Source organism: Tenrec ecaudatus, chromosome 18 (assembly GCF_050624435.1).
Source record: "Tenrec ecaudatus isolate mTenEca1 chromosome 18, mTenEca1.hap1, whole genome shotgun sequence".
Classification (NCBI taxonomy): Eukaryota; Metazoa; Chordata; class Mammalia; order Afrosoricida; family Tenrecidae; genus Tenrec; species Tenrec ecaudatus.
The window spans coordinates 62839430-62890850 of record NC_134547.1 but is presented as its reverse complement, the minus strand read 5'-3'; the positions used below and the strand labels follow the sequence as shown (position 1 = coordinate 62890850).

Genomic DNA, 51421 nt, shown 5'->3' with positions numbered 1-51421 from the left:
ATCTAGTAGGTTCTAGACTAGAAAGCATATCCCATGTTAGAACTTCTAGCTGGTGGGAACCTCCTCTGCTGTATAAGAGTGTGATATATCATTTCATTTCTCTGAGCCTCTGTTTCCTCATCTCTGAAATAGGAATCATATTTTCCCTAATGGGATTAATAAATTAGTGAGCTCTTACTAGTCATCAGTGTTCGACATGATTCAAGGATATGAGTTCATTTAATTATCACGATGATGATGATGATAAAGATAATGATGCTATCATTTTATGGTTAAGGATACAAGTTTCGAGATGTTAAGTACCTTGCTGCAAATGTACAAGGATGCGTGGAAGAGCAAGGTTTTAAATGCAGACAGTCAAGGATTTCATTTTACTTGGAAACAGCAGTCAAAAAATCAAAGGCTGTATTGCACTGGGCAATTCTGCTGTGAATGACATCTATGGAGATGTCACTCTGAAAACTAAGGAGCCGTGGTTGTGTAGTGGGGTATGCGTTGGGCTGCTAATCCCAGCAATTTGAACCCACTAGTTGCTCAGCAGGAGAAAGAGGATGCTTTCTACTCCCACAAAGTCTCAGAAATCCACAGAACCAGTTCTACCCTGTCCTATAGGTTTGCTATGAGTTGCAATTGACTTGAAGGCAGTGAGTTTTGGAGTTGAGAACTAAGGTTTGCTCGACCTAAGCCACGGTATTTTCAGTTGCCTCTTATGGGTGTGAATAGGAAGATGGAAAAAGAATTGATAACTTTGAATTATGATATTGGAGTATAATATAGAATATACCATGAAATACCAAAAGAAGTGCGGCCACAGGTACTGCTCCTTGAAAATGAGGATGCTGCTCTTTGGTTTCAGTCGCAGAAGGGAGAAGACGAAAGGAACGTCATCCTTCGGAAAACGTCCCAGTGAGATGCACACGTTGGCTCTTATCCTCCCCACAACCCTTCTGTAAGGGGATGTCCACTTGCCTACAGATAGGCTTTGAGTCCCCACTCCATACTCCCCTCGTTCACAGTGATATGATTTTATGTTCTTTGACAACTGATACCTGATTCCATCGATACCTCATAATCACAGACTGGTGTGCTTCTTCCATGTGGGCTTTGTTTCTTCTCAGCTAGATGACTGCTTGTGTATTTTCAAGCCTTTAAGACCCCAGACACTATATCTTTTGGTAGCCGGGCACCATCAGCTTTCTTTACCACATTTGCTTATGCAACAGCTTTGACTTCAGTGATCGTGAGCATCATGGAATGCCAGTTTAATAGAACAAAGTGTACTTGTATTGAGGTAGTACATGAGTGGAGGCCCAATGTCCATCTGCTACCTTAATACTAAACCTATAAATATATGTACATAGATCTATTTCCCCATCATATATAAATATACTTACATATGTACATGCCTGTATTTAGACCTCTGTAAATGCCCTTTGCCGCCTAGTTCTTTCCTTTATTTTTTTACTTTCCTCTTGTCCCACTATCATGCTCAGCGTTCATTTGGGTTTCAGTAATTCCTCTCCCTTACATTGCCCATCTGTAGGCAACTGGACATCCCCTTACAGAAGGGTCTCAGGGAGGAGATGAGCCAGTCAGGGTGAAGTATAGCACCAATGAAACACACAACTCTCCTCCAGTTCTTTAATGCTTCGCCCCCCCCCTCCAACTATTATGATCCCAATTCTACCTTACAAACCCAGCTAGACCAGAGGATGTACACTGGTACATATAAGAACTGGAAACACACGGAATCCAGGACAGATAAACCCCTCAGGACCAATAATGTAGTGATACCAAGAGGGGAAGAGGAAGGTGGAGTAGAAAGGGGGAACTGATCACAAGGATCTACATATAACCCACTCTCTGGGGGATGGACAACAGAAAAGTAGGTGAAGGGAGACATTTGACAGTACAAAACATGACAAAATAATAATTTATAAATTATCAAAGGTTCAGGGGAGAGGCTGTGGGGAGGGAGGGGGAAAATGAGGTGCTGATACCAAAGGCTCAAGTAGAAAGCAAATGTTTTCAGAATGAGGATGGCAATAAATGTACAAATGTGCTTGACACATGGATGTATATATGGATTGTGGTGAGTTGTACGAGCTCCCAATAAAATGATTTAAAAAAGAAAGAAGATGCGCACCTTGTGCCGCCGCTGTGGCTCCAAGGTCTACCTTCCGCAGAAGTTGGCCTGTGGCAAAGGTGGCTGCCCTGCCAAGCGCAAGAGAGAATATAACTGGAGTGCCGAGGCTAAAAGATGAAATCCCACCAGTACTGGTCACATGAGACACCTAAAATTGTCTCCCGCAGATTCAGGCCCGGGTTCCGTGAAGATACAACTTTTAAACCTGCGGGCAGCTGTTGCAGCATCCAGTTCATCTTAAAGATTTCAACATTTACTGGTGCCGTACATGTTCTCTTTTTTTTTTTTAAGCAAGAAAGGGGTCGCCTACAGATGGGCTTTGGTTCTCTACTCTGCACTCCCCTTTGACTCACATAGTTTATACATGTTATCAGAAAGGACTAATCCCTGGAGAAGGACACCATGCTTGGTACAGTAGAGGCTCACTGGCCCAGATCAGTCAGCGTTGTACAGCGTTGGTGCCATGGTACTCAGGGTCACTGAGGTTGCACATCGGTGCGTTGGAACCTACTGCTTGGTACCTATTAACCACGATCTGCCAAAAGACTGATACAGTTGACAAGTGTACAGGTGGTCATTACATAGGTGTCTTTGTAACTCCCTGGGAGGAAAAAAAGAGAAAATTAAGGAAGAAAAAAGAATCGAGGAAAAACTGAAATTTATTGAATACAGCTTATAATATTCAGTAAATCACAAATACACATACACAAACTATAGAAGCTTAAGGGGCAAAAAAAGAGTGTATGTGCATGTACACATATGCTATTATGTCAGGCAAGCAACATAGCATTTAAAAGATGGAAGGGATTCTGAATGAGAAAACTTGAAGCCCACATAAACGTGACCACGTTCATTTTTGCTCAGGAGGCCTGATTCCCAGGCAAATGCTCAATCAAGGACTAAAGGATTATGTGGTTTTCTTTAGCATTTCAAGCCTCCTGTTAAGATCTTCAAAATCAACCTCTTCTGAATCATAAGGGTCAATGGATGAGCTTGCTTGAAGTTTTACCTCAGGCAAATCAGGCAGCATAAAGTTATCAAAACCAATCTTGGTTCTTGATTCTGACTTTGGAAAAGTTTGAGGGTTGATTCCTGGACCTATTCATTGTAATAAAGGTAATTGATAGTCACACAACAAAGCCTTCCTCCAGAAAACCCAGTCTTAACAACAGGAAAGCTAATTGAATTTGAGAGAATAACAAAGACGATGGGAAACCTGGACAATTCTTCTATTATGGAAACGATGGCCTCAGCAGTTACTTTTCGGTGACTACCTTTTTTCAAGCACAAACTGGATTTTTAAATAAGGCTCACTTTTTATTTCCCAGAAAGTACTAGGATGGTCCAGTGTGGTAGTGATTTAAAATAAACTAAAGCCCTCTTCGAATCTTATGCAAGCAATGGTTCATCTCCCCACATACACAACATTTTGCCTCCCCCTTCAGGGGGCACCGGGTGGAATCTAGGCCAATAACCCTTTGTCTAAGATAAGCTACTAAATATAAAAGAACATGGAATCTATGGTTAATCTACGAAACTGTGATCCATGAAGGAATAGTCTGAACACTCAAATATTTTCAATGAATTTCAAGCAGCTCCCACTTCTGCCAGCATTCCCTTTACTTACTAGGAGTCAGGGCAGGAAGCAAATCATTCTTCTTGCAGAAATTCTGAAAGAAAGGGAAAAATCACTGGCAAGTGATTGGTTTGTGCTCCAAATGCATTATTTTGTAAACTCGGATAAGTGATAGTAAGCTCTAAATAAATATTTCTTAAATTTTACATATAATTAACTAAATTTAGGTTGATCACAATCATTTCCTTTTTGTATAAGGGAATGTTTTTTTAAGGGGAGGTGAATTTTACTTATTTTTTAATTTAATTTTTATTTTTCCTGTGATCTTGAATTTTATTATTTAAAACCCTTGGATCACAGAGACTGGTGTGTTTTTTCCATATGGCTGAACCTCATTTAGATGACTTCTTGTCTTTTTTTAAAAATCATTTTATTAGGAGCTCATACAACTCTTATCACAATCCATCCATTCATCCATTGTGTCAAGCACATTTGTTCATTTGTTGCTATCATCATTTTCAAAACATTTGCTTTCTACTTGAGCCCTTGGTATCAGCTCATTTTCCCCCTCCATCCTTACCACCCCCTCCCTCACTAACCCTTGATAATGTATAAATTATTATTTTGTCATGTCTTACACTGTCCAATGTCTTCCTTCACCCACTTTTCTGTTGTCCGTCCCCAGGGAGGGAGTTATATGTAGATCCTTGTCATCCGCTCCTCCTTTCTACCCCACCTTCCCCTTCCCCTCCTGGTATCGCTACTCTCATTATTAGTACTGAAGGGTTTATCTGTCCTGGATTCCATGTGTTTCCAGTTTTTATCTGTACCAGTGTACAACCTTTGGTCTAGCTGGATTTGTAAGGTAGAATTGGGATCATGATAGTGAGGGGGTTGGGGAGGAAGCATTAAAGAACTAGAGGAAAGTTGCGTTTCAGCATTGCTATACTGCACCCTGACTGGCTCGTCTCTTCCCCAAAACCCTTCTGTAAAGGGGTTGCCTACAGATGGGCTTTGGGCCTCCACTCTGCACTCCCCTTCATTAACAATGATATGATTTTTTGTTCTTTGATGCCTGATACCTGTTCCCATTGACACCTCATGATCACACAGGGTGGTGTGCTTCTTCCATGTGGGCTTTGTTGCTTCTCAGCTAGATACTGCCTGTTTATCTTCAAGCCTTTAAGACCCCAGAAACTATATCTTTTGCTAGCCAGGCACTATCAGCTTTCTTCACCACATTTGCTTATGCAACAGCTTTGTCTTCAGTGATCGTGAGCATCATGGAATGCCAGTTTAATAGAACAAAGTGTTCTTGTATTGAGGGAGTACTTGAGTGGAGGCCCAATGTCCATCTGCTACCTTAATACTAAACCTATAAATATATGCACATAGATCTATTTCCCCATCATCATATATAAATATACTTACATATGTACATGCCTGTATTTAGACCTCTGTAAACGCCCTTTGCCTCCTAGTTCTTTCCTTTATTTCATTTTACTTTCCTCTTGTCCCACTATCATGCTCAGCGTTCATTTGGGTTTCAGTAATTCCTCTCGGTTACATTGCCCATCTGTAGGCAACTGGACTTCCATCTGCACTCTTAATACTAAACCTATAAATAAATGCACATAGATCTATTTCTTCATCATCATATATAAATATATTTGCATATGTGCATGCCTGGATTTAGACCTCTGTAAATGCCCTTTGCCTCCTAGTTATTTCCTCTATTTCCTTTTACTTTCCTCTTGCCCAACTATCATGCTCAGCCTTCATTGGGGTTTCAGTGACCCCTCTCTGTTACACTGCCCTTGATCAAGCCCTACCAGACCTCCTACACCCTCCTCGCCATCGATTTTGTATCACGTGTTGTTTGTAAGAGAGTTTCTTGTGTTGTTTTGTGTATACTTGCTAAGAATTAGCTTTAGGAAAGACTGTGTGTCATCTGTGACATTGTACAGGAACCCAGGGGATCTTCCTCTTTACATGTGGAGATGCTATTTATAAAAGTTGGTTTGGTTTAATAAAATCAGGGAATTTCATTTTGAACATGAAAATAAATTGTTTTCATTACATATAAATTAAACAAATCTGAAACATGTGGTGTTGTCAAGAGATTGATAAGCTATTGCAAATACGCCCCTTGCCCTAAAGACTTTATAAAGATCATTTTACCATTCAAAAGCCCCAATTAGAGATACAGTCTAACATTCTCTGTAATCCATCCAATTTAAGTTTCCTATACACGAACCTCTCTCTCAGGAGGGATGGATGAGATACAGGAAGCTTGGGATGGTACAGACAAGGACCCTAGTGTAGCTATTGGTGATGCTCCAAGTGGACCATCATTTCTTGCTGCAGTACCATCTCCTCTGCCAAGAGCATCCTTCTTCACATCCCCAGTAAATCCAATACTTTTCAGGTCTGATGGAGCTTCACCCTGATGCAAGAGGGTAAGAATCACATTGGGTTTTCAATTTATTATACATTTGTTTATTGCATTCATACTAGACACCAAACACTTTTAGAAGCACTGAAGAAGAAATGGTGAGCAGGGACATGAAGTTTACACAGAGAGTAAGGGGAAAAAGGTACTGCAGTGAGGTTACAATTCATATATACATGAGTTTATTTCAAACAAAGCATGTTTAAAAAAACATGTCTCTACAACCAGTGGATGGCTGCAGACAAGCTCTTTCTGGTAATATACATGTCTTAGTATCATTAGGATGGCTTTAAAGAACAGGTACAATCAAATAGTGGCTCCCAAGGAGATTTGCTAGGCCAGTTACATCTAAGGCAGAGAGGTCAGGCCATAAGGTTATGGTGATCTTGGGGGACAGCAAGGCCTATTGACATAACTTGGTTCACAAAGACAATGTTCTATATCCTACTTGGGTGAGTGGGAAATGAGGTTTTAAAAAGCTCATGAGCAATCATGTAGGGTGCAGTCATTGGTCTCTTTATATCTGGAGGGAAGAAGAATGCTAAAAATTGCAACAAAAAAATTTATAGAAACAATTAGAAAGACTAATGGGCCATTGCAAAGACCCTGAGACCAGAACAAGATGGTGCCTAACTACCACCACCATGACCAGTCTCCATAACCCTGAGCCAGAACCAGATGGTGCCTTGCTACCACCACCATGACCAGTCTCCATGATCCTGAGACCAGAACCAGATATTGCCTCGCTACCACAACCATGACCAGTCTCCATGACCGAGACCAGAACCTGATGGTGCCTCGCTACCACCACCATGACCAGTCTCCATGATCCTGATACCAGAACCAGATATTGCCTAGTTACCACCACCATGTCCAGTCTCCATGATCCCGAGACCAGAACCAGATCGTGCCTCGCTACCACCACCATGACCAGTCTCCATGATCCTGAGACCAGAACCAGATGGTGCGTAGTTACCACCAGCAACTGCTCAGTAAAGGATCACATTAGAAGGTCCTAGGTAGAGTGGGAGAAAAATACAGAAGGCTCAAAATCCTAAAATAGATCAAGCTTGCTGGTTGGGTAGAAACTGGTGGGACTTCCAAGACTAAAGCCCTTACCCTTCAGGCCTGGTATTGAACTCACCCCTGTGGTAGAAGAATTAACCAGTTAGGAGCAAAAGGGCAGCCTTTTGCAAAGGGCAAAACCCAGAGGGTCAGGAGAAAAGAAGGGAAGGAAACAAGGAAAATAAGGAGGAAGTAGGCAAAGTGACAGTACACTGAGGGATTGCAATCAACGAGCTGACACAAAATGTGTAAGAATACTTGAATTTAAAACATATGATCTGCTCTGTAAACCTTCACCTAATTCACAAAAATAAAATTGAAATTAAAATAAGAGAAGTTAATGGTAACTTTTTGGGATTCCCAAGGGGTAATCTGGATAGATTTTCTCAAAGGACATAGAACAGTCATAGGGGTTTATTAGGAAGAAGTTTTAAAAACATTGAAAAGTGTACCAAGGAGAAAAATAAGGCCAGGAAAATTGTGCAGAGGCATTTTTTCCCCATCATAACAAAGCACCTACTCATTCTTCAAGAGTTTTGAGAAACCTTATCCCATCCATCCTACAGCTCTGATGTTATTGCTTCACACTTCAGTTTGTTGCCCAAACTCAGAAACGTTTAGAAGGAACATGATGAGAGGACTCAAGGAGGCAAACTCTGGTTTTGATGTGGTGTAAAGGGGAGGACTTAGACTTCTTCAGGGAAGGGTTAGAGAGGTAGAAACTCAGGCCTAGATGACGGAGATGCGTAGTAAAGGTTTCTATGACATTGTGGCAATGCTTTCTGACTTCCTACTATCTAGTCTAGTGTAAGTCAATGCCACTTACAAGCAACCTTCAAGCTTTTTAGGCCCTCATATGTCATCTTTCTCTTTCTTCCGGTGTCTATGCATTTAGGATCTCTAGGGTCAATCACTGCAGGACACTGGTGACTAAGCTATACACGTATGTCAATAATCATTCTGGAAGACAGTTTGTCACATTTTGTTATCCTGGTTAGTTGCAGTCAACTCTGTGTGAGCTGCAGAGCAGTCCTGAGCACAACAGAACACGCTAACGTCCAGTCCTATGGACTTCACACTATCTTCACAACGGCCATCATCGCAGCTAATGGTGCTAATCCATCTTGCCAAGGGCTTCCCATATCCTCATTGGCCCTCTACTTCACCAACATGACGTCCTACTCTACTGATTTATCCTGCTGATGTGCCTACAGCAAGAGAGTTGAGCAGTATTCTGCTGTGATCCCAAAATAGAATTCTTCAGGCATCAAGAGTTGTATTAGTAAAGACTCACTCCTCTTGGCCGTGGCTTTTATTTATTGCCATGTGGATGAATGAAACATGAGTGGACCAGGGGACTGGTTGGGTGAGATGGCAGGTCAAACTCCACAGAGGTGAGGTGAGGCTAATTTTTTACCATAGGGAGATGGGGGGGCGGGGAGAATGGGGAGCTAACAGCAAGTAGGAGAAGGAAATGTGAATGAACGATTAAATTGTATGATATATGATGTATACGAAGAAAAATATTCTTGTTTAAGAAAAGTAGAGAGTTGGAAAGCTCCACTGTGAGTGACCCTGGAAGTATGTGACATAGCAGTGGCATAGCTTCCAGTGTCACACAAACTCCCAGCAGCCACAGTATAACAAACTGACAGGTAGGGATATCAAACTCTAGTGTGGCACACTCTGGATTTATTGACCACCTAACATACGTCAATAGATGCCAAGCACGGTGGTGATGACGCACGAGTGATCAAAGCACGTGAGAATCCTTGCCTTCTTGGAGTTGATGTTTGAGTGGGGGGGTAGATAAATGGATAACTAAGATATCATAGCACATATTAGATATAAATAAGGGCAATATTCCCTCCCACTGGCCTGTATCTTCCTCCATTTGGTGTCATTGGATGTGTTTTTTGAATATGAAGAGGAATTTATAGATTGGTATTAGACAGATGGGCTAATATTGGACTTATAGTCTTGATCTGGACTGGGCTGGGATGTTTTCTTAATGTAAAATTACTCTTTATATAAAGCTCTTTCTTATATTCTAAATAAATAAATAAGGGCAAAAGAGGAAAAAATAAAGGAAGCAAAGAGGACGGTGGCCAGGAAGAGCCTTAGAGGAAGGGAACATTGAAGCACAGACCTGAAATAAGTGAAGGTGGAACCAAGGAAATCTCTAGAGAAGCAGGGAAACCAGAAGTACAAAGGTTCTGAGGTGGGGCATACCTTGTATGTTTGAAGAATCACGAGGAAGTCAGTGGGGCAGAGGCAGAGTGAATGAAGGGACGAGTGGAGAGGCTGAGATCAGAGAAAGAGGGAGAGTGAGTTTGGGCAGCCTAGTAGACGATGACTATTATTCTATATGCCATATAAAGGCATCAGAGGGCTTTCCAAGCAGAAGAGTGGCATGATCTGCCTTCGGTATGAACAGGCTCTGGGACTGCTATACTGAGCATCAACCAACGGGGACAGAGGGGGAAGAAGACACCTCATGCAGAGGCTACTGCAATAATCCAGGCAATGGGTCGCTGTTGATTGGGCCAGGGTACTGGCTGTAAATATAGGGAGATGTGGTACAGTTCTATTTATATGTTGAAGATCACATCAATGGGATTTGCTGACAGGTTGGCTGAGGAGTAGAGGAGTTGAGAGAAAGGGAAGGGTCAAGGAAGATACCAGATTAAAAATAATTTTTCCCCATAGCATAGAATTGTCATCACCTGAGGGGGGATGGGAAAGACTCTGGAATGAATAAGTTTTAGGAAGGGGTGAATATCATGAGCACATTGATGTATCAAGTTTGAGATGTCTCTGAAACATTGACGTGTCAAAAGGGCAGGTGGATGTCAGAGCCTAGCGTTCAGAAGGGAGGCCTCAGGAGTGATGTGCCTCACCTTAAAGATGTATTCAAAATCATGGGGTTGGATGAAAGCATTTAGGGCAGTGGTTCTCAACCATCCTAATGCTGTGACCCTTGAATACAGTTCCTCATGTGGTGGTGACCCCCCAGCCATACAATTATTTTCATTGATACTTCATCACGTCATTTTGCGATTATGAATTGGGCAACCCCTATGAAAGGTCGTTCGACCCCCAGGAGGTCGCAACCCACAGGTTGAGAACCACTGATCTAGAGAGTAAGCAAGAAAGAGAAATAGTCCACAGGCGAGCCCTTGGAAATATCCCTATTGCCATTTAATGTGGCCTGTATTCTCCAAAATCATTTTCTGTCTTGTTAAAAATGTTACAATATGTAACTTTTCGATACAGCATCGAACTTCATGAAAGATGAGTGAGGAATGAAGGCTGAACTGGAACAGTAAAGAACAGAGGACTCCCTGACACTCTTGCCCCGAGACACTCTTTAAACCAAGAACTGAGCCCATGTGCTGACACCACCCTTCAGCGAAATCGCTGAGTGGTTCATAAAGGCTAAAATCCATTAGGTCAGTGCTTTGCTTAAAAACCATCATTGTGTAAAAAGAATAGGGTTCCTATCATGAACCCATCAGAAAAGAAAGCTGTGCACGTTAACCATAATCCAACTCGGTACAGCAGAAGACAGCAGGATAGGAACGAGGAAGTTGGGCAGACTCCGGCTCCATCCTAAGCATGCCCACACTAAGCCAAAGTTTCAACCTGAGTACCAGGGCCACCTGCTCTAAATGAGTCACCAGCACGGGAAATTACTTGAGAGGCATTAGAGAGACAAAGTCTTGCCCTAAAACAATCCATGGCCACATTTTGGAAGCTTAATCTACCTTGGGATAATGATAATGAAGATCATAAAAAGCAAAACAGAATGGTATTTGCTATGGGCCCAGCACTGCATTGAGCTACTTGTATAGATTATCTCACTTATCCATGCCACCAAACTTAGAATAAGAAGTATAATCATCCTCCTTTTTGCAGTCCAGAGAAGGGAGTCTACCAGAGCACGAGTCATTTGCCTGAGGTTCCCAGGTAAATAAATGACCAAACTAGGATCTGAGAATGGATCATCTCTACTACACTGGACCCTCAACAAGGACTAAATGAATACTGCTTTGGAACCATGAGTCTTGTAGCCCTATTGCAGGAGTTCTGTATGAAAATATAAAATGTCACCGGAACATAGTAGAAATTTTAAAACTAAAACAAAATGTTTTACACACTCCTGGATTAAACGTTTTAGGCGTCCTTTTATTTCTTTGCTAACAACTTGAAAGGGCCAACAGAGCGTTACCAGAAGTCAAGCTCTGTGAATGTGAAGGAATAAAATCTCACCAGAAAGAACTCCTCGGACAGCCACGTACCTAATAAACGACGTCTTGTGGGGTGCGGTAAAGACCTTAGCTCTAAGTCTGTTTTCCCTTCGTGAAAGTACTTACCCTAACTGTGGGATTATAGGGCACGCCGTAGCTCTCAGCAATCTCTGTCAGGTATTGTTCCACCAGGCCTCGGGGTAGCGTGTCCATGTTTAATTTGCACATTAGCTGCAAAATAGGGGACACAGATTTGGTCACATATGCCTACAAAATAAAAAGCAAAAAGGTGAGATGGTTTTTCGATTCTCAATCATTAGTCTTAATTTTTCTGATCTCTGGTGTTTAAAAAGCACAATTAACAAAACAAAACAAAATCATGATTTAGCCACAACAAGAAATGGTTCTGTTTTGTCACTATACTAGCAAAAAACCCTCAACACCACAGTACCATTGAGTTGATGGCGACTCATAGTGACTCTACAGGACAGAACAGAGTTGCTCCTATGAGTTTCCAAGACTGTATCTCTTTACAGGAATAGAAACCAGCTGGTGGTTTCAAACTGCTGATTGTGAGGATCGCGGCCCATGCATGACCCCCACGTCACCAGGGCTCCTTCACTGGGCTGCTCAATTGTACTTCTATCAGATGACAGTTCTACCGAGAAACCTCAAGCCAAAGAGAGTAAGAGGAAGTAAACACATTAAAAAGATTTTTTAAATCAAGAATTCTGATGGTGTGATAAGCATTCTAAATTAGGTCAGGGGAAATATTCCATGTATGCAGCAGCCAATACATCAGGACACTAATCAATCAGCATGGCCAATCTGAAGGCCAGGAAAGCCCGCCAACCTACCAGAGTGGCCAAATCTCTGCTCTAATCAGGTTTCTGCACCTCAGCTGAATCTCAGAATTATGTGTGTGTGGTCATGATGTAATATTTTCTAAAGCAGAAACTTTTAACTTTAGCTTCCTTCATGTTAGTAGGCCAGTTACATTTAGAGAAATGTTTTAATTAAAAAGAAATGAAGCCAGTTTACATGGCTCTACCTTTTTGATAAAGCTTTGGGCTCAAAATTCCTACCCCAAGACCTTGATTCAAGTTGCTCTACCTCCAATACAAAACTTACTTCTTTTTTTTTAATTAATAAATCTTTTTATTGGGGCTCATACAACTCTTATCACAATCCTTGCATACATCAATTGAGCAAAGCACCCTTACACATTTGTTGCCCTCGTCATTCTCAAAATTTGCCTTCCACTTGGGTTCCTGGAATCAGCTCAGTTTCCTTTTTTCCCCTCCCTCTCCCTCCCCGCTCCCCCCTTCCCCCTGCTCCCTTAATAGTTTAAAAATAATTATTTTATCTTATCTTACACTGCCCGGCGTCTCCCCTCACCCACCTTCCCATCGCCCATCCCCCAGAGAGGAGGTTACACATAGATCCCCAAGATCGGTTCTCCCTTTCTACACCCCCTTCCCTCCCAGTGTCACTACTCCCACCGCTGGTGTTGAGGGGTTCATCTGTCCTAGATTCCCTGTGTTTCCAGATGCCCACTGCACTGCTGTGCATCTTCTGGCAAAACTTATTTCTAAAACTAGCATTGACTCTGTGCCAAGTTACATGTTTTCAGTTTGCTCGGCTTTTCCTAGACTTGTTGGCTTAGACAAAGGTGCGTCTCTGGAAATGGTACTACCCGCGAGCTGACTGTTCCAATCTCACTGGTTCGGCATAGCTGACCATATTCTTGGCTATACTGTGCACACAGCTGATTAGATACCTGCAGCAAACCATCACCAAGAAAGAAAAGAAGGGGAAAAAAGAGAGAAAAGTTAGGGCAATTTACTTCCAATTAGGAACAAAAAATATGTAATTTCCAACTGATTTCACTAGAATTATGTTCTTTTGACATCAACCCCTCCCCCAAATGCTTTGTTTTAAATTATCTGTTAAATAAAATACTCCTAATTTTCATACCTTATAGATTATACCTTAAACACCCCCCCTCCAATTTTTTTAATTCTCCCTTTCAAGGTTTCTTCATTGTTCTGCTTTGTCATATTTTTAAAAAGCTATTTATTTTTCACGTTTCAAGACCAAGCAAAGACCATACCTTTTCGGTCATTCCTTAAGAAATCTGGTGCCATTGATTAAATTCTGACTCACAGCAACGCAACAGATGGTACAGAACTGCTCCCTTGAGTTTTCAAGGCTATAAATCTTTAAGGGAGCAGAACGCCCCATCTTTCTCTGATTGGTTCACTCTGCGGATCTTTCACATAATACACTACGCCATCAGGCCTCTGGAGAAGATGCTCTAAATAATTCTGATATTCCAAACAATTGACGCTAGTTACGCCTCATCCACAGCCATGGTGAAGGCATGTAAACTGGTCAAACTCACTGTTTTCAATTCAGGCACTTCTGACTGGAGCCGAGGAGCAGCCCAGATTAGCGTAGACACGGATTCAGCTAGACCAGAATCCAGCTCCCTAAGGAAAGCACAAAATATAAAACTTGGGGCTGTATGTTTCCCTCCTCTCACTACTTCAAAGAGGACCTATAGCCAATACACAACGTACAATGCTGGACATTTTAAACTGGAATTAGAATAGGGAAATACATGTAAACTTACGTGTGCATATGTATATAAACAGATACTACAAGTAAGCATCAAAAAGTTGGTGGGAAAATGCCTGATCTTCTAATTCCAGTTTCTATGAACTCTTGAAGCCCCCTTATACGGGAAAACCTGCAAGAGCTGGAATGTGGGTAAAAAGCAAATCTGTGTCCCTAAAAGGAGAGGAATATGGTAAGGCTGCACCCTGTCAAAGGCAGGAAACATTGAGATCTGGAAAAAGCAAGGCAGTCCCAGAGAGTTCTCGTTCTCACGGGTCCATGATCATCGACTGAAAAGGAACAGACGAAGATGCTTGTCCGTGCAGTTCTTCGGTCACCAAATTGCTATGATATTCTTACAACACAAGGGCTTTAAGAAATAGCTCTTTCATATATGAAGTACTTAGAACAGGCAAATACATAGAAACCAGGGGTAACCAGGGATGGAACAGGAGGGAGAGGGGAGGGAGGATTCATTGCTTAGGAGGCACCGAGTTCTGTTAAGAGTGAGGGACAATTTTGGAAAGGGTTGGTGGTGATGATTGAACAGCACAGTGAACATAATTAAGGTCACTCACTTGCACGTGAAAAGACAACAACAATGAAATGGAAAATGTTTTGTTAGATAACTTTGAAAATGCCTCTTTTGGCCCCCATCTTTCCTCTGAACAGGACTCGTTCTCCCTATGAAACTTAGATACACCCCCCCCCAATAACAATAATAATAACAACTTAAGAGACAAAGTTCTGAACATAGCAAGAGGGTGGCAACTCCTTTCAGTCTAGGAGATGATGCAAGGTCAAAAACCTCACTTGGTGGCCTGGAGCAAGCTAAACCGGGCGAGCAGCAGGTCACAGTACAGCCGCAACATCTCCATGGCCTCCACAAGGTAGTCTTCCCGGATGATGTGCTCCACTCGGACCCGGGCACATTCTTCCTTCCGGGCAGCCAGATAGTTGGCCAACTCTTTCCTTGCTTTCTGGGTCTGTTCGGCTGCAGCACAAAGAATGTGGATAGAAAAATAAATGAGCTAAAATAGTTCGGCTGATTGAAAAAGTAGGCTGCATGAAAAGCAAGTAACAGGCAAAAATATACACTTAAGATATGCTGTGTGTATACAGGAAAGGTTGTCAGTGTTTTACGGTGAGTCCGTGGTCTCCAGACCAGCAGTGTCACCATAACCTGGGAACTTGTTAGAACACAAATAATGAGAGAAAAAAGACATACAAATTATGAACCCCCGGGGGCTGCAGCCGAACAATCTGTTTCAACACGCTCCCCTGGGAACCCTGATAATAGTTCGAGGTTGAGAACCACTGCTCTAGATGGTCGTTTTGTGGGTGAGCATCATGTTCCCTTTTCAGCTGTGATAAAAAGATTCTTTTTTAAAATAAAGATGTGTGTAGTGTTTTGTATTAAAACAAAACAAATTCACTCATGTAAAATTCTGTTTGATCCTCTTAGCAGTTGGGTAAGGTTTGTATCCTTATTTGCATTTATAGTCCAGAAAATGGAGATTCCGAGGAGCTAGATGGTTATGAGTTAGTAGTTGAATTGGAACTAACCGTCAACTTTTCAGACTGCCAATTCCTATGCTTTCTCACCACACGGTGCCAAAGTATGGGCAAATGGAGGGTGGTGTAAAAGGAACCACTGTAAACTATCCTAGGCAAGTCATTCAGACAAGTGAAGTCTCACTGCCTTGTATTACTAATTGATAACTGACCTGAAGAAACAATCTTTTCAACAAGCCAAGTAAACTCTCTGAGCCTCCAAATGATATACTCTGCCTAAATTTCATAGCCCAAACTTGGTGCTCAGAATCTGACCGTGAATGGTCACTGAGAAAAAAAATTGTGACAGAACATTGCCTTTGAGTCTGACATAAACAGAGCTCGGGGCTTGGAAGAGAACTCAACTAAGTCCGAATGTTACTTGCACTACACAGCTCAGTGAAAAGAAATTGCAGCAGCAGCAGCAGCAGATGGGCTTCAAATTAATGCTGAACTGCTGTTTGGCAGGACTAACCATGAAGACATTTCTTATGAGCCTGTGGATCTGTCCATATTATAAATAGGACCCTGGGTGATAGAAGCTCAACATGATTTTCCCTTTTTTACAAATAAAGAAATTCAGGCAAGACATGACAAGCATGGTGTATGGGTCTCAAGTTACTCCCGCACATGATCCTTAAATTTCCTCATATGTAAAACGAAGATAGAAAATTGGAACTTGTATTATTGGATTGCCAGGATCAAATTTTAAAAGTGGGTGTAGAATTTTAACATTACAATAGTTGTGCATGTCATCAATATCATCTTGACTGTTCCTGGTGTTCGTGGTAAGAAGTGTCACTTAGGTACTTGCCTAGATTCCATACGGCATTAAAGCAAGCGCTGGTTCCTGTTTAGTGTGGTGCAGTTTGCATGTTCATAAAACCAGGCCTGCTTTTTCTTTACTAAACCAAACCATTCTACTTTAGTTTTCAGGAACCAGTTCCTTTAGGATGGCTAGAAAATCTGTCGCCTTATTGCAGCGTGGTGCTCCTTCTATACCTGCAAGATAAAGAATGCCCCACGTAACTAATCTGCCTGAGCAATAGTGTCTGTTTAAGCAATTTGAAAGCTCTCTCACTTCGTCAAGACTAGTAACAGGCTGGCAGTACAGAAGAGGCATGATGTGAAGAGGCACCTGGGACTTGCAGTATATATCACCATGCACAATAGGGGGAAAAACCAAAAATTTTCCTGTGAAAATTTAGCTCTGGGTGTGTTTCTTGATCTAGAAAATAAAACAGAACACAGACCTTGAAATTTTTTTCATTTGTTTGGGGTACCCTCCTTAGATCCCTATCGTCTAAATAATGCCCGAACACCCTATATAAGACTTGGCTACCCGAAAGCAAAAGAATGCCCTCAGAACACTTAGAGTTGAGTAACAACTGTCACTCTTCCAATGGATCATGGTAATTCAATAAGCGCTAGCTTCTGAGCACGCACTAAGAGAACTGCCTTTATAACGCAATGTCTATTTCACCTGACCTTCCTGCATAATGAGAGATCATCAGTTTTTCAGTTGACTAAGAGGGTAATGGCTCATGTGACCATTGGAATGGGGAAAGAGTAAAGGCAACCGAAAATCAAGTTGGACTTAGAGAAGATAACACTTGTCAGCTGCCACCTGTACTCAAGGGCGTAATGTTCTTTGAGCTGTTCCACCTGATAGAAGGAAACACTTTTTTCCACACTAATTTGGAAAAAGGTAAGCAAGCCTTTCCTGAAAAATGTGGCAGGAGATCAAGTGTAATAGGTACTGCACATTTGACTAGGTGGTGTCTGTGGCCTTGCTGGAGGGAAGTTTGGTCATGGGGAGGTTACTTTATATTTAAGCCTTTGGCCACTTCTTTTCAAATTAAACTTTTCATTTTGAGGTCACTGTAGAATTTCATACAGTTATATAATAACAATGATAACAGAGTGATCCCTCTCACCCTGTACCCAGTTTTCCTCAGGGGAACATTGCAAAACCATAGCACCGTATCATCGCCAGGATATTGACACTGATACTGTTGAGATATGGCGCAGACTTTGGAAATCCAAATGACTCCATGACCAGCAACAACCATTGCTACATTTCTGCAAGTCAGACACAGGACCAGACATTCCAAAGTCGCTAATTACTTAGTCTGGGGAGATAAAGCATCTCAGAGAATGCTTCGCTCACTGAGCTGAGAGGCAGCTAGTTGTGCTGCCTGCAGTATTTACTCACTTTTCTTTTTTCCCAGGAGTTTTAGGCGAGTGGAAGCCAGTTGCAAGTTGACCCGAAGCTGATCTGTCTTGAAGCCAGGGTTGAACATGATTTCACTGGACGTCAAGTTCAAGAATTGTTCCTGTAGATATAAAGTAACTTGTAAATCATCCTGCTCAGCAAGTTCCCCACAGAAAGAGTTGTCCGTGGCAGTGGGGGAGAGGGGAGTCTTTAATCTTTGCACACCCACTTTAGTCATTCGACAAAGCCCACGTAAGGAATTTCCTGTGGTTGCTCTGCTCCGCTTCTCTGTGGACCAATTCCCCGGTAGAGCTCTTGCACTTCGAATACAGCTGAGACCTGCACCACCGGAACATGAACCATAGAAAATCAAAAGGGCAGCAACTGCCTAAAAACCAAGCCCAGAAGGCAGGATTGGGGAGGAAAGGGGCATCAATGGGATTGGAGAACTCAGGGAGGAAGCCGGAGGAATGCTGTTACATTGAGAGGACTGCAACCAATGTCAGGAGACGAAACATGTATAGGTGGGTGAAGGGGAAATTAATATGCTTGGCAAACTTTCACCCAAACTACAATTTGATACAAATAAATAAGGGCTAGATTTCACTCATCGGTTTCAGTCATCAAGTGTTGTTATTGTAGCTTTGGAGAATTCTGCAGGAAGTTTCTGATAAAAAATGAAAACCTTTGGCAAGTGTCTGAGGAAGTAGGCAGCTCCGGGAGGGAGATCTTCTTCCCCAAAAGGCATTTTAGCCACTTATATGGAAATTACAAGACTTCTTCTAAAGCAAGTCTTAGTGAGTTTAAAAGAGAAAGCCCCACCGGAACTGGAGAGACCACAGAACATCAAATCATGGTGAGAACGAGGACACAGCATTGGCCACAGAAGTAGATAAATCAGAGGCTTGAAAACAACATAGTTTCACATTTGGACGTTTTAGAAAAGTTTTTGACAAAAATAAAAGAAAGAAAAGCTAATTGGCAATAAGCCAGTACCTGACAACATCAGTTTTCTAAGCAAAGCTAAATCCACAAAGTATTCCCATAGTTTCTATGCGTGTTTACGATTTATTGTTTCTGCCATTAGCACTCAGAGGTAAGGCCCTTCACTGTTTGCGTAAGTATACACGCAGGGAGGTGACAGTATGAAAAAGCCACCCACTCCACTTAGGACACACAGCACTTCTCCCTGAATGGCTCTCTTTCACCTCAAAGGCTGCCTGAGCGGGTTCCCTGTCTGTATTATGAATCTAGCAAATCAGAGAGCCAGAACTAGGAAATGCGAAAAGGTGGTTTGAAAAGTCTGCCTGCGTAAGAAGCAGGACAACCAGCACCGCCCGCCCGGGTTGTGTCGCTTTCTTCCCACAGAGCGGCTCAGACTCTCCCCCCACGAAAGTACACGCCCGAGCAATTCAACAGGAATCCGTGAAAAGGGAAAAGATTAAAGCTTAGTTTTTCAGGCCTAAATAACTTAAAATAGAACAACTCTTTAAAAAAACCCAACCTTGAACTGTGAAAAGAATTGTATCAGCCCCAATAAATTGTTAACAAAAAATTAAAATTAAAAAAAATAAAAATAAAAAACCCAACCTGATCACTTTCTCAGTTCTGAAAAGAGAGAAGGAAAACAAACAAAAGCCTCAGTGAAAGAGACTCTCAGACGAAAGGGGTGGGGATTATATAGCTAACCACAGAGGCAAGAAAGACAGAGAAATGAGGGAAGGGAGAGAAAGTTTGAGGAAAGAAAGCCTTCCAGCTTGGGATCTCTTTTAGAAGTTTCATTCAAAAACTATTTATCGAGTCTGTTACAGGTACAAGACCCTGCGCTTAATATAAGTAACTTAAGTACCGGCAACTTAAACATTGAGAGAACAGTTCCGATTTGGGGAGAATGGAGATATAACCTTTGCTTTGTGTTTGATTCTCACCCATCTGAAAGCTCTCTCCGTTAACTTATGTCTAACGTTCCTGTCGGCCTACCGTCACGGTGTAGAAGCAAAGAAAGGAGGATTGCTGAATCCCGCTGTAAAACACGCCGAAGATAAAAACCCCTCTTCTGGAATGGCAATTGCAAACCAGGAAATCACCTGTGTCTCACCAATCAGAACATCCTGGGTTTTCAACAGACACGCCTTTTCCCTACGTCATCAGGCTAATAAAAACCAATCTTACTGCGAGACGAGCTGGGTGGAAGTCTACTCCGTAGGGCAGGGTAGAGCTGCCTGAGTTTCGGAGCCTGTAACTCTAGTCTCTAAATCTTTCTCTTTCTTATGATAACCTCACCCCACCCCCACCCCCCAAACCCGGGGGTTTCCCTTTCAATTCTGTCCCCAAACAACTCTCTGAGTAACTGAATCAAGAAAGTGGCTATCCTTTAAGAGTCGTTATGCTGGGTGTTTTAAGCCCAGTTTAGTAATAACTGAAAACCAGAATGCCAGTTAGCACTAAAACAGATTCCCTGAGTGCCCACAGGATTTCCTTCTTGGCTAAACAGAGGAGACTGCAGTGACAAATGATAATAATACTCACCAAACACGCCCCTCTGTGATTTAGATGGCTACAGCACAGCAGCGTCACTCTTTCACCCCCTTGGGTGGGTAAAGTGTGTATATGGGTGAGAGAGTGTTTGGTCATTTTAAATATCCTTGGTGCCCATTTTGGGCAAGAAAACATTAAAACAAAAAATTGAGGCCTAAGGATTCCCTAGAAGGAATCTAAAAAATAATACTTTATATTTTACTAATCCCTCCCACCCCCAAGGCAATACTAAAACTCTTACTGCCATCAAGTCGAATTCAACTCCTAGTAAGAGGGTAGAACTGCCCCTGTGGGTTTCTGAGACTGCTTACTCCTGACAGAGTAGAAAGGCTGGACCAGGAAGTGGCTGGTGGTTTCAAAAGTCTGACCTTGTGGTTAACAGCCCAAGGCCATGATCAATACACCATCAGGGCTCCTGCTTAAGGTAACATCTCTTTTTATTTTTTTAAATTAACAACAAACATGCTGATCTTCTGACCACCAACCAATCTTGCTTTCCAAACCCAATGTTCACTGGTTTTTAAGTATCCTTCCACTCTTTTTCTGTACAGATAAACATATGTAACTATGTTATGTGCCTTTTAGCATTTAATAAACACCACATAATACATATTTGTCTATCCACCCCACTTCCTGTTCCCCCACTAAACAAATGTTTGGAGAACTCTCCTATCTACATTTTACTCCAATCTCTTCATCTAGCTCAGGCTCATTTTGCAGAAGTGGAAAACCAAGCCCCAAGCGGGCAAATAAATGGCTTTCCTAAAATCAAACAGCTACAAAATACGGACTCCGCTCAGCCAGTGCTTTCTTAGACAAACAAAAATCAATAGTTATGTACTGACTATAAATGGCAGAATCTGAAAGGAAATATTCCACTCAGAACCCGGTCTCCCTAATGAATCAAACGTACTCTTTCTGTTTAGCTTGAGTAAGTAAAGTGACGTTCTATTTCCAGAGTTGAACCAAAAGCTAATTGTGTTTTTTTTCCCTCATGTAAATGTGTCAGGTTTTCACATTACTATGAAGTTGCACCACTTACTCTGTAACGAAAAGTTGAGGGAACCTTTCATGGAATAGACCAGCCCTCTTTCCACTGCATCAAGCGGCTTTCCTGTTTTCGGGGATCCTATTACTTGTTTCCCCGACTCACTCTCCTGTCCCCCTGAGGGTCCTATTCCCAATTTTTAAGAACTCCCATCTTCCATCTGGGCGTCCGGGGGTGGGAGGCCCGGGGCCTCCCCGGAGCGGGCGGAGAGTTCCCTCGGGAAGGCTCCGCGAGCGCAGCGGGGGAGTCGGGAACAGCGAGCTCGCCGGCGGCCACGCCTCGGGGCTCTTTTTGGGACCCCTCTGAACTGAAAGGCGGGGCGCCGGGGTGATCATTGAGGGGTCCCGGGGGTGGGGGGGGCACCCATCACACGACACTGTCCAGGCAGGCAAGGGCCCGTCCTCCCACCCGAGGAAGTGCGGAGCCCGGAGCGGGTTGGCCGACGCCCGCCCCGCCCCTTCCCTCCCCTCCCCCCCCGCGGAGCTCCCCCGCGGAGCCCCTCCCCCCGCGGAGCCCCAGCCGTCGCGCCCCGGCCCGACCGGTGACGCGCTCTCTCCGCGCCGCAGGAGGGTGCGCGTGACGCCATCTCCCAGCGCCCGGCCAAAGGGGGGAGGCGCTGGGTGTGGGGCGGCTCCGGGCCGGGGATGGCGGCGGCCGCGGCTGCGGCGGCTCCGGGACGTGAGGGAGGAGCCCGGGGAGCGCCGTGAGATGGGCCGGTGAGTGTCCGGACGGGGGCGGTCGGGCCAGCCTCCTGAGGTCCAGGCCTGCGCGGGGCGCTCTGGAGGAAGCGGCCCCCCGAGCCCGTTGCCCCACCGGGCCGGGCCCCGAGAACCACGGACCGAGGGAGCGATGGAGGCCGCGCCGAGACCCCCGCGCGTTTCTCTTCAGCCTGGCCGGGGGCGCAGCCTTAGGCTCCGGCGCCCTGCGGCTGCGTCCCTGCGGGCCGGGTGTCCGAGTTCGAGTTGGCGGGGTGGGAAGGGGCCCCCAAACAAGGAAGCGTCGTCGCTTGCAGAGCCTCGCCCCTGACGCTCTTTGCTGGAAGGGTCACCCCCACATCCCAATTCTCTAAACTCCGAAATCCTAATTTCAGGGGCCACGCTGGTTAAAGCTGGGATGGCGGGCTCACTGGCAGCCATAAGCCTCGGCCCTTCCAAGCGGCCCCCTGTCTTTCCGGTGCACCCCTCACCCTCCGGGAATTTGTGTCTCTGACTCGGTTCAGCCTTACCCCCTCAGTGTTGGGGAGCTTCGTTCCGGCTCTGTTGCGCCAGCCCCCAGCATGGTCTGCTGCCCCGTTAGCCCAGTTGGGGGTCACACGCCTTGCCTTGAGAATTCCTCACCCAAGCCTTTCCAGAGGCAAGGTTTTAGTGTTTTGCGGGCGTGGGATCCCTGCACACACGCTTTCCTCATTGTTGTCATCCCCGCAGACCTGTGCCTGTTGCACCCCTTTCATTAGGCTGTTTGCCACCCCCTGCCCGCAATGACCTCCAGACAGGTGTTCTTTCCTGGTGTGGCTGTTGCATGGGACCAGGATCACCCTCTGGTTGAAGATGTGGCCCCAACCCCTGTTGGAGAATCAAGGAGAAAGCTGACTGCCTTTCAGTGGCCGGAACTGTTGGCAGCCAAAGGGATTCTTGACTTGTTCCAGCTGTGCAGGATGTGTTTTTGGAAGTGGGACTCTATCTCCTCACCTTAGTTTCCTATCTCTTCATCTTGTCTGTCTCTTGAGATAAGTGTTTACAGAAGAGCCTGGGGCCAATCCGACACGGTCCTTCAGTTTGAATTGAGGCTTGCAGTATTCCATGGGATAGAAACACCACACTGCCGTTTCTCAAGAGAACGCATCACCACTGCCTTCTCCATTTTCAGATGTGACGGTTCCCATTCTGTGCTTGACATCTTCGGCATCTGTACATGGAGAGGTTGCTAGGTGGTGGGTGTTTTCTTTTCCCAGTTTTAGCTACTTGAAGACCAGCGCAATGTTTCCTTTCTCCGGCACACCTGATTCAGCACTTGGTATCAAATTGTCACTCAGAAAATTTACATACCTATATACACAATTCCTGGAGCCTTAAAAATGAAAAACAAGCAACATTGGAATTCTGTTAATAAAGCTTCCCCTTGAGTGACTCCCCTTGGTGACTCCCCGTTGGCCTCTTTTTCTGCCCCAGAAACAGAAACCATTGTTCTTTCTCCTTGTGGTACTGCTTTTCTCACTTAAATAACCTCCACCTCTTGAGTTTCCAACGCTTTTAGGTAAGAGCGAAGTTGATTTTCCCTGCTTCCCATTGTTCACGGGAACAATGTTCGTTCTTTTCCATTCATTTGTTGATTTCACTGGAACTGGAATTAAATTTCACCTTTGGGGAACCGTTGTGCGTCAAGAATGAACAATATAGTATTAAGAAAAACATGAAATTTGCTCACGTGAAAAATTTTTCCAGGAATACCTTCCAATAAATTGGAACTTAAGAAATGGCTTATTTTTTTAAGAAGGTAAATAAATGCCAGGCCACTCAGGATAAATGTGCTGTCATCTCAGAAAAAAGAGGGTGAAGCAAGGGTTTGTTGTGGACTTGAGTAGCTTTTTGGTTTTGGAATTATCTTTCCTAACGACCCTAGGAGTGTCAGAGGTCAAGCTCTTGCGTATTTCATCCATATTTCTGCCTTCTAGGCTCCCAAGCCAGCCGGGAGGAGACAGCTTCTTACGTCAGCTGCTCCAAAGCACCACTGGAAGCTCAGGTAACACAGATCCTCTGAATCCTTGTGGCACAGAACTAGCTGGGATGCAACAGGGAACTAGAGCCGCGCAAAGTAGCATAGAAAGCTTTTTAGATTGCAGAGCTGAGTCTGATCACAGCAAAGAGGTTACTAAGTTCATGGGCATTGAAGTGTTCAGACCAAAAAGATGCTGTCTGACGATGAACAAAAGTATTTTTTGGGGGGGAACAAAAGTATTTTTGAAAGGTGACAGGAGTGGGGACTGGCAGAGAACTTCTTTACTAGGATAGGAATAAACAAGCATGTTTAGAGGAATGGAACCAGACTGTTAGGAAATGGGACAGAGCGACGTTCCCAAAAGAAGGCACACTGCATGTGGTCAGCCTAGCCAGCGAGGGAATCTGAGTTCTGGGTGAAGTCAGCAGAGCTGGTTGCTCTCTGGGGAGGAGCAAAACAAGTAAGTTGTGGAGCAAACTGGTCCAGGCCTTCTCCCTGCCTGGGCCCACGTTTGGTGTGATATTTTGTGGAGCAGAGCGGATACTAGATTTCATGACATGTTCAGGGAATAAGGTTTCTTTCTTTCCAACCAGACAGAAGTAGACCTCCAGTCTTACCGGTGATACTGAAAGGCAGTCCTTGAAGGAGTGGTGATAAGAGGTAGAAGAGTGAGAGAGTTTAGCTAGGCTTGGAAAGTGGGGGCTGAGCTAGGTGAGATCATAATCCAAATTAGGCTGGGGAAAGGAAGTGAGGATGAGGTCATGTGTGCAGGGAAAAGAAGATGGCACATTAGGCTTTGGTAGCAAAATGAAGAAAAATGTCAGAAAAAAGAGCCAGCACCAGTGACCATGTGTTCAAATCACTCTTTAACAAAGAAAGTGTTATTGGCATATAGTTCACATATACGTTTCAGTCACTGAGTCCTATTAAAGAAGAGTTGTGCAGTCATCGCCACAATCAATTTCAGGATCAAGTTGCTCTTACGGGACATAGCCGAGAAGAGTCATGGGTCATGGTCCTCCTCAGAGGCATGACTAATCATGAAGCTGTTGGTCTCTCTGTGGTTTGGGAGCCCACAGGTTATTTATACATCATCGAATGCTTGTCCTTGTATCCCTGGGTGCTTTGTGGTTTCCCTAAATGTATCTTTCACGCTCTAGGCTGGGTGAGTGGGGGAAGCATCTTTGTCTGTTCCTTTCTCATAGCCTCCTCGCCCCTGCCCCCACGGCCAGCTGTCTCCCCTTCATACTATCTTCCTCTGTGGGAACAATTCCTGGTACTATGGTTTACTCCTAGGTTACTTTTTTTTTTTGCCTCTGATTTGTTCCCTAGCAGATGTGGGCACACCAGCCAGCAGCAGAAAGGGGTGCAGGGCAGCCACAGAGAAGCCCCTTCTGATGCCTCAAGGAGCAAGCCGACCCCTTCCAGGCTCTAGGACCACCACAAAGCAATATGAAACCTGTTCATGAGAGGAGTCAGGAATGCCTTCCACCAAAGAAACGAGATCTCCCCGTGACCAGCGAGGAGACGGGGAGAACCACCAGCTGCTCAACCAACCACACACCCTCCAGTGATGCCTCTGACTGGTCCCGAGGGGCAGTGGTAGCCGGACAGAGCCAGGCAGGAGCCAGAGTTGGCCCCAGTGATGGAGCTGAGGCCATCGCTGGTCTGACTGTGGACCAGTATGGCATGCTGTATAAGGTGGCTATGCCACCTGCTACCTTCTCACCAACTGACCTCCCATCCGTAGTGAACATGAGTCCCTTGCCCCCCACATTTAATGTAGCGTCTTCACTGATTCAACATCCAGGAATCCACTATCCCCCCATCCACTATGCTCAGCTCCCCTCCACCTCTTTGCAGTTTATTGGGTCTCCTTATAGCCTCCCCTATGCCGTGCCACCCAATTTCCTACCGAGTCCCCTCCTCTCTCCTTCTGCCAACCTCGCCACCTCTCACCTTCCTCACTTTGTGCCATATGCCTCACTCCTGGCAGAAGGAGCCACCCCTCCCCCACAGGCTTCTTCCCCAGCCCATCCATTCAACAAAGCCCCCTCTGCTGCCTCCCCACCTGGGCAGTTGCCACATCACTCGAGTACTCAGCCACTGGACCTTGCTGCCGGTCGGCTGCCCATTTATTATCAGATGTCCAGGCTGCCTGCTGGGTATACCTTGCATGAAACCCCTCCCGCAGGTGCCAGCCCTGTTCTTACCCCTCAGGAGAGCCAGTCTGCTCTGGAAGCAGCAGCTGCCAACGGAGGACAGAGACAGCGAGAGCGAAATTTAGCAAGGCGGGAAAGCGAAGCCCTTGACTCCCCCAGCAGCAAGGGTGAAGGCCAGGGACTGGTTCCAGTGGTGGAATGTGTGGTGGACGGACAGTTGTTTTCAGGTTCTCAGACTCCACGAGTGGAGGTGATGGTGCCGGCACACCGGGGGACTCCAGACACTGACCTCGAGGTCCAGCGGGTGGTTGGCGCTTTAGCTTCTCAGGACTATCGTGTGGTGGCAGCTCAGAGGAAGGATGAACCCAGCCCCCTCAACCTGTCCCATCATACCCCTGACCATCAGGGTGAGGGGCGAGGGTCAGCCAAGAACCCAGCAGAGATGACAGAGAAAAATCAGGCCCGGGGCTTCTACTCTCAATCCCATCAGGAACTGGTGAAACATAGACCTTTACCCAAAGCAATGGTTGTAGCCAATGGCAACCTGGTGCCCACTGGAACTGACCCAGGCCTGCTCCCCATGGGCTCAGAGATCCTGGTGGCATCAAGTCTGGACATGCAGGCCAGAGCCACTTTCCCAGACAAGGAGCCAACGCCACCCCCCATTACCTCCTCCCATCTGCCCTCCCATTTCATGAAAGGCGCCATCATCCAGCTGGCCACAGGGGAGCTGAAGCGGGTGGAGGACCTCCAGACCCAGGATTTTGTGCGCAGTGCCGAAGTGAGCGGGGGCCTGAAGATTGACTCTAGCACGGTCGTGGACATTCAGGAGAGCCAGTGGCCTGGATTTGTCCTGCTGCATTTCGTCGTCGGGGAGCAGCAGAGCAAAGTGAGCATCGAGGTGCCCCCTGAACACCCCTTCTTTGTGTATGGCCAGGGTTGGTCCTCCTGCAGCCCTGGGCGGACTGCCCAGCTCTTCTCGCTGCCCTGCCATCGGCTACAGGTGGGCGATGTCTGCATCTCTATCAGTTTACAGAGCTTGAACAGTAACTCAGTTTCTCAGGCCAGCTGTGCTCCCCCAGGCCAGTTGGGTACCCCCCGAGAGAGGCCTGAGAGGACAGTGGCGGGACCCAGAGAGCTATGTGACAGTGAGGGGAAGAGCCAGCCAGCAGGCGAGGGCTCCCACACGGTTGAGCCCCCCCAGCCTGAGCCCAGTGCTCAGGCCTGCTGGCCAGCCCCAAGCTTCCAAAGATACAGCATGCCAGGGGAGGAGGCCCGGGCCACCCTGCTCCGCCCCTCTTTCATTCCACAGGAGGTGAAGCTGTCCATTGAAGGGCGCTCCAATGCAGGAAAGTGAACCTCTCTCCCAGAGCAGGACTGGGTTTTCCCCCAGAGCTGAGCCTCACCGCGAGCAGCAGAGGATTTGCACACTCGGAGCAGGGAATAGCTCTCTCGGCAGTGAGATTTGGGGCAGGGGAGGCGTGAAGCCTGCTTCCCCAGGCAGGGTCTGCTGCTCATTCCCCTTCGGCATCCTTTCGGTGCTGTGATGGGGATCAGCAGGCCTGGGCCAAGGAAGGAAGGGGGTGCACAGGACAAGAAACATTCCAAATATCAGGACCTCCTTGTTCTTTCCTCCCATTCCCTTGCTCCTGCAAGGGGCAAGGCCAGGCTTTAGGGGCAGGCGGCAAAGGGAGGGCGGAATAGAAAGAGCCAAAAATGATCCACAGCTTATAGTAGCAGTTAAACTGTCTGAAGTTTTCTTTCCTTTCTTGTTTTGTTGTGGGAGGCCAGGGGGGCCCCACAGTTGGAAATAAGGGGGTTCCCACCCAGAACCCTTCTTTTGAGAGATGTGCACTTTAAAAAGGGTGATTTTGTTACAGACGCCTGTGGCTGGGCTTGAGGGCAAGGAGCGCTTCTCTCCAGGATGGCTCCATCCTGTGCTTTAGCCCTTCCCCATCTCTCCTCACCTTTCCTCCCACTGGGCTTCCAGCCACTTGGGGTTGGGGAAGAGAACCCCTGCAGGGTGCAGAATGAAGTCTTGCCTTGCTTGGGACCCTGGCAGGGAGCTATCTAAGAAAGACGTGGCTGGGCTGACCAGCTCAGGCAGGGCCTCTAGGAAGGTAGCTGACCTACTAGCTCCTCCTATTTGACATGCCTGACCTGCTTCAAAATTTCAGTGACTCTAGTTGGTAATGGTGATTTTAAAAGAACCAGTGGACCTTCCACCCACCCAGGTTCCTCCGCCTCTCCTTTGTCTGTCTCTGTTGTGCCTAAGTGCCTGCAGCTGCCCCCTTCTGTGTGCTGCCCTAACCTCCCTGCATGGTGTCTTGATCTGGGCTTAATTCCTAGCTGCACTGCCCTTTCCCTTCTGCAAAGTTGGTTTGCCCTCTGTGACCAAGATCTCTAGGTTTTGAGGTGTAAGGGTCTCTCTGGCTTCCCCTCCATCGATAGCCTCTAATTTTTAAACACTCAGAATCATGTCCTCTTCTGCCTGCCCTGGAGCAGTTTGATGAAGAAATAAGGAGAGTGCCCTAGTCAGCAGGGCATGTTCGCCAGGACGGGCAATGCTGATTTTGGTTTTCTTACACAGCCCCTCTCTTATTCTGCTGCCTCCCAACATCCAGGTTTTTCCGGACTACTTCCTAGCCTAGAACGCTAAGGTTCTTGGATAGAGTTGACAATAACATTGCAGCGTCTTGGACTTCGTTTTGTGGTTGAGCCAACCGGATGTGAATAGTATTTTCAATCTTAGTTGAATCTGCTGCCCCCTATGTCTTCAAGCCAACATTTTCATCACAACGTTTAGCATCAGCTCAAACTGGGATTCCACTGGGTATTGGGAAATTTGGCTCCCCTATCTTCTATCTGGTGGGTGAGTGGGCTTTTTTGGGTGGGTTTTATTGTGGGTCTTTAAGACTCCTGAAGGCGACTCAGGGTATTGTCCACCCAGCTCTTTGGTTAGGCTTCTGCCAGGGTATGGATCCTGGTTATCTCCTGGCCTGTAACCTCTGGGGTCCAATCTCTGCTCTGTCAATGACTTAAAAAGGCAAGTCTTGTGACCTCTCACTCTTTCACTTCCTCCCCAGCTGCCAAATGGGGATGAATACTCTTACCTACCTCCTGGGGGGAGGGGGAGTTCTGAGAATGGAGTCATTCTTAGTGTTCAGGTGCTAAAGGTTGTTTTCCTTAGGGGAACAGAGTGACTGAAACGGGCTCTTTTGCCACAAGCCCTGTACTCCAATGTTTCATTTCTTGAGCTCAGTTATCTATCTGGTCCGTCCGGTTTTTGGAGGCCCATCCAAAGGAAGCGACTGACCTGCCTGGTTCAATCAGAACCAAACACCACCTCTGTCTGCTAAGCACTCAGCCTTGTGCTACATTTGGGATCCCGTCCTTTCCTCTTTCCCTATGTGCTCTGAATGCTGCTTTCTCTGGTGTGTCTCCTACAGTGAGGACCCGTGGGGTTGTCCTGGGGTAGCTCGCGAATGGCAGCCGCAGGAGAGCCGCTCACTCCTGCACGGGTTCTTCGAGTCCTTCCTCCCAAGAAGGCTCATCAGCTGCATCTAGTGACAGGTACACAGTAAACACTCAAGAAACGTCCACCAAGGACCACCAACTAACTGAGCATACTCCTATGGGAGCCTGATATAGACCAAGTACTTTCAGTAAAATAAAATTTTAAACCCTTGAGTTGGGTTCAGTGTGACTTCCCAGCCTGGAAACTGCCACCTGATCCTGGAAAGAAGCTCTTAGTGGACCTTGGCAGGTTTGACCGTGACCTTTCTGCTGCAGTTCCTCCTGTCTCTTCCTGGTGAAGCAACACCAGCAGCTCTGTGCCCCGTGTCTGTAACATTGTAATACTTGACTGTGCTGAGCTGCAGGGAGGTCTTTCATCAAGAGTGGTCTCCTAGGAAAGGAAACTGCTTTAAATACTGGTCAGAGCTGTAACATTCCCCTCGCTTCCTGCCACCCTGGGTCAGTCTTTTCTTCCAGGCCTGAGAAATAAAAGTAGCCTGTGGAATGTCCCTTTGTCCTGCCAGGGATTCCATGGGTTGGCAAAAGACAAGTGGCTTTGACAGAGTAAGCATTTTAGTGGGAAGTTGTCTGCTCCCCAGAAGCAAGCAGTGGAAGGAGGAGACCACAGTCAGTCCCTTGTAGAGGCAGGACACTCCCCAAGCCAACCGATAGCAAGGACTGCCGACTCTGGGACTGTGCACAGCTGCCTGTTCCAGTGTGGGAGGAGGCGAACCAAGTAAAGGAGGAGACAGTATGTCTGCATCTCGGGGAACCATTCCTGTCAAGACGCATGTACCTGGGCAGTGGGTGGGAGGCGAGAGGCCTCAGCCGACCTGGATCAATCCTTCTCCACTCTTGGTCCCAGTTGGTCATAAGGCCAGGGCTTTGGCCTGTGCTGCTTTGCCAATTGCTGCTGTCTGCTCACTTCCTGCCTGCTGCCCTTTATAGCGCCCTGGCCTTCCAAGCCTTTGGCTTATACAGATTAAATCCAGCCATCCAGTGTGTTTTGACTCATGCTCTGTGTTACTTTATAACAAAGTCATGTTGGAGGGTGTTAGGATGAAAGGCTGTTGGTAGGATGGTGAATCTAAAGGGGTATATATGGATTTAATGCTTTGTCAAACACCTTCAGTTCTGAGTATCCTATCTCCACTGCCTTGAGGAAGAAACAAGCAGGTCCTAATAGTGAGTGTTTTCTGTTGTATTAACTTCTTTCTTTTGTAGTATCTTGTATCCGGCTCTGAAAAATAAATGAAGGGATCCAGCTTCAGGGCTGTGTCAGCATCCCAGGGAGGTTCATTTAACTCCAGTTATGTGGGTTGCGAGAGGGTGGGTTGCGAGAGGGTTGGAAGTTTGCTGGGTGTCGTCCCCCGACTGGGTTTTATTTTCCGTCTTTACCAATGGGTATCATTGTAACCGGGAAGCACAGGGTGGTGGTGTGATTTAAATTTGGGATGAGCAAATTTAAGAGAGTTGCGTGAACACTCTGGAGATGAAGCGTAAATGTGGGCTGACTGGGGAAAGGCCTTGGTCCACTGGAATAAAAAAATAGCCTAATGAATTGGCTATGGAGATTATAAACAAAGTACGTAGGGAAGAGGCCACATTGTAGACTAAGCCACACTGAAGCTACAATACTTTCCAGATGGGAAGCAGTGTACACTACAGTTGAAGAGCTCAACCAGACCGAGGTGGATGTTGGTCAGAAAACCTAGCCCTTTGCCGAGAGACCTTGCCCCTCCAAGCCGCCCTGGGGCGGAGCAGGGCAGGGCAGGGCAGGCCTCCCGAGTTATGCAATAATAAAACAAGCATCTGGGTCTTGGCAGCTGCCACTTGCTCTTTCAACTCTAGGCTCCATCTTGGGCCCAGAGGCCTGGTCTTGGGCCGAGGGCGACACTGGCCCTTGAGACACCAGGGTTGGCCGCACTCTCTTTCTCGCAGTCTATGCACAGTGCCTGGGGCAGGAGGAGGGGAGGGGGTGCCGTGTGCCCTGCTGAGCCTCCCCAGCAGGAACAGTAGTAATAAATGCACTTTTCACACTAAAGGTTTCTTTATTAGTTCTGTTACGCCTACATCCTCCCCTGGTAGATGGCAGACTCAGAGTCTGTGTGATCCCTAAGCCAGCCATTCCACTGCAAACGCCCAGCAGTGAAGATGGCCTCAGTTGGGGTCCCTGTCTGCAGTGTGTTTGGCAGCAGCCCATGTGCCTTTACCTATTGTCACACTCGCATTTATTTCTGTCTTTATGACTGTCGTGGAGACTGAGGTTCTTGAGAGCAAGCGAGCAAGCTGATGCCACACTGGTTTTACACTCACCCCCTGCGTAGGGAGTTTGCACGTCGTCGTGGGGAGCTGGGAGTGGCTAGCGCAGCACCGGTGTTGCTGTAGGCAGGGTTGATCCCCCCCCCATTTGCTTGATACTCGTATTGCGGTCAAGAGAATCCAGACTGTGTTGGGGAAGAGGCTAACTGTATGCTTGGCCAACCTGAAGTATTAAAATAAGGCTGTCCCCTACAGCCCTCCTAGTCACACACAGGATCCCTGGAGCCAAAACAGTATATGTTCCAACTGCAGAGAGCAGATGGCTCTCGGCTTGCACAGCACCTTAGGGGAGGGGAGAATGTATGGATAGGGACTGGGGTGGAGGACGAGAATGTTGTCATCCAGGTGGCTTTAGTGTCCTGATGAGGGGAGGAAGGACAGCACTGGGGAGGTCTGGATGGATCTGATTTGTGTAGGAGTTCCCTGTAGATAAATTACTGACCCCCCAACTACTACCCCCAGTATGTAATGGCTGAATTAATATGTAATCAACTGCATTGTATCTAAAGCCTTAGAACTAGTCAGGTGCTCCCCACCCAGTACCATTTCTTACCCTCTAATCCTACCTGATCTTTAACAAAGCATTAATAATTCTAAGGATAATCTCTATTTTGTTGTGCTTTTTTGTAACTGTTTTAAATAAATCAATTTGTACTGTATATTTGTACTTTTGTGAGATCCTTTTTGCTGTTTTACCATTTTAAGTCTCTGTACTTGGCTACACACAGATTGTATTTTTATTGTTAATGCTCTTCTTATGGATACCTGCATTTAACTTGTGGACTATGTAAACACAGTATATATCAATATCTATATATCTATCTATATAAACTACTAGCTTTTCTTTTTGGTGTTTGTGCCTTCTTCTTATCCTAGCCTTAGAGTGTAGTCATTGGGTAGGGGATAGAAATGCTTTGTGGGGTGAGCGTTGGAAACCTAACCCATGCTCAGGGCAGACTGTATGACTTAGTCCTGGACTGCCCGGTCTGCTGGCGTGTTCACAATACAATCACAAGGACGCAAGCGTTTCCCTCACTGTTGGGCATTGGTTCTTTCCTTTGCTGGGAGTGCTGCCAGAAATTGCAGGAATACCTCAGCTCCAATCGTAACTGCTGCTCCCACTTAGGATGAGGGCCACCAGGCAGGGGTGCAAACAGACACACGCTAGCAGCACAGGCATATTTATCGAACACTTACTAAGTGTGCCAGAAACCACCCTCAGTGTTCCGTGCTAACCGGGAGTTGTTCCTCATCTTTCCACTTGTGGATGAGAAAACCAAGACCCAGGTGAAGTAACTCCCACAGCTGCTAACAGGCTGAGCAGCGTCCAACCCAGGCATCTGGCTCCTGGCTTGTGTTGAATTCTACCTTGTAAAAATGAAAGTCCATGTGAAGTGCATAGAGCAATCACTGGCACATAATCAGTACTTAGCTATTCTGAAACGTTCTATATAATGAAACATTTCAATATATTCTTCAAGAGATACATTTGGACCAATAGTATTTGTTTTCAATGTCTCCTACGTGTGTTCTTCAGGGCAGAAATGCAGGATTTCAGGTTGCCTGGAATGAACCCTAGTTTGGTAGGAGTTAGTTAACACTCTTAAACAGCCTTGAACCTGTGGAGGTCAGCGAGAAATTCAAGTTTCCTTGTGATGATATTGGAAGAGGTCCACATTCCTGGCATAGTTATTTTTTCTGGCTACCATTTAACTAGGGCACTTCCTTCTGGACCTCAAGAGCTATAATTATCTAAACTGCAGGCAACGCTGGGCGCAGGCTGAGGAAGGGTCTGTGCCACCACGGAAACTTAGAAATGACCTGAGCTCTTATCTCTTCTTTAGAGCCAGACTGGGTTTTTTTGTTGCAGCTCTGTCTACTTATGTTTGTTTTTTTTCCTTGTCTAATTTTGACTTGAGCTCTCGTCTCATCTTTATTCTGGATTTTCCCCAGTGGGCTTTTATTGTCCTATCATGGCTGGGGAATGACAAGATGGGTTGCCTCTTTCAAACATGAGTGGACCTTAATACTGCACGAACACGTTCCTCATGTCCCTGAGTGCCGTCTGGGACAGAAACGTAGGTGTGTGACAGCTGAATTCTACTGAGAACAGTGGTCAGCACCTTTACTGACGCACTACATACTCTTGTTTTAAAGTGCCAGTTACGAGCAAAGCCTTCGACGACTTTGGCATTGGAAATATGTAAATGAAGATTGAAAGAGCCCTTGGGACCCAAGATAACTTCCTTATGGTAGTAAGAATCGACATTTAAGTCCACATCAGTTCTTCCTTTAATGCCCTAATTATTCCTCCTCAACCTGTGAAGGACCCCATAAGGAATCTCCTGAGTCAGCACAATTCAGAGAGCACCTTCCTTCGCTCAGCCAAGCACAACCCTCCACATTCTAAGCCTGAAAACTATCACCCCAGGACTCTGAGATCGCTTCACTTGTTAGAATGAAACTCAGAGAAAAGCCGAAGACTAGTAAAGATAAAGTTAATTTATTTGCCCTCACAACTTTGTGGGCCATCCCAGGGTCCCACAGTTCTATCAGCATGCCCCACAGGTGTGGGCTCCATCTCCTTTCCCAGAGCTGCTTGAAGTGGGTCTGCCTGATCCTGTCATTGTGCTCCCACATGCAAGGGAGGCATGGGTCCTCCTCCAAGAACCCCAGGCTGGCCTCTGGCCATGAGGGCAGGGCCGGTGAGCGGCGCGGCACTGGACCCAGTGGACCTGAGTGGGTGGGCGGTGATGGAGGTGCAGTTCAGTGCAGGGAGCTGCTGTTCTGCTCTTCAAAGGCCATCTTGCCCAGGAGCTGGCTGTCCAACTCCACCCCACTCACAGGCAGTTGGAAGAAGTTCATTTCAGCTGCCAAGGCTGCCATGGCAGAAGGGTCCTGACCAAACTGAGCTCGCAACATCATGTCCATTTTCTCCAGCCGCCTCTTGAGCCGCTTGGCCTCCCGTTCCCGGATGAGCCGGGCCTGCCGCTTCTCTGGGGTCTCGTTGGCCCGCTTCAGCCTCATGGCCTCGCGGTCCCGCTGCAGCCTGCGGGCCCGCTGCTCATCTGTCTCCTGCAGGCGCTGCAGGCGCTTGGCTTCTCGGTCCCTCATGCGCCTCACCTCCCGCTCCTCAGGGGTCTCATTGTCCCTCCGGCTCTTCTTGGCTGTCCGCTCTCGCTCCAGCCGCTGAAGCCGGACTTCCAAAGGTTCGTTCTGTCGCCGCAGTGCCCACTTACGTACTGTGGGTGCCTGAGCTTCCAGGAGCTTGCGGTAGGCGGCACAGTTGTTGCAGACGAGCAGAATCCCAGCAGGGTACACCACAGGGTTCAAGGCGATGTCCTTCCCCTCCGCACTGGAGGGGCCCTCACTGTGGGGTGGGGGCAGGGATCCCATGTTAAGTACTTCAGGAAGTTTCTCACTGGGAAGTAAGAATTTTGAATAGTTAAGTGTCATTGTCTTAGCAAGGTTCCAGGTCTGTCTGCTTTACCCAGCTTGCTTCTACCCTTTACCTACCAGGCCACTTGCTCCAAAGTCACCACTAGGGGTCAGTTTGAATCCTTGGGACACTTCCTTGTCTGCCTCCCACCCTCCTCTTCTAGGGCTAGACTAGGGTATCTACCTACTTGGAGTTAAAGACTGAATCACTGGCCACAGTCGCCCACTGGGAATCAGGTGAACCCTTACAAGGGATGTTTCCATCGCAGGGATGGTGTTTGGAACGAGCTATGCAGGGGGCAGTCCTACTGTGCGAATGAGGGTCCTTGAGGTGGAGGCATCCTTCAGGCAAGGCACAGTGCACTGACTCAATTTCCTCCTGCCCCTCTCCTCGGCACTGCTGGCAATATAAAAGCAAGCGTGTCTAACAGACCCCAGTTAAACGGGATTAGTACACAAGGTTCCCTCCCGCCTAGCCTTCCTAGGACGTTAGTGGAGACTGTCCTCCAATAGAGTCATGCCAACACCCTGCAAACAGTTTTTATGCTGAGAATGCCCTTGGACTTCCACACATCTTTCTTGTTGGAAATGTTATCCTGGTACAGAAATCCATTTCCCTTTGGGGCTACCTAGTGGAGTGGGTGCATTCACTAGCTTAACTACTTGTATTTCCAAAACATCATGTGTCAGTGGCTTCTTCATTTTAGCCTCCATGTTGACTTGGGAAAGCAGAACCCACACCCAGTAGTTTGCTCCCAGCACAAGAGAGTGAGATCCGGCTAACCTGTTAAAGGTGGCATGGCTGGTGAAACGGGCTCCGCACACAGCACAGTTAGACCTCTGGTCGTCGGAGTGGATTAGGAGGTGGCGGCCCAGTGACCCTGGGGAGCTAAGGGCCCGGCCACAGACAGGACACATGTAGCTCTTGGCGCTCACCACTGCTGCAGTGTGCTGTAGAACAGAGCCTAACTTTAATCTCGCAATCGCCCGCCACCTCCTGGATAATCAGTACCCTCCTAGAAACTACTTTCTGCAAAGCCCCCCTCCATTTCGTCTCACGAGACTGAACCTGCAAACTACTCTCTAGCACCTCCTGAGTTCCACTGGGACCTTTGCTGGCTTAAGAAACAATGGGGCCCCAGAACCAGAGCCTGCCGCAGAGCCTGAGAGGATTCATGCTCAGGATAATTTCTCTGTTTACGTGGTTCGCACTGGGTAGGTGCATGCCAAAGAGGAGATGCAGGCCACACGGAGAAGCTGGAGCCCACAGGTCCATTAGTATCCTGCCAGGACTTCAATATTTTTCCTCGGGAATCAACTATCTTTATGGTAAAATCCAGGCTACCATGTGGTGCTGGTGCCTTTTCATTACCAATTACAAGGCACAGGTGCGACTGGGTCAAAGTAAAAAGAACATAAAAGCCTATCTCATTCTGTTCTTTCATTAATGCTAACTTTCTCCAAGGGCTTCAGGAACACATCAGTTAACGAATTTCTCCTCTAAAACACAGCCTTCATTATTAAAAGATGTTAGTTTTGTCTCATTATTTAAAATATACATTAAATAATTAAGGGGGTGGGTGGAGAAGGCGCCTATTTTCTGTAGTGTGTCTGCCTGCGGACTCACAACATATTTACTCAACACATCTTGCTGACTATGTAGTTCCGAGACTTGGAGTAGAATTCTAGTGGAAGCAGCAACTCCGGGTTTCTCCGGAGCCGGAGGCAAAGGCCAAGGCAGGATCTGGGCTACAAATAAGCACCTGGTGTGCACATTCCAGAGCACATGCACTGCCCCCCCACCCTCACCACACATCCTACCTGATACACATGAGCAATCAGCTGCTCCCGACTCCCACAGTCTAGCTGGCAAAGGGGACACTGGCAGAGTTCAAGCAAGGGGTCAGTATTCAAATTCTCGGTTACCTGCAATTCAAGAAAAAGACAATTCATTATGACAGTTTACCAGACTCTTCCCGAACCCCCTACCTCTTTTAACAGGCTGTCCTGTTAAAAGGATCAACCTATTCTCTGATAACTTCCTGGATTCCCGCCTTTGGCTGAAGTAAAAAGTAATATGGGAAGTGATTCAATTTGCTTCCACCTTCAGTTTCTCTAACACTTCTTGCCATGAGGACCTCGGACTGCCCCAGGGAAAGCCTATCTACTTCCCCCTCATGCCCATTGCAGAAAAGACTAGCTGCCCTCCTGCCTTGCAAGACTCTGCAGGAGCCCATTCAGTGAGAAAGCAGCACCTCAGGTAACACTTCTGACTTCAATTTGCAGGCACCAGCGCGGAGAGACCTTGGGAAGGAAGGAAGCTCACAGTTTTGCAAAGGGGGAGAGGCAAGGAAGAGACTCTTCTGTTTGGAATGGAGTGGGTAATTTGAGGGAGGAGCCGAATAAGGTGTAGTGATGGGTGGGTGGAAATGTCAGTTTGTTGGAGCCCGTCAGAGGCAAGGATGTTACATGTGGAGGAGACGCCTCAGGGCGGAGTCGAAGGGTCGGCGAGTTCTGGACTCGGGAGCCATGCGTCACTTGCCTCATGCTCTACCACTTGGTTCCCACCAACAGGCTGCTCTGCATTTTCTAACTCCTTTTCGAGTTTGACCACCCCTCCATCTTCCTCTGATGTGTGGGAAGAGACTTCATCTTGTGTGGTCTCCTCTTCATCACCCTCACTGTCACCTGTAACACACAAACTGGTCACTTGTTCTGATTTTTGCATGAATCGATCCTGAGCTGCTTTTTACACTACAATTTGTGGCTATGATGAAAAACATTCTCTGATCTAGAATATTAAGTGGCTTCAAAAATGTGTGGAAACGTGGACTGAAAAGATGACAAATTGACGGCCTGATTGCTGTTTGCAGCAGTGTGCCACTGGGTACAAAGCATGGGCAGGGGCTGTCCGTGGTGCCGTGGACACACTGTACAGAACATCAGAGCCAGAGCCACATGGGAAATGGGTTACTGGGCCCTGTGCATGATCATAAAAATAATCCATGCAAATGGTTCCCAAATACCTCAACATTTCAAATCACACCTCCCCACGCATCTCCCACCAGGCTCACTGCCACACACACCACCTTCGATTTACCAGCTCTTCTTCTGTTCATTACCCTGTACAGTTTCTCTGGGGGTCATATATACTATTCTACTCCAAGTCCCACTAATCTGTTCTCTCCCAATAAGCCCCCAGGCGCATTTACAGAAACACCAGCAATTTTTTCTTGCTCAAGTAAAATGATGTCATTTGATCAGGAAAGGGCTATTCAGTACAGTGAGAAACCAAGCACAGCAACCAACTTCCAAGTAGTTTGGAGGCATTTCAACTTGCTTCTCTCACCCTGCTTGTCACACTGCATTCTATGCTAAGTTCACGGCTTGGTTGTTCTTCAGATTATCTGGATAACTGAAAGGCATTACATGGAAGGAACAGGTTGTTCTTTACTTACGGTCGAAATACAATTTCTTGTGACTAAAGTAAGAATTGTTTTTGTTTTAGTTTGGGGTATAGGATGTGGCTTTGGAGAGATCTGATCATGGTCATAAATCTCAAAGCTTTTGCGTATTAATTTTATTCTCTATTACTTATATGGTAGGGGGAAATAAGTAAAAGAAAAAGAGAGAGAGAAAGAGAGAGGAAATAAAGGGCGTTTTTCCTAAAAGGAAGAGTAAGTGCTAGTACCTTGAAGACCACAAGAGGAAGCCAAGCCTAGGGCAGCGGCCAGACCTTGGTCCTTCCCCAACCCCACCGAGATCCCTTCCTCCTGGGCCTGACTGTGAACGAGAGAGAGAGAGACAGGGCATAGTTTCACCAGACTCTCTGTCAAGTGTGAAACTCAGCCTTCCTAGCTAACTGTGCTTATTGTCTTTCCTCCACCATTCCTTGCATAATAAAAAAACCCAACATGGTAGTATCTGGGCAAAACCGGTTACATTCTTTCTTCATGAGAGCAAATCACCTGCTAGTCACCCATGAATGTCTACTAGCTATTCCAGTTGTTTGGTGGGCTGCATTTACACTCTAGAAAGAAATGTATGTATACTCCATTCCTCAGCCCAAAGCGTCTTTTTGTGTGACTTCATTTCCATAATGGATTGACACAGATTACATGGTAAAGTTTCCCCATCAACATATTTAGAGTACTTCTATGCTTATTCTAAGACAACATTGTATCAAACACATTTTGGTAATTTATCAACAATTCACACATATCTTCCTACTAGATAAATTAAAAAAATGAAAAGAGGATGATGTATTTTTTCCATAATGGAGACTTTTCTTCCCTTTGTTTTCCCCACCCCCAAACACGGAGACAAAAATCAGATACGTTACTTTGGCAATCCATACAAATAATAACCACTATCCAATGGACAAGATTAGTAAAATATGGAAACCATTCCACAAAATAACTCAATTAAAATGTATTTATTCAGGCAGGTCATGGAATCGACAACCCAGGAAACAACTTGTAACCAGCCATGGTCACCCCCTAAGTCTTAGTCACAAAGAACTACCTAGGGCTTTACTTCAGCATTTTTTCAATAAACAATCCCTTGCATAACATCAAAACCGGTCCTTCAAGCACGCATTTCAGCAATGGCATCCTTCCATTTTTATTATGAATAAACATTCTAGGAGACGTGGACTCTCTCTTCTTGTCTGACCTAACCCCAGGGCTGCTTAAGCACAGTTATTCCTGTGGCATCGACTACAGAAACCATAAAGCTTTTTGTGTATGGCATTATGTCAAGTACTCTAATTCATGCCCTTCCTTGCTGTTCGTTCTATCTATCTATCTATCTTTCTATCTTCCCCTTGTCGTACACTTTAAAACACCTTTGGGGACAAGTGAGGATCCACATATCCTTTATATCTTCCTCCCAACCCCCATGCACATTCCCCAGAGCACACACTCTTTTAATTTTTCGCCCATTGCCCTGAGTCATTACCAGAAGGTGCAGAACTCACTGCTACTGGAGTCCTGGGCTCTTAGTTGGTGGATAGCTTGTCGCTGACTGCCAACATCTCCAGGAAAATCAGTTTTCATCATCGCCTGGCGGGCTTGCTCTTCTAGCCCAGCAAATACTTGATCCCCTGGTGGTCACAAGGAAAAATAGTCAGGCCACCAGCTGGGCAGCACATCCTCAGAGAAGCTGGTTGAAGGTCAGACCATTCAAAGGCAGGAGACAGGCAGACACCCTGTGGTGGAGTCATTCATCTCCAAGTCAGCTTGGTGCCACCGATAGTTTCTGGGTACAGCTACTCTTCCTGGGCAGTAGGCTAGATGCTCTGGGAAGCATCACTTGCTTCTGGTTAACTCCCCTGAATCTTGACTCCTTGCAAATTGGTATAAGTTTAACTTTGGAAATCCTTCTAAATAGTAATCCCTCTAATTTACTCCTTCCAAAATATGCTCTGAAGTTCTTCCTTAACTGTTACCTCTATTGTCTACTACCAGGATTAGCAATAAGCAAATCAACAACTGGTTGAATGAACTAAATGAAGGCAGAATATCTCAACACATTTCTGTGGAGTAACAACTTTTCTGACACATATCAATTAATCTACAATAAATAATATTTCAACTATCTTCTTTAAGTACAGTTTTGTTTTTTTAAAACAAGGCGTTTCCAAAAACCCTGGGCTCATCCTTGATGTGCATTTACTTCTGGTGAATTTGCAAAGGCTCTATGTGGTTATTGAAGAGTTAACATTTAAGGGTTCTTTTCTTTCCAAGAGGCCAAGCTTTAGGAGAAAAGAGAGTTGGGTTTCTCAGGGTTTCCATTATCTCAGGGTGGAAACTAGAGTCCCCATTCCCTAGCCAGTGAGAGAGAATACTGAAACGCTCTAGTGAAATGTTTGACCACAAATCAGGACGAGGAAAAGGACAGAAGGCACGTAAGCTTAGGTCCTGAGACAGGATACAATAATGTAGGAGGAAGGGACAGTGAGCTAGAGTGTGGGCATTTAAAGAATTGACATGAAAAGGGTTTCACCTAATTCATGTCGTCGCTTCGTTAGCAAATATACGTTGGGTTGAACACTAATAACAGTTGCTAAAAAAAAAAACAGTTGCTATTTGGTATGTGCTGGTTCTATGTTAAGTGCTTTATATTTGTTAGCTTACGTTTATTTTTTAATTTTAAGTTTTATTGACATATAATTCATATATTCTACAACAGTTTAAACATACTGAAAAGAGTTGTGCAACCTGTTAACTCTCTTGAATGCTCCGAAAATCTCAAGGTGGTATTTGTCCATCAATGTAACGAGGAGAACACTAAGGTCAGTCGATGGTGGAACCAGGAGTCCAGATCCAAGTCTGCCCCACGCTAATGTCCGTATTTTGAACAGCTTTCTAAGAGTTATAAGCAGGTTGGGAGGTTCAGCAGAAGGATTTTCCTGGGAGTGAATGGTGGTTACCGAGCGAGGAGAATTACTTAATTCTAGTATGGCCTCCTTTATGCCACGAAAAACTGATGGACGCAATTCAAACATCACAGAGCCACTATTTGAAAAAAGGAAAAGGTGGAAGTTGTGATACCATGTGATGAATTACCACGATTAATACTGTGGGTGGGAACGGAGGTTAGTGTTGAAGTGTGCTCCTAGCAACAAGCTCAGGGGAAAATAAGCTGCTTTCACCGTCTTCACAAGAGGAAAGCAGACTGAATACAAAACGCTGCTGTGGAAAGCAACATCTGAATTCTGTGTTATGGTGCTTTCTCTTCCTTCTTTGCAGAAGTGAAATATTTAATTTCTCCAAGTTGGTTTCACTGCAACCACAAGACTAAGGTCAACTGGAATGGGTATTCTTCTGAGTAGGTATTGATTTTAGACCTGGGGGCATGAGCAAACATGGCACCAATGAAGAAGTTATGTACTAGCCCACAGGCGGGCTTCAAGAAGTGTGTGGAAAAATTCCATTACCTTTTAATTCCATTTTCACTCAAACTGTTAGAAGGTCGCTTTCTATAATTGTCAACCTGGGGACCCTTCTCATCATTGTATTTCTGGTCTCTAAAGGCATCAGCCAGAAATATGTGGGTTGATGGCAGTTAGGGTCACAGCATACTACATATATACAATTAGCTTACGTTCCTCTGAATGGGAAATCACCAACCCCTAAAGAAATGTTTCTTTCAACAGCAGTCAGTAATTCAGTTTCGTCCCCATTAACGTAAGCTCAAATTTTATTCTGTCTATGCAAGCTCTCTAAATACATAGGCCTTAAAGAACACAGAAGAGTCTGTTCAGTATGACTTACTTATCTAGACCCTGGCCGGTAGCTTACACAAGACAGTTGGGATAAAATTGTGTCATTCCTTTTCAGCAGTTCTTTAAAAAACTGTGTGCGCTTAAAATTTTATTCTATTTATTCATCAAGGCAATTACTACTTTAAATACCAACTAAAGCAAAACATAGAAAAAACATTTTTAAAAGATTAAGACATTTAAGTGATCTTTTAGTACTCACTACTATTTAATCTTCAGACCTGATCATCCAGAATGATCCTTTCCTAAGAAGGGAGACTTGCTGGAAGTATACCACATTAAACTCAAGAACATTAAGATGTATAAAGATACTATTAAAAAGCATTATAGAATTGCCTGTTTCTCTAATGTCACATTATTCTTTCCTTCCATCTTCAGACTATTGCAGTAGGTTGAAAATTTTTTGTCCACATCTCTACATATTAATGTAAAACAAATACCTTATTAATAGGTGAGAGTTATCTATGCTCCACAGTAAAAAAAAACAAAACCCCCCAAACCAAGATGCCCCTGGATCTCTTTCCTTTTTGGTATGCAATCAAGTTGTTTGGCTAGGGTAGGGCTAAGGTTTTTCAGACCACATTAACAACAAAGCCATGCTAACAAATTTGTAGAATGAACAGGAAGCCTGAGATGAAAGTTATTATAAATGCAAATTTCCTTTTTTGTGGGTTCTTGGGAGAGTGAAGTAAACACAACTTCAGACCAACTGAGCTCCTCGTAAAGCAGCTGAAACATTCTAGGAGAGCACATGCTAAGTTCAGAAAACAGGAGGTAGTGTTGGGAGGGAGGCACTTAGGATCGCTTTCCTAGCCAACAGCCTCTGTAACCCAAGGTGCTATCACACTGGGGGAGCATAGCCATCTATGTCACCAAGGATGGTAACAGATTGAATGAAGCCAAACCCAACCACTGCCATAGAGTCAATTCCAACTCTTAGTGATCCTACATTTCCAGGCTGTAAATCTTTATGGGGGCACACAGCCTCAACTGGGCTAGCTGGTGGGTGGGTTTAAACTCCCAACCTTGTGGTGAGCAGTCCAATGCTTACCCAACAGCACCACCAGGGAAGTGTAGAAAAGAGGGGGCCATTCAAGGTTCTTTCCTCTTTTCTGAAAAACGTTTAGTTGATGATTTTCTGTATTTTATGATCAGAAAGCAAAACATTTAAGGAAAAGAACCTTTCCTTTTCTCAGTGGCTTGCTTGGTTCTAATTTCCCGACTGAAAATGTGGCCGTGGCTGTTCTTAGCTTCTCAGGAACAGCTGACAGATAGTTGTACCAGTAGGGGCAAGAAGAGAGACGGGCAGGTCTAACAGGGATCTCAGTCCATTAGCAGTTTCTATGTGATTAATTACACTTGATCTTAGCCAAAAGGTCGAGAAGCGATCTACGTGATTAATTCAACAACAATTCTTCTGGGGTTTTCGTCCAAAAGCCCTGCATTCAAGTTTATTAATTAAGTGAAGTGGGAAAAACACATGAATCTATCTGGACAGTTCTGGGGACAGGAGAGCTTGTGCCAATGATTTAGATACAAAAACAGCCCTGAGACAAACCACGCACATGCCCATCGGCTGCTAAAGTGGACTTGACAAGTGTAGTTGGGCAACAGTAGTGGGGTGCTGAGCATATTCTCTCAGGCAGACTTCAAGCTTCGCGTAACACAATCTTCTTTTTCTTCCCAGAAGGCAGATCTAACGAAGCCCAACCCTTAGTCTGTCCAAATGCCAATTGGTTTTGACATTTACGCAAAGCTTCCGACTGAGTCCATTCCATTTACTCTAAGTAGACAGGCAGCATTACACTCAGTGTGTTTGATTGGTCTCACGCCACTGAGGGGACAGGAAAGCTCAAGTGGTCAGAAGACTGAAACCCCAATATCTGTGTGCTAAGAGCAGTGAGAAGATGTACTTTCAAAAAGGGCATTTTCAGCTTCAGTTCCCAAATCGTAAATACTGCATATACGTGTGTATCAGCCAACGTTTGCGGCACATTTTAAATGCACTGTTTGTGGTAAAATTAGGTGTCTTGGCTGACAGTTGGGTCGGCTTAGACTCGAGTATATACGGTAAATAAAAAGTCCTCAGAGATGAGTACAGCTGTGTCTTTTCTTTGTTGGTCAAGCCTAGTTCGTTACCTGAGTAGCCTTCACAGGTCCCTAACCAAACACATCACTAAAGAAAACATCTCCAGACAGACAGACATCTCGTTGGGACCTTGCTCTTTAGAAGCAGCTTGACTTTTGTAAGATCCTCTTAGTCACCATAAAAAAGTCTATGAAATATCTCACCCACTCCACCCTAATGACGTGTTTGTTCACTCCCTCAAGTCTAAAAGTCCTATTGCTTCCGCTGGCTGTGTGTTATTTCCCACTTCTTCGAGGTCTGTTTGTGCATCTGTTTTCCAGCTCCAACGCCACCTCTTCTTGGATTTTGACTGGTTGATGGATGTCTGCTCTGTGACACAGACATGGGCCACACAGGCCTTTGCTGGCTCCCCTCCCTTATCAAAGTCGTGCATTTCCACTAGCTACTTACTTTGGGTAGATAGGTTTTATAGGTGATTGTTCAACACTTTTGAATGCCTTACTTGTGAAACCCTCATTTCTAGTATACGTACCCTTTCCTGCTCCGCTTTCTTGAGGCCACAGCTGTGGGTTTTTTTTTTTTAAATTAATGCTCCTCTTTATCCAGAGAGAAGACAATCCTCTCAAATCTGTATGTTGGATTATCTACACTAGAAAGACTTCGTTCTTTCTTCTTTAGTGACCCTCGGACTTAGGCCCATTAAATTGTACTGTTTTAGCAGCAATTTAGAAATCCTTCCTAAATCACTCACCTTTATAGTAGCAGCCTTCCACATCCCCTACTCCAGGATACACTCCTAGAAGCATTCAATTTGTTTCCTCTTTAAAAACGTTCCCACAATTTAAATAGAAGAAGTCATTGTATACGGAGATTTGGTACCCTAATTTCATTTATCCATGAGGTTTGGTGCTCAATTAATTCCTTTGTCCAGGGTTTTCTTCTTTCTCTTAAATTGTCCAACAGGCATAGGACTTAAGAATACAGTACATTTTAGATAAATGTTAGTTTAATCTATCTTCTCAAATGTGCTTTTCCCCCCCCTTAAAAAAACTTCTTATTCTACTTCAGAACTCTGAACAACTGAATGTAGTTGTACTTTCTGTAGTCAACCCTCAGTCATAATAGAAAGCTTTTGGTGTCTTTTATGACCATTCAGGTGAGAATGCATATCTCCCCAGACATTGAATACTGGTTCTCTCTCATCTGTACAGATATATTTATGGCTTATTTAATAAGGTACTGTTGAGCACCCTCTCTGAGTAGTGCTAGAAGCAGAGTGATGTATAGAGAAATATACATGAGACATCATCTCTGCCCTCTAGAAGCTTACAAAAGTTTTCATATGCTAGGAAACAGGCAATAGCACACACCAGATTCCCTATTTCTAGTCTCCTCCTCATACGATCTGCCCAAGCACTCTGCCCTCCCTGCTTAAAACCTCTAAGAGCTCCTTCCAGTCTCCGAACAAAGCTGGAAGTTGGCCTGGAATTCAGGCCTCCATCGTGCAGAGCCATCCATTCCCCACCTCATGTTCTATGATTTCTGGCAGATGAAGTTTGCTTCATACAAAGTCTACCCATCCTCCTCTCCTGGACCATGTGCAGAAAGCCCCCTCTTATGCTTTGCTCCCATTGTTTGCCTCACCTGACCTGCCCTCTTCTTTTGTCTTTAGCCCAGTTATAGGACTTCCTGGTTGGTGTAAAAGGTTAAATGATTGATAGGTTAGCTGAAAGGTTAGTTGTTCAAACCCCACCCAAAGACGTGTCAGAAGACAGGCCTAGTGAGCTGCTTTTGAAATTCACAACCCCAGTTCTGTTCTGCACATATGCGGCCACCACGAGTCAGAAGTGCTAAGACAGCCACCAACAGGCCCCTTCCACCAGTGTTCCCTCCCTACCTCAGTCCACAGAGCGCTTTCCTTCCTTTTAATGTCTTCAGTTCAGTCTACAGCATCCCTATTTGATACTTAGCCTATAAGAGGTCTAGCTTGTATTTATAGATATGTACCTGAAGCGATATATAGTCTCAGGATCCTGATGAAGTAGTGGTTACGAGTTGGGCTAGCCGTAAGGTCGGCTGCAGTTTGAAACCACTGGCAGCTCCAAGGGAAAGACAGGGCCTTTCTACTCTTTAACGGCTACAGTCTCAGAACCTCACAAGGCAGTTCTACCCTTTCCTATAGGGTTGCTAGGAGCCAGCATCAACTCAGTGGTAGTGAGTTTGGTGTTTGGGTGTTTTTTGTTTTTTTTCCGAACCCCAACCCCCCTGGTGTTTGGGTGTTATAGTGTAGTCTTACCTACCTCAAATCATCTTACAGCCCTAGAATTTACCACAAAGTTTTTAACGGATGAACTCAAGTCCACATACCGTACAATTAGTTTCTAAATACCTTCTCTGGTGGCAAGGAGACATACTTTTGATCCATCACATTCAAAATCTTTTACGTTTCCTTTACAAATTATTGTGAGCCACTCACTCTAAATTCAGGTCATTTTTTCATTCCAACCCTCAACATTCCCAGGTTCCAGAAGACAAAGCCCAATACTCACAGTGAACTTTATTTGGATTTGTCTGTTTCCGGCGGGACATGTTTCCCTGATCCCAGAGCTCTGGCCTTGCCCAGTTTCACGACTGGATGTGTTACTACCTCCTTGCAAGGTGCTGACCTATAATGAAAAAGGATCACTGCTAGCACAGGGATTTTTGCTCAGAAATGGTTTATCATTACGAGATGGAAAGACTTTATACAATAGCCCTCAAGCATATAAAACTCACCAGTTGTAAATAATTGAAATAGTGACTGAAAGAAACAAGTTAATAAATTCTCTAGTAGCACAACGTCAAGTGAGAGGGAACTCCTTCAGAGGATTTAGAGAATTCCACTCTCAATCCAGCTGTGAAGTCCAGAAAACTGTTAAATAAATGCTCATGATGAAGGCCACAGGATAGAAAAGGAAGCAAAACCGAGGCAACGAATGTTAGAAGTACGGCGGGCTCAGAGGCACAATCCCCATGAATTGTCAAAGGAAGTAAGGGCAGCCAGAGAGTGTGGCAGCTCACATGTCGCATTCCCACAGGAAGTCAAATACTGCAGTCTGCACCCATGGAAGCCTCCAGATGTTTTTTCAAGAAGTTATTTCACCTAGAGGTGACAAAGGCATCACATCCCTGAGACAGGAATGTCTCAAAACTCTTTAGCATCTGCAATGAACACGGGGTGGGATACAGAGCCTCTATCTAGTGAGGCAGGCACAGTACTAGGATGACAGCACAGTGGATGACTTGTTTGGAAGTGCGGAAGATGGACTGTTACCACCACATTGCTAAGTCCTAATGTAGCATCCCATCGGGGAGCATCAACCTGCGCACTCTCTCTGCTCACATGCTCCAGGGCGGTGGTAATCGTTAAAACCCGAATGCCTCTACTCATCTAGCCTCCATGTGGCAAAGACTCATGGGATGAACAAAGAAAAGCTCCCCAACCTGGAAGTGCAGCACATAGAGGAGCCCTGGCGATACAGAAGCGGACACTCTAAGAAAGACTTGCCCAGCAGTAAGTATTGTTAAGAGTCTGGCATGGATTAGTAGAAGCTATGAGTCTTTCTTTGAAAGCTAGAGAGAATAAACAGACGTACAGATTTCAAAGAGTTACGTTCTCTTCCTACCAAAGACAGGAAAATTACCTGCCCACCTTCTATTTCTTTCAGTTCCTATTGTCTCAAACTGTACTTATATAGAATAAACATAAAATTGCAGCAGACACAAATAACAATGAGTACAAGGAAGATAAAAATGTTCTAAAATTGATGTGGTAATGACTGTACAACTCTTCTTAATATGACTGAACTACTGAATTGTATGATATGTGGATGAAGTGCCAATAATACTAATAAAAGTAAATAAAATTGCAGCGAAGGAGTTAGGAGAAGCTACAACTAGTTGCACCGTACACTGCAGTTATGCCAACTAGTTCATCTGTGCAGACCTGTAATCAGACCCCGCCTCCCCTTACCCAAAGAAAGAAACCGCAAATGGCAAAGACAGGCCTCCACAGGAAGTGGCAAAGGAACCAGCTTTCAGGCAGTCGTCTATCATATCTGCATATCAAACACAGTTCTTTTTCAGACCTTTAATTAAAAACAAAACAAAAAAACTCCAAATGCATAACAGACCTTAAAATTAAAAACAACTCCACATGTATAAACATCCATTTTTTTAAACTATTTAGAAGGCATTATGTAGGGTCACTATGAGTTGAAATTGAATCTAATGATAAATGTTGTGGGGTCTAAGTTTTGTCTGTGTACATTCTTTCTAATTCAGTAGTTCAATGACCGAAGCAGTGAGTGAATATCACACTTCGAATCTTTTTTTCTGTGGAGTCACAAAATGGCACGTTAAATGAAATGTGGTCAATTACTTTTCCCCCAAATTTGCAGAAATAAATGTTTATTGCCTAAGGCAAAAAATGGAATTTTATCTCATCTTTAAATTTCTCCCCAGTCTGTATCATTAACAACCATTGTCACATACAGGTAATAAAGCTTCTTCTTCCCTTCTGAAGGAAGGCCAATCAATCATCTCAGTAAGCAACAGTTCAATGACAGGGATGAGTATCTGCATATTTAAATCAGCAGTGTCCACTGCACCGCACAATCCTCCCAGTGGCCAAACAGGGAACTGACCAGATGGTACCCAACGGGACTTCACACCTGAGAGATCAAGGGAAAAATAAGGAAATACCTTCCCCAACACCCCAGTCCCCCGGCCCCACCCCACCCCCCAAAGCCATCGTGAGCTCTTTAAAAGAAAGAAAAAGGCGCTGATAGGGTACTTTTCCTAACACATCACAATCTGTCGAAGGTTCAACATTACGTTTGAAAGGCAATCATAGGCAATAAAAGCTAATAAAACCCACTGACACATTGCCCTTAAAGGTCACTAAATTTTACTTTTAACTCTGCCTACCTCCGTCCTCAGGCTCAAATCTGAAACCAGGCCACGAAATTAAATAGGTCGCTAGCTGAGTGCTACCATCCTGGAGAGCACTGCGATGGGAGGCGAAGAAAGGTAAACCGGGAGGCTGGCTCGGGACGGAGAAGGGTCTACAGAAGCAACGCCTCTCCCGCCTGGGCGCTGCTCTCCCACAGGTGCGCCGTGGCAGCACCCAGGGCAACGCAGAGACTGGAACAAGCGAAATCGGGAAGCGCCAAGCGTTAAGAAAAGGGTGCACTCCCACCTCCGGCTCTGGTGCGGCTCCCACGGAGCAAAGCAAACTCCTCCGAATCCAAATGGCTTGTTATCTGCCAAAAGGGAGAGGACAAGAAAGCTGGTCACGGCGCCGCCTCCCAGTTCACCGTGTCCCCGCTTGGGTTTGTTCTGCAGGGTGTGCGCGATCACCGCGATGTTCCCTCGGGCTTCGACCAGCAGCAGCAGTACAGGTAAATTCCTGGGAATTCTCAGACAAGTGCCGGAGCTCTTGGGGGCGGTTCCGACTACCATCTTCTCAGAAATCTAAATTTAGCAGCTTTTCGGCGGCCCCAGGCACAGGCGCCCGCCGCCCGCCCGGGTCGGCCCTCCCACGCCCAGCCTCCCCCCGAAGCTCCACCCAGGCCTGTCAGACGCCGGCGGGCCGGCCGGGCCGGGCGGCGAGGCCACGCGGGAGGCCCGCCGCGGAGGAGCGCGGACTGGGGGCCGGCGGGGGCAGGGCCCGCGCCCGCCTCGTCTTCCCCAGGCCAGGGGCCCTGGGCCGCGTCGCCCCAAGCCCCCTCCTCAGAGGCAGACAGACAAAAGGACCGACAGCCGGCGACGGGCGGGAGGGCGAGGAGCCCCTGCATCTGCAGTCTGGGCCCAGTGGGAAGGAGGCAGGGGTCTTTTTACCCGACGCCTCGGCGCTTCGCTGCGCTCCGGGTCCCTGGGCCCCGCCTCCGGACAGACGGACCGCAGGACAATGGGTCCCGGGCTGCCGCTCGGGCCCAGCCGGGCCGCGCCTCTCCGGGACAGGGCCCCGGCGGGCGGAGGGTGGCTCTGGGCCGAGCCGGTGGCGGGTAGCAGAGGGGCGGCACTGCAGACGGACAAAGCACCCGTAGACAGACAGACGGAGGGGGAAAAGATGGCGGCGCGGGCCGCGGGGGCGCGCTGCTCGCGCACGCACAGTGAGTGGGGCGCGTGCACGAACCGCTCCTCTCCCCCTCCCCCCCGGCTTACCAGGCGGGCCGGCGGGGTGGGCGGGGCCTGGGTCCGGGGAGGCGGGACTTAGGACGCAATCCAATCACGGGCGTCCGCGAGAGGGAGCCGGACAGACCCCCGAGCCCGCACCCTCCCCTTCGGTACCTCAAACCCGCCCGAGCCGGAGCAACCCTCCGGCTCTCCGCTCTGATCCTGGCTTCGGACCCCACCCCGAGTTCAGCCCCAGAGTCCGCATCCCCAAC

At 46.0% G+C, this 51421-nt stretch overlaps 3 protein-coding genes across 18 annotated transcripts; 1 reads left to right on the top strand and 2 right to left on the bottom strand.

The window, feature by feature from the left end:
- Positions 1-1419: 1419 nt before the first annotated feature.
- LOC142431812 (IST1 homolog) lies at positions 1420-21806 on the bottom strand. 7 transcript variants are annotated; one of them, XM_075536767.1, is made up of 10 exons: positions 19806-19943; positions 18107-18216; positions 17878-17998; positions 14922-15102; positions 13894-13981; positions 13186-13269; positions 11616-11756; positions 5980-6168; positions 3774-3816; positions 1420-2747 (listed from the first exon to the last, which is right to left on the bottom strand). In XM_075536767.1, exons 1-10 carry the CDS (start codon positions 19807-19809, stop codon positions 2671-2673), a joined length of 1038 nt encoding a protein of 345 aa, XP_075392882.1. In that variant the 5' UTR covers positions 19810-19943; the 3' UTR covers positions 1420-2670. The 7 variants fall into 7 exon arrangements, with proteins under 7 accessions (XP_075392882.1, XP_075392880.1, XP_075392879.1 ...); XM_075536765.1 differs by lacking the exons at positions 1420-2747; positions 18107-18216; positions 19806-19943 and adding exons at positions 2788-3244; positions 20407-20465; positions 21458-21806; XM_075536764.1 differs by lacking the exon at positions 1420-2747 and adding an exon at positions 2788-3244 and having other exon boundaries at positions 19806-19937.
- Positions 21807-22057: 251 nt separating this feature from the next.
- ATXN1L (ataxin 1 like) lies at positions 22058-33021 on the top strand. Of its 2 annotated transcripts, none has more exons than XM_075537498.1 (3): positions 22058-22179; positions 24135-24202; positions 25514-33021. In XM_075537498.1, the coding sequence occupies exon 3, from the start codon at positions 25631-25633 to the stop codon at positions 27695-27697; it is 2067 nt and encodes a 688-aa protein (XP_075393613.1). In that variant the 5' UTR covers positions 22058-22179; positions 24135-24202; positions 25514-25630; the 3' UTR covers positions 27698-33021. The 2 variants fall into 2 exon arrangements, with proteins under 2 accessions (XP_075393613.1, XP_075393614.1); XM_075537499.1 differs by having other exon boundaries at positions 25511-33021.
- A 1639-nt stretch (positions 33022-34660) lies between these two features.
- Positions 34661-51125, bottom strand: ZNF821 (zinc finger protein 821). Of its 9 annotated transcripts, none has more exons than XM_075536314.1 (10): positions 50871-51125; positions 50230-50293; positions 49003-49117; positions 47540-47656; positions 40576-40720; positions 39308-39399; positions 38159-38304; positions 37438-37542; positions 36401-36567; positions 34661-35599 (listed from the first exon to the last, which is right to left on the bottom strand). In XM_075536314.1, the coding sequence occupies exons 4-10, from the start codon at positions 47577-47579 to the stop codon at positions 34945-34947; spliced, it is 1350 nt and encodes a 449-aa protein (XP_075392429.1). In that variant the 5' UTR covers positions 47580-47656; positions 49003-49117; positions 50230-50293; positions 50871-51125; the 3' UTR covers positions 34661-34944. The 9 variants fall into 9 exon arrangements, with proteins under 9 accessions (XP_075392429.1, XP_075392431.1, XP_075392434.1 ...); XM_075536316.1 differs by having other exon boundaries at positions 49003-49087; XM_075536319.1 differs by lacking the exon at positions 49003-49117.
- Between the last annotated feature and the right edge of the window lie 296 nt (positions 51126-51421).

Coding starts and splice junctions, on each gene's coding strand:
- ZNF821 (XM_075536314.1), bottom strand. CDS start 47,579: ATGTCCCGCCGGAAACAGACAAATCCAAATAAAGTTCACT. Junction 36,568..37,437: donor TGATTGCTCATGTGTATCAG/GTAGGATGTGTG, acceptor TCTGTTCTACAG/CACACTGCAGCAGTGGTGAG. Junction 35,600..36,400: donor AGCCATGCCACCTTTAACAG/GTTAGCCGGATC, acceptor CTTACTTCCCAG/TGAGAAACTTCCTGAAGTAC.
- LOC142431812 (XM_075536764.1), bottom strand. Junction 15,103..17,877: donor ACTCCTGGGAAAAAAGAAAA/GTGAGTAAATAC, acceptor TTTGTGCTGCAG/CCGAACAGACCCAGAAAGCA. Junction 11,757..13,185: donor TTGGAACAGTCAGCTCGCGG/GTAGTACCATTT, acceptor TTTATTTTGTAG/GCATATGTGACCAAATCTGT.
- ATXN1L (XM_075537498.1), top strand. CDS start 25,631: ATGAAACCTGTTCATGAGAGGAGTCAGGAATGCCTTCCACCAAAGAAA.